The sequence below is a fragment of the Adiantum capillus-veneris genome, chromosome 10, assembly GCF_014529385.1.
Source record: "Adiantum capillus-veneris isolate H3 chromosome 10, ASM1452938v2, whole genome shotgun sequence".
NCBI classification, from domain to species: domain Eukaryota; kingdom Viridiplantae; phylum Streptophyta; class Polypodiopsida; order Polypodiales; family Pteridaceae; genus Adiantum; species Adiantum capillus-veneris.
In genome coordinates, this window is record NC_140940.1 from 65,471,647 (window position 1) to 65,543,735 (window position 72,089).

The window sequence follows — 72,089 nt, forward strand, 5'->3', positions numbered from 1 at the left end:
GTGGAAACGAACCCCTTAAGGGCATCCCATTCTGCCACGTCAGCATCCCATCAACCAAAAGCAGACCATCATCGGCCATCACTACAGCAACAAGCGCCAACCCGCCATCATCTCCTTCACCGAGAGCACCACCCCGATCCGCGCGAGCAATGCTCCATGGGAAACCGCCATAGCCACAGCCTTCAGCTCTTAAATGAGCTCTCTCCTCACTTGATGCACCTATTGGCATGCCTGCCTCAACTCTTATACCCTCTCAAACTGCTCCTCGCATTCACCTATCATGCGTGCATGCGTGCATGTGTGCGTGCATGCGTGCATGCGTGCGTGCGTGCGTGTGTGTGTGTGTGTGTGTGTGTGTGTGTGTGTGTGTGTGTGTGTGTGTGTGTGTGTGTGTGTGTGTGTGTGTGTGTTTGTGGGAAGTGTGGAAGTGTGAAGGACGGTGAGAGAAGACTAGGGTGACTTGTGAGAAAACGTGGGCAGAATGGGATCCACCAAAAAAATAATATCTCATCGGTGGTAGCTCCAAAAATTATCAAAAAAAAATGAGGTAATTATTCAACTTGTGGTCTACAATTTTTATTTTGACCACTTCTTCAAAACTGGAGTGGAAGTGGGCGCCAGAAATCCCACCAGTCTACAATTTTTATTTTGACCACTTCTTCAAAACTGGAGTGGAAGTGGGCGCCAGAAATCCCACCAGACTACCTGTTTTTCCTCACTGCAAAAGTCTTCTAGTGCCCCCCCTTTTGTTGAATTTGCATAAGACTTCAAGGGTGAGCCCCTCCTTTCATGAGAGCATGACCTAATAGATTCTTGAAGGTTTGAAAACATGCATGGATTAGGATTATTCACGAATATGATATATGGATATGATGGAAAGAAACATGTTACTGTATAAACAATTATGGAATCAAGAATAGTGTCACCTATATAAATATAAATATAAAATATATGAAAATATAGGGAATCAAATGAGGGGACCCTCATTTTTTTAATTGATGTAGGCCTATTTACACAGAAAATATGTATGTAGAAAATGGTGATTTAGTAAAAGGGAATAACGGGGTGAAAGATATTTTTACGATTTTACCTATAGTGGATTCACACCAAAATCTAGAGATGCTTGGATAAAATTATTTATTTATAGAATAAATGGAATGCACAATGGTAAGAAAATTATGGTAACGATGAGTCAATATACATAGCATACTTAGATAATTAACGTACACCTAGGTATAAATATTTAAATAAATATCGAAAAAATAATAATAAAAATACCTATATTTGGTCCTATATACAATGAAATATTTATACACAAATGGACAATAATATTTTAAATTTTTTTTGCTCAACTAGCTCAGTGACTGACTAGCTAAGGGTTTTTTTAGAAAACTATGGGAAAAGGCCCCTAACGCACACACATCTATGTACAATAAAAAGATGACGATAGCCATAGTGTTTAGTTGATTTTTTATTGGGTGAGGTAGCCTACTACAGCAATTATGGATAGCCAAAAAATGGTTATCATTTAGGGCTCCCCCATACATTCATGTACCATCAAAAGGCATCTTTTCTAATGAGAGTGGTTTCAAGTCCTCTAGGATATTTGGTATGTCGACTAGATTTTCATTGTGTAGCTCCTTGTCACTTTGGCTCGAGTTACACACATGCATCTTGTGGCAAAACTTACACGAGATAGTAGCTCTTTGACAATGCTTTGGTAGAAGGCAACTCAAATAGGGCTTTAGCCGATACCCATTTACCTTCTTGGAGTGCTCTTTACCATTCAAGTCCATAAGCTGGTAGTAGCTTTAATTGAAAGTCTTTTTGACGATGTATGATCCTTGCCATGTAGTTTCAAACCTGGCATCAAACCAATTATCAAGTCAATTAACATACCTTAGCACAAGATCTCCCTCCTTGATTCCTTTGTACTTTAGTTTTTTGTCAATCTTCTCTTTCGCTTGTATAGCTTTCCTCTTGTAGCACTCATAATCCGCTTCTCTCTTCCACTCAAGCTCCACTAATATAAGACGGCAATCTACCCACGTATCTTGATCTCCCCCCTTTCCTTTTTCGTAGAGACACATTGTTGGGATGTTGAGCTCGATAGGCTGCAAAACCTCTTGACCATAGACCCCACGTGAAATGGAATGAACTTTGTCGCCTCCTTGTATGCAATTTGATATGCCCAAATTGCCCAAGGCTTTGGCATTGGCATTTTCTTCTTCAGGTAGACCATCGAACCACCATTTTGCATTTCCACAAACCAACAATAGAAAAATTTGTACCGTGCCTTCTTCTCTTGTTTGCCTGCTCTACAACACGAACATACCATAATCTTGAAGCCAAATTTTTGCATCTTTGATCCCAATGAAAATGGGAAAACCAAACCACATCTTTTATAGTAGAACTTGCTCTTCAAATCTCATACTTCTGGCATTGTCAAATCCACCGTGTCATAAAATATAAAATATAACTTTACCAAATGATTTTCTCATATTAAACTGATCATTTAATATGCGAAGATAAAAGGGGAACAAGAGTTATTATATAGATATGTGCCTCTAGACCTATCTCAATAGGGACCAAAAGGAGAAATGGTTGCATCTCAATAGGGGTCCAAAAGGAGACAGTCTACCAAAGAGCAATGTGCAATAAGTGCTTCTAGATTTACCTCAGCAAGGGACCAAGAGGAGAGATGGTTACATCTCAATAGGGGTCCAAAAGGAGGTAGCCTATCAAAGAGAAATGTGCATCTAATGGAGCTTAAAAGACCTTAGGGTAAGCTTCATTAAAGACCTCCAAAAGTTAGTGTTAAAAAGTACTTTGACCTTACGCAAGCTACAGCTAACCTCGAGGTGGGAATCCTACCCAAGCATGAGGTGCTAAGATGCTTAAAGTGGTTGTGGAAACCTTGCCCAAATCTTGAGGTGATTTTTACGCTTAAATGACTAAAATTTTTGAAATGTTAAATTCAAAGATAAATTCTCAAGAGACATGGACTTTTCCATGCTTGATTGACGAAGGCTTGAAGTATTCAATTCAAAAAAAAATGAATTAAGAAGCATAAAAGACACATGCTTGCTTGATTGACTAAGTCCTTGAAGTATTCAATTCAACCAAATGACTTAATAATCATAAAAGACACATGTTCAAATGATCCTCCACATGTGGCCCTCATGATGTGCTTGAATGCTATTGGATAGGTTTTAAAGGGGTCCAATGAGAATTTAGATACATAAAAATAAATAATTCAGTTCTTTCTCTCGAAGAGGAAAAAGAGGACACATGTCCAAATGAAATAATAAAATAATACGAGAGAGAGAGAGAGAGAGAGAGAGAGGTGTGGACCAAGCATGAGAGGGCTCTCATTGTGTGGAGTGCAAAGTGCAAGAGCTCCATCTCGTTCTCCAGGTTTGTTGAGAAGTGGAGAGCCTACACCAACACTCTTGGCTAAGGAATGCAAATCCAAGCAAGAGCCATGCTTCAATGCTTAAGCTTGCCATCTTCTTCATCTTCATTACTATGCTATTATGCTATGCTAAGCAAGAAGAGTGATGATAAGTAAGGAACTATTTCTTTCTCCTATTATTGATTCTTTTTCCTCTTTCCTACCCTCATTCCCCGCTAGCTCTCTCCACCTTCGAATGTGTTTGAGGCCTTGCGACTGAGGCTTGGGATAGTTAATGTTTTTTGCAAAGTTTATGTTATTCTCGTGATACATGAAACTTTCCATCTTCATAGCATCACCAAGGTCACAGGGCAAAGATTTTATTGTAACAAGTCTCTCTGATGGGAGAATCTATAATGTAAACGCCTTTTGGAGGGAGGACCGGCTCCAAGTAAATCCGGTCCTCAACTATTGTCATGTTCTCTAATACTCTCTCTCTCTCTCTCTCTTGAAAAAGTATTGTTCATGCCAAGTTAATTGAGTACTATGTTCATGTTGCTACCATCAATTAAGTTCACCCTCTATGTTCTCAAAGTGATCTCATAAAAATGCTCACTTTAATTCTCTTAATTCCGCTGTTCTCAAAGTTCATAGGCCATTTCTAGTACATTGGTATCAGAGCATTTGGTTTCCCTTTTCTTGCTTAAGAAGAGAGGTCCTCAAGTAGCCTATTAATGGTTGATTTTGTTAATTATATTAGGGTAAGTGGGATTGGGATCTATTATCGGTTTTGTTGAGCTTGGGGAAAAGTAAGGGAGCATGATGTCTTCATCTTGTTTGACCTTGGCTCTACTCACAACTTCATATCAACGGAGTTGGCCACCAAGTTGGACATTCAAGCTTTTGAGATGGGAGATACTGTAACTGATAACACAGCTTTCAAGGGATAGCAAGCCTCCGTTACTCCCTTGATTGAAAAGTTGAGGCTTCATGTCCAAAGCTACTTCGACAAAGAAGACTTTTTTTTTTATCTCTTTTCTCCAACATGAGGATGTTATCCTAGGGGCACCATGGTTCAACCGATGGATGCCAACATGAAGTTCCTTGAAAGGAGAATCTATTTCACCTACAAGGAAAAGAGCATGTACATAGATGCTAATGATTTGGGAAACACCATATCCCTGGTAAATACGCTTGCTTTTGATAAGTCGATGAAAAGCTCTATTTTTGCGTATATGACTTTTGTTAGAGAATCTGTAAATGATTCTAATGTTTTCACAAGTAGCAATAAGGGAATCAAGAGGAATTAGAGTTGTCTAATTTCCTAAATGGATTCCAAGATGTTTTCATTGATAACATCCCTAGTGAGCTACCTCCAAAATGAGGGGATGATGACCATGCAATAGAGCTTCTACTAAGAAGCTCACCGTCTAATAAACCTCCTTATTGAGTTTCACAAGCTCAACAAGAGGAGATCATGAGGCAAGTGCCTGAATTGGTGGAAAAAGGGATGGTGAGGCCTAGCTCCTCTCCATTCTGTTCACCAATATTTTTAGTGCAAAAGAAAGACAGCACATATCCATGTGTGTCGACTATAGAGCACTACATCGGATCACTATTAAAAAAAAAAAATCCCGTGCCGCAACTAGAAGATCTATTTGATAAGTTACAAGTTTTGGCCTGACAAATGCTCCAGCCGCATTCAAACTCACAATGGATAAAAATCTTCAGGCCACTCAAATTCTCTTGAGGAGTACAAGTGACACCTTCAGGTAATCTTTCAAGTTCTGAGAGAGAATAAGCTTTTCATTAATCAAAAGAAAAGTGATTTTTTTTTTCTACAAGATATTCAATATTCAGGTCACATTATCTCTCAAGATGGTATCCGTATGGATCCATCAAAGTTGGAGGTAATAAAAGCATGGCCTAATCCAAGGAATCTACATGAACTAAGAAGCTTTATTGGTATGTGTGCATACTATAGATGCTTCATAGCAAAATTCTCTCAAATAGCAGGACCATTGCATTACTTAACAAGGAAGAATGTTAAATACTCATGGAGTGCTAAAGAACAAAATGCTTTTGACAAGCTCAAAGAGAAGCTTATCTCTCAACCAATCCTCATGCTTCCGTATCTCTCAAAGCCATTTGAGGTCCAATGTGATGCTTGTGGTGATTGCCTTGGAGCAGTCTTGCTTCAAGAAGGGCATGCCATAGCATATGAGAGTCAAAGGCTCAATGCCGATGAGCGGGTCTTGGGCATATACGAAAAAGAGATTTGAGATGTTCTACATGCCCTAGACACATGGAAGCACTATCTCTTGGGGGCTCCATTCATCCTACGAATGGGTCACAAAACCTCATGAAATCCATGACGCAAACCAAGCTCTCCGACAAAGAAATGAGGTGGGCAAATTTTCTTTTGCAATTTAAATTTCATATTGCTCACATAGCTGGCAAGCACAATCAAGTGGTTGATGCACTTTCACAACGGCCAAGAGTAAATGTGGTGTCTATAACAACTCACAATGATCTATCTTTTATGATAGATGAGTATGCTATTGACCATTACTTTAAGTACGTAATTACATACAGCCTTTCCATTAGGGAAGAAAAAATAACCATTCACCTTAAAGGATGGTTATCTTCCAAACGGCAATAGGCTATGTGTTACTAACCCACACAATAAGAAAGTCATGTATGAATCCCATGCTTCTCATTACACGGGGCAAAGAAGGATTCCATAATCTACTCTTCCAGGAGTAGAAATGCATTTCTGTTGGTCTACCATGAAAAGTAAACATACAAGAGTATGTTTCAAAATGCGTGGTGTACTAAAAATTGAAATTTGATCGAGGGAAGCAACTTGGATTGTTTCAGTCGACAGGCTTAGCAAGAAAACACACTCTATGTCTGTCAAAAAGACTATTAAGGCACATCAAACGACAACCCTCTTTAGATCTCAAATTTTCAAGTATCATGGCTTGCCAACATCCATAGTGTTGGACAAAGATCCTAGAATGACCAGTAATTTCTAGAAGGGTCTCTTTGAGAATCTAGGAAGTAGATTAAATTTCTCTTTTGGCCTATCATCCACAAATGGATGACCAAAGTGAAATAACTAATCTAATGATTCTTGAATCTACTAAGAACCTATGTCATGGAAGTAGATCAACGTTCTCAATGAGAGAAGTACCTACCTCTTATAGAGTATGCGTACAATGACATTGTATATACTTCTATGGGGAAAGCACCTTTCGAGGTTAAAGAGGGAAGATCAAAAAGTCCCTTACTACTTAAAGTACATGGGAAGATCTTCTCTACTGATGAATATAGCCGACTCACAAGAATCTTTTCCAAAGATTAAAAAGGTTATATCCATCTCACAGCAAAGGCAAAAAGGGCTACTGCTAATAAGCACAAAAGAGCCTTAGCCTTTAAGAAAAATGATTGGGTCTTTCTAAAGTTTCTCAAGGCTCATCTAAGGCATACTACGGGTAAGAATCCTACGGGCCACCAAGAGTATTATGCTAAACTAGCAAAAAGATACTATGGTCCTTTCTTTTTAAATTCTTAAGCCAATTAATGAGATGGCTTATTAGTTAAAGTTGACCAACCATTCGCTCATTCACAATGCTAACCATGTGAGCCTACTCAAGCCTTACAAAGGAGAGCCACAAAAAGAACTAATAATGGAGGACCCGCCAGAGATCGAAGATCAAGAAGAGGTGTTGCCGCCCGAATCGATTCTTTGACACGAAGACAAGGTACTAAGAAACGGTAAGATTATCCAACGATATCTTATTAAGTTTAAGGATTATCCTTTTAAAGATGTTAGAGGGATGCAAGTAACCTAGCTTAAGGATAATATGAACCTTGTCAATGCTTACAATGCCTGTACATAGCGAATGCCTGATTCAAGGAAACTAATGAACAATGTTTTTATCTTATAAGACTCATTCTCTTTCTTTTATTGTGCACAAAATTTAAGAAGTATGCATGCTTAAGATCATGTTTGTGGTGACGACGTCTCCCGAACACCAAGTAGAACTTGCCACTCTACTTTGGAAGTATGATATGGACTAAAGAGCAGCCATGCTTGCGGCAGCTAAGTCTCCCAAGCACCAAATGGATTAGTCATCCATTCTGGAATGATGTCGTAGGGTAAAAAGGGATCCTCTACCCCCTAAGAAACATGGACTAATGACTAAACTTTATCTTCTCTACCTCATAGTCGAGGACGACTATGATTTCAAGAGAGAGATAATGTCATAAAATATAATATATAACTTTACCAAATGATTTTCTCATATTAAACCGATCATTTAATATGGGAAGATAAAAGGGGAACAAGAGTTATTATATAAATACGTGCTTCTAGATCTATCTCAACCAGGACCAAAAGAAGAAATGGTTGCATCTCAATGGGTTTCCAAAAGGAGACGGTCTACCAAAGAGCAATGTGCAATAAGTGACCTCAGCAAGGGACCAAGAGGAGAGATGGTTACATCTCAATAGGGGTCCAAAAGGGGGTAGTCTATCAAAGAGCAACGTGCATCTAATGGAGCTTAAAAGACCTTAGGGTTAGCTTCATTAAAGACCTCCAAAAGTTAGTGTTAAAAAGTACTTTGACATTATGCAAGCTAGAGCTAACCTTGAGGTGGGAATCCTACCCAAGCATGAGGTGCTAAGATGCTTAAAGTGGTTGTGGGAACCTTGCCCAAAGCTTGAGGTGATATTTATGCTTAAATGACTAAGATTTTTGAAATGTTAAATTCAAAGATAAATTCTCAAGAAGCATGAACGTTTTTATGCTTGATTGACTAAGGCTTGAAGTATTCAGTTCAAAACAAATGACTTAAGAAGCATAAAAGACACATGCTTGCTCGATCGACTAAGTCTTGAAGTATTCAATTCAACCAAATGACTTAATAAGCATAAAAGACACATGTTCAAATGATCCTCCACATGTGGCCCTCATGATGTGATTGAATGCTATTGGATTGGTTTTAAAGGGGTCCAATGAGAATTTAAATACATAAAAATAAATAATTCAGTTCTTTCAATTTCTTGGTATGCGCATCAAGAGAGACATGCAACATGGAATTCTTGAATCATTAAAAAAAAGCAAAGTCTTATAACGTTTTAGTATGCAGGGGGGGAAGTCACTGAGTACCCCAATGCAAGCATACTCCAAACTTAGCAAGGAAGATTCTCCCAAGACAGTTACAGAGAAATAATAAATGGCGAAAGTGCTATATTCTTCAACAGTTGGCAGTTTGATGTACGCTATGGTAGCCACAAGACCAGACATTGCACCTGCAGTGGGAGTGTTTAGTAGGTACATGACAAACCCTGCCAAGAAGCATTGGGAAGTAGTGAAGAAGATACTTGAAGGGTACAACTAGCAAGTGTTTACACTTCGGAAACAACCATGCATCTATTGCAGGTTACACGGATGCGGATTATGCGGGTTGTGTGGATCGTAGAAGATCCACATTTGGCTATGTGTTCATGTTTGTTGTAGCAGCTATCTCTTGGAGATCGTGTCTCCAATATTGCACGTCTTCATCTACCACTGAGGCAGAATATGTTGTTGTGTCTAACGCAAGCAAGAAAGCCATATGGTTAGCTCGTTTAGTGGGAGATTTGGGCATTCACAAGGTTCCAGTACTGCATCGTGATAGCCAAAGTGCATTGCTTTGGCAAAGAATCCGGTGTTTCACTCAAAGTCAAAACACATAGAGGTCAGATACCATGTCATACAAGATGCATTGGCTGGCAAGCGCATCAAGCTTGTCAAGGTTCACACTGACGACAACCCCGACATGAGATAACATGTCTTTCACATGAGATTTCTCTCTTGTATCTTTATGCTTGTGCTTTCCCTTCACCTCATGTTTAGGGCTTCTTCCTCGTCTTGTAGCAAATGAGTGCTTCTTTGACTCGATATAATTTCCTCTCTTTGAAGTTTCTTAACGAGACTTCATGGGAGAATCCTCTTTGGGATCATGGACAATGAGATTCCTTGTTTGCAGCTGTATTTGGACCACAACATGCAAAGTAGTATTTTCCATAGCTTCTTGTAACCTACAGGCAAGAAATTCAGTTGTCAAATTCCTTCAGCAGTGGTAGTACATTAGGAGAAATATGGACCTTGCATGGGCCTTGTAAGGAATCCTAATTTTTAGGGATTAATGCTAATGTTGTGTAGGGTTAAGGGGACAAGGGCATTCAAGAAGCTAGTTTTGAGTAGGCTTTTCTAGCCTTTTTTTTAGACACATGTAGGATGTGGACCTAAGAGGTCACCTTCTCTCTCTAGCTTTTTGAAAGTGAAGGGAGTAAAGAGGTGTGGCCACATCAGCAAAAACGTGGGTCACTAAGAGCCAAAATTTGACTTTTTTTCAAAAAAAATATTTTTACTTCTTTTTAACTTAAAACTTCCCCCCAACATATATGCATATCAAAAAATCATTTTTTGACATTTTTTAAGACCTACAAGCACTAAAAGTCCAAATTTTAAAAAAAAAACCAAAAAAAAAAACCTTTGTTCTCTCTTCCTCCTCCCTCCTTTCTCCCTCTCCTCTCCCTCCCTGCTCCCTTCTCTCCTCCTCTTTCCCTCTCTCTCCCCCTCTCCCCCACTGCCCCCTTCTCTCCTCCCATGTTCCTCCCTCTCCCTCCCTGTCCCCTTCTCTCCTTCTCCTCCCCTCTCTCTCCCTCTCCCCCACTGCCCCCTTCTCTCCTCCCATGTTCCTTCCTCTCCCTCCCCCCTCTCTCTTTTCATCTTTTGCTTCCTCACGCAACAGCTGCCATGGTGCTCACGGACATTAGAAATCGTATGCATACATGTTTTCTTGTCCGTGGCGTTTGCACCGAAGGCCACACTTAAGGGTGAGCAGAGGTCATCCCAAGAACGTCGTACCGTCGGTGAGATGAATGTTGATGGTTCTTCAATACCATCACATATTTGAATAAAACACCCCTTTGTGCAAGGTAACAATATACTTCTTTCTTTTGGTTGCGTTCTTCTTATCATAAACTTTGAAGTATAATGTGTTGCCTCTACTTGTTTTGTAGTGCTTGGCACAAAGGTTGCTTTTGTTCACAAATAGTGAAAAGCTGCAGGTTAGAGAGGCCAAGTGTCACCACTTTTCCTCTAAAACAGTCTTCTTTAGTACATCTTGCAGGTAGGTGCTTCAAATCCATGATTATTAGAGGTGGGTAATCTCATCATAATGTATATTTTAGGATTGTTTATTCCCAATTGGATGAAAATACTTGCACATTTGTACAACTTATACTTAACAAGTGTCTTTATTATACAGCTTGCAAATGTTGAATTCATACATGTTTTTGTTACAAGGTGACCTCTTAATATGCTAGTTGAGTGGTGTTGCTTGCAAGAATGGCTCAAGGAACTGGCATAATATGAAGCTTTTACGGTGGCACAAAGCTCTCCTCAACGGCAATGTGGCTCCCACTACACCAAAAATCATTATGCTAACATGGAGAGATCCCTAGTAGGACAATGCAACATCTTTTCATCAGCAGCAACACACCCTTTTCTAACATGAGGGCACTCCTACCAAAGATATTTTTATGTGATAGGTCACCCCATACCATGCCATATCATGGAATGGATGTAAGAACTATGACCGCACTACTCCTTGGAAGTTGTTCACAAATGTATGTTTATCAAAGTTAATGAGAAGAAATTTGGACTTTTTTGTTTGTTAATGTGGAAGAGCACTCTAGATCTACAATATTTTAAATTGTTTGATAAGTTAAATAAGATTTGTAGTCATTTAAAGTGTAAATTTGTTTTTGTTTGGTAAGATTGTACATGAGAAGATATGATAAAGTAGAAGAGATCTTGATGGAATAAACCTCGATACTACATCTCTCCTTAAACCCTTTGATTTCTATCGTTGTGGGAAGTTCAAGGGAAGTCTATTTTCAAATTTTTAGTAATAACTTTTTTTGAATGAAATTTTGGTTATTTTAAAGTTTGTACAGAGTTTAGGAGTTCATTCTGATTATTTTCCTTCAGTTTCAAATTTTGACCGAGGGCACTCCTTAGAAGCCACTTTTGAAGGTGTTAGGGTGGGATTTTGGGAAAGTTTTGTATGTAGGAAATACAGTCCTTAACACAATAAAAAACATTGGTTCTTTGAGTATTTTCAGATTCCATGGTTTTAATGCTCGTTAGAGCCCGCAGATTAAGGAAAAAGTAAGAAATGTCTGTTTTATATTAGTTTTTAAGAGATTGCCAATTTGCACGTTGTTTTTTAGAGAATCCGAGCAAGGTATGTTTTTTTTTGCATCAAAGTCTACAAGTTCAACACTATATATATAAAAAAAAAAGTGACCACAAGGACTTTTGGATGGCCATTTTGCGCGCCCTTGTGGCCACTATTGTTGAGGGCCCTGAAAGCTTTTACATGGCAAAAATTTACAAAATTATTGTGTATAAGTATGAGATAAGGCTGTAAATTAGATGTACAGAGAGCAAGAGCTCATCCCTTGGGGTCTTTGAAGGTGTTAGAGCAAGATTTTGAGAAAGTATTGTATGTAGGAAATACAGTCCTTAACACAATAAAAAACATTAGTTTTTTGAGTATTTTCAGATTCCATGGTTTTAATGTTCGTTGGAGCCCGCAGATTAAGGAAAAAGTAATGCTTTACATTATTTTTAAGAGATTGTCAACTTGCACATTGTTTTTTAGAGAATCCAAACAAGGTATGTTTTTTTTTGCATCAAAATCTACAAGTTCAACACTATCTATATATATATATATATATATATATATATATATATATATATATATATATATATATATATAAAAGTGGCCACAAGGGCGCGCGAAATGGCCATCCGGGACTTTTGGATGGCCATTTTGCGCGCCCTTGTGGCCACTCTTGTTGAGAGCCCTGGGAGTCTTTACATGAGATAATTTTGTAACACTATTGTTATAAGTATGAGAAAAGGATGTAAGATAGATGTACAGAGAGCAAGAGCTCCCCCCTTGGGGTCTTATACTGACAAATATGAACTTTTTTAATGCATGGCCATGAGATAGAGGTGTAGCGTTTGATGTAATCAGAGCACCCCCCCCCCCCCCCGGTCCCTTTTTCTATGTGTTCAAAGGTCTGGAACATTCACTATGTAAAATTTTCCTATATCATGTGCGTTCACCAGAATGGATTAAAAGTACCCCTTATAGACCTTATCTACACATGTTTCTGTAACTTTACAAGAATACAAAATCCCTTATGTTGAACACGTGTGCTATGTTACATATACTTTAGTGAACTCCCCAGGTCAAAGGCCTCACAAATCCTGTGCACTAAACATTCACACTAGAAATTGACCAAACAAGGAGCCAATTTTTACTTCCTTGTGTCCATCTCGTGTTCTTGGGAATGTTTTGGTTAAGCCATTTCTTTGGTATTTGAAACCACATGTGACCCCTATTGTTATAGTATCCAACCAAAGGTTTCTTGATTAGCAGTTTACATAGGCTCGATTGGTACATATCTTCTATGTTAATAATGCATGTATCTATAATTGATGTTACACTTTCTCTATCCAAATGAGCTACATAGTAAAAATCAAATCCACAATTTAACAATTAAGTTCACAAGGTAATAGCTATTGGTATCATCTTTAGCAATACCAAAGAAATAGCTACCAGTAGCTCATGAATAGGGATATTTAAGAAGATTTGATACCAAAAACTTGTCACCACTACTCAAAAAGGTGGAAACTCAAAGGCTTTACAATATATGTATGATGAAACATGAGTCAATAATAAGTCACCCTTATACATCGACACCTTCATCTCAAGTTGTCATTTCTCTAAGTCAAGCTTGGCATAGGCATAGTATGGAAACAATAACATGTTGGAAAGCAAGAATTTAGCTTTCTCAACTTGTGAAACATTGTTAATGATATATATTCAACATCCCCAAATGAGGACATCTTGACAAAGGTTATGATCCACTTTAATAAGAATAACCATTAATGATTAAACTGAAATCAAATAATTGCTTGAATTTTTTATTAAGACTTGAGACTTGAAACATCTTACAAGCAAATTAAAATATCCATAAAGTTCAACAATAATTCTCAAATCTGTATGAAACTCCAGTAATCTAAATTAAATACACTCAATGCGACGCCATTTAACAAAAAAACACATTTATATTGCATTTATAGAAAAATCCAGCCTCATGAAAATAATTACAAACGGAAACAATGTTGTTGTTATTAGGCTTCTCTTACAAGTATTTGTCTTCCTCATCTAGAGATTCATATACACTTGAGTATTTGTGTGTCTATGACACTAGGGAAGATAGTAGTACTATATGGATGGCTTTTCTAAGAGCTCCTAGAGAGTACCTATTGGTTCAAGATTCTACTATTCTTATCAAAATCCTTTAACATTGTAGTGAAAGGTTCCTCATGGAACAAAAATAGAGTGATTTCCATCTCTGCACATGTTTGCTTGCTCATGTCCTCTGAAAAGAAGTTGACTCTGTAAGTAAACAACAGATTATGTGAGCACAAAGTTATAAAGTAGAAATTGATAATCTAATGACAACTATACAAATAATAAATTCTTTGATGACTCTCTATAGATAACACAACTTACTTGCATTGTGAGACTCAATCACATGCTACACAACTATAGATGGCGCGCCAAAGCCATCAACAAAATAGCACCACCCAGTGTTATGAGGTATGAAGCCTAAACATTGAAAGTCATAAAGAGGTTTATTCTCTCCAGCATGATAAACTTAAAGATGGAGATGATGTTAAGCTCTGAATGTAAGCTACAAGGGTAGTTTTCTTACCATTTTATCTTTATGTTGGAGATCAACCCTTGCAAAGCCCACACACTATTCACACCTCCTATTGTTGTGGTATTCAAGTCATGTGAGCTCATATTTTTTCCATCTTCGGGAGTAGAGGTTTCCATGTAGTGTGAGTGAATAGAATTAGAAGGAGTAGAATCTTGTTTCATGGTGTAATGGAGGTGAGAGAAGGAAGAGGAGCTAGCTTGGTGTGAAACTATGTGGTAGCCAAGGGGAAGAGATGGGGGAGGAGCTTGCATGGTGCTACAATGGAGGTGGGAGAAAGCTAGTAGAGAGATAGTGTTATACTATAGGGGGTGCATGTGGTTGTTGCAGCAATGGAGAGCTTAGAAAAGAGTTTGTAGAGAGAGAAAATCACTTTTTAGCTATAGAATAGGTTTGGAAAGACTTTGGAGGGTGGAAAATGATGTTTTGAACTTTTTTGAAAAAATTCAAATTTTTGTATTTTTTAGTGCACGTTTTTGACTTTTGGAGGTCAAAAATACTTTTTTGACCATGAAATAAGTTTGGGGACCTTTTAAAGAGGGACAATTTAAAATTTGAATTTTTTTGAAAATTTGAATTTTTTAGTGTATTTTTAAATCCGGACCAAAAGTGAGGGAAAAAAGGTCAAAGTGGTCCCCCCCCCCCCCCCTTTCCCCCCCTTTCCCCTAGCCACCTCCCTTACCTTTTCACTAGGTAAGAGGCCATAAAGAGGTGTAAGGCTACCTTGTCCCCTTACTTTTTTGAGGGTATAGAGTGTGTCCACCACCCTCTTCCTATTGGCTCGCCTCTAATTAACCTTAATCCCAAAGGGCCCCTAAAGGGTTCATATTTTTCCTAATTATCATTGTGCAAATCCAAACTAGTGAAGTCGATCACCCTCTAGTCTTCTTGATTGTGTTTAGAATAGTGATGGTGCTTTGTGAATCAGAGGTTCCTTGTGAGAGATAACTATTTTGTGTGAACAATCACAACTATTCCCATTTGTGAATCAAGAGAAATCTCTTTGGATCTTACACACCCTTGGTTTAAACTATTTAACTAATCAAGGTAGACAGTGGGGTCATAACATTGCCCATTGTCTTGAAGCTAACAAAATCCTTCTGAGCTTTCTGTACGCTCAATAGTGGTAAAATCAAAGCTAACCTCCATAAGGGTCTACTATTAATACGATAGCTCCCAGGGTGTTTAGGTTGCACAATACATGGGTTAATAGATCGCAATACTCACTTACAATGGTTAATTAAAAAGTTCAACCCTTCATGCTCAATCCTAGAACCGCTCTTTCTTTAAAAAGAAAGAGATAACCTAGATATGCTCTAATACCAACGTCAGAGAATTGGAACTAAAGTGTAGCAAAAATCATGGATTAACTAGAATAATCAATCAATTGTGTAACAATGAGCATATTCGATCATGATAATTACAAATCAAGCATTAACTTAGATTCAAATCATCACATACAATTGAAATTTTGTGTGTGTGTGTGTGTGTGTGTGTGTGTGTGTGTGTGTGTGTGTGTGTGTGTGAGAGAGAGAGAGAGAGAGAGAGAGAGAGAGAGAGACCAACTGAGGCCGAACTTTTTCGAACCAATCCCCCCTCCAAAAGGACTTTGTATTAATATAATTCTTCTTCTTCAAAAGAGTTGTTGAGCAAAACAACTAGCTAATCACACTTCTGACTGCACAAATTGAAGAGATGAAAGGTTTAAAATTTAGCAAAGATTGAGATTAGGATTTTCACTTAAAACACTTCGTTGAACTCAATCCCAAGGCCCTAAACACCTAGCAAGTGATAGGATCTATGAAGATTAAGCAAGAATCAGGTTGGAAAGAAGATATGTAAGCAGTAAGAAGTAGTAACCTGTATCATGCATAAGCTTGAGCAACCAGAGCTATGGAGACTTGTGTGGGGGAGACAGAGAAGATGATGTGCCTTGAGAGGAGCATCGAGACCTTCCTTTTGATTGAGGATTTCATGGAGCTTCAAGAGCCAGGAAGACAGAAGTATCCTTGCTCTCTTTAGTGCAATCCCGCAAAAAAAAAAAAAAGTCTTGCGATCCTCAAAGCAAAAAACTCTAAGCATGAAAGTTGTTCACCTTGCCGTTTTCAATAAGATATGTGGCCCATTTTTTAAAAACGCCTTCTTTTTTTAATTATTCAAAAAATACTCACACCAAGTCCTTTAGAGACAATTCTCTATTTTTAGAACTACTCCTTTTCCCTTCTCTCTTGCATGGGAGGTTCGTGGACAACATCCCTTATCTCCACATAGCTTTAGGTTGGCATGTGTGGATACTAACATCCAATTCCAACTTTTGGTTAACCATATTGCCCACTTTTGGAGGCTTTTGGGATCCATTTTGGACTGGCAAATATCCCATGTTTGTCCCATGAAATCCTGGTTGAATCCTTATCGATTATGTTAGCACTTTTGAACATTCTTATTCTAGAACTCTCTATTTTACAAACACATTTCTTTGTCCATTGTACATATCTGGCCCTTCTACTATTTTCATTTTCTCTCACTAGAATGGCCAAAATCTAGAGAGAGAAAATTCATTTAAGTACCCCAAAAATGAAATTTGGTGACACACTACCAACGCCTCCCGAGTGCCCCATGTCCCCCCATTCAGTGGCATTGTAGGTTGCGCGAGTCACATGCAAAGGCGCTGTGAAACATTTGTCAACAATCCTATATCATATGAGCTTCATTTTGGTGATTTCATATATATGCCAATGCCACAAACTCTAATTGCATACAACTATTAACATTTCCCTCTTTGTACATTTTACAACAACATATATTTCAAAAAACCACACTTCACGAATCACAACTACTACACATAGCCTTCCATCAATTAGCAATGGAATAATCAAAGCCTACCCTCGATTAGCAATGGAATAATGGCACCTTTTGGTCAAAACATTATACCCCCTCTATCATAACTTACTCTCTCTAGCTCTTTTAGGACATACTTACCACCAGGCCTTAAATTTGGAGGCCATTTTGGGAGTCATTGGCATTTTGGGCATCAAATGAAGGTTAGAATGGTCCACAAAGGCTTCACCGTGAAACTTTCTTGCTAGGAGCAAGGTGTCATTAGACTCCCAAGTATAAGGAGTAGGGTGTCATATATATATATATATATATATATATATATATATATATATATAAAATGTGTTGTAACTTGTGTATTCTTATTATCTCAAGGTTAGATACTTCAAAATACTATGCAATTTTGAATATGAGCTCTCTCATGTTTCAAATGTTTATTATGAATGCATGCATCTGTAGAGGTGTCACTTGTTATATTGTAGTGACATAGTATCATACAATGTTAAGCGTCATTTGAACTGCACAACACAAAAATCGATTGACGCCCAACTTTTATAGGCTGAGTGTAATTTGAAGCTCGATAAATGTAGACTAGGAGTCGTATATATTTAACCAAAATCTAAGGGAGGGAGTCAACTTTAGGGCCTGCTTACCACATTCAACACTCATCTACCTCTTGAGCTCCACACCCTCTTTAAAAATTGACATTCTTAGCAGGCCTTCGTCATTACTAGCAGCTTTGCTAGTAATCAATGCTTTGGAGGTGAAAAGAAATTATCATGCCTCATTACTAGTGATTTTGCTAGTAATCATTGCTTTGGAGGTGAAAAGTGATTATCATGCTTGAAAAGGTGTGCACATGAAAAAGCGCAAAGTCAATTTTTTGAGCACCCTTCAAATTTGAACCTAAGCCCTGTCGCCACTTTTCTTGCATGCACATGGTACTCCCAAACGGAAGCTCATGAATGAGTGAGATGGTCGCAAGAATGCTACTCAAAGTGAAAATTTTGTGGACACAGTGGGAAACTTGTACTGAGCCCTACTATTATACAATAGCTGTGGCGGGCAAGAATCTTGGAGCCACAACATCATTTTTTAACATTGAAGTTCATTTTATAATACATGTGCGAACCTTTTGAAAGGGTTCGCACATGCACGTAAAAGTGAGCTGCAACATCCACTAAGGCTGACGTGGCTCCAAGATTCTAATAGCTACATCTTTTGCGTGAGAGTAGGACTCGAGACACAATTCACTGCTGTGGCCTCTGAATTTTTGCTACAGATAGAATTCTTAGGATCATTATGTGAGTTTCGTTTGAGAATGATGGTTGCATGTGCGTACAAATCTTGGGACAACCAAGGTTTGAAGCTGAAGGGCTGGAGGCCGCTGAATCGAGGGTTGCATCATGTGCTTACTCACTGAAAGGGTTCACACATGAAAGTGCAAAGTGCTGCTGCGTTTGGAATCTGCTAAGCTGGCAGCTAATTTCTTATCGCATCGTAAAAGCCATAAAAGTAGGGTTGAGTACATAATTCACTACGGCGCCGATTTTCCCTACAAACTCTAGCCAGATGTGAGCAGAATTTTTTTGTTTGCAAGGGGTATGTGTGCAATGGGAGCGTAGGGCATCCATCTATGAAATCGGAGCAAGCTTCTCAACTATCAATTTCTTTGCATGTGGGAAGCCTTTGAGGGGGAGATCGAAATTTAGGGTGCGTTCAAACCGTCGCCATGCGCACACACGCTCACAGCACAATGCGATTCACACTGGACAACCCGTCTACAAAATCAAAATCTGCAGCTGAAAAGACAACGAGGCGCTGAAGCCTGCATGGTTATCGCCATTGGTTGCTCAACTGTGGGGACATAGGTTCGAAGCCTCTCCGCAATCTTTGCTGAAAAGTGCATGGACCTTCATCTCATCTGAGGGGGGATGGCCGCCCGTAGGTCCGGACACTGGAACAATTTTTTTCAACCAATTAACTTGTGCCAACGCATGGACGCTATGCGAGTTCCGAGCAGTCTGAACCGCTCCTTAGATGAGCATGAACCTTAGGGCCTCCATCGTACATCATGGACCTTCACAAAAGTGGGAGGAGGCCACTCGTTGCTATGGCTGCCCATGAGCCTCAGGACTATATGACACGTGCATGGGGGCATGGGATCTACGGTGAGAGCATCGAGCACCGTAGATCTTGTCAACACCGCAAAAAGTAATCTAGGGTATAAAAAGTAATCTCGGGTACCCGAGATTACTTTTTGCGGTGTCGACTCACATTTGGTATAAGAGTAATCTCAGTCCCATACCATCAACAAAAACACGCGGGTGCTCGTGGATATGGCTTGGGAGTCTCAAAGGTGAGGTCAAGGGTTTGAGGCATGGGTGCGAAGTAATCTCGGGTACCCAAGACTACTTTCTGCAATCTTGGGTACCCAAGATCTTTGCCACGATCTACGACTCTCCTTCATCCCACCCCCTCAATGCGCGTGTCACTTAGTCCCGTGGGGCCACGAGCCTAAAAAGTGCAAAGGCTCGATACACGCTGGACGATATCTTTTCCACGTCCGCCATTTCAGGACACGCAGAACTTTGAACTGGCGAAGCTTCCGAATCCGCAGCGAAAGAGACCATTACCTACCTTCACACGCACAGCACATTCTAAGCGTTCGCGAATTGCCTCTCTCTCTCTCTCTCTCACACACACACACACACACACACACACACACACACACACACACACGCACAGCCTTTCTGCAGAAACCAACGCATTATCAGGTGATTTCTGAACGTTCTTCTTTTCCAGAGACAGCTGCGTTTTCTGTGCTCCTTTTATTGCTGATTAGGGTATTTTTCTGTCAATTGGATGTAGCAAGCGCTTTCTTTTCGACCATCAATAAGGGCGGAAAACTCTCTGAATTTAAGAAATTGCTACTTGCTGTTTTTGTGCGTGCACGCGCGCGCACACACACACAGAGAGAGAGAGAGAGAGAGAGAGAGAGAGAGAGAGAGAGAGAGAGAGAGAGAGAGAGAGAGAGATTGAGAGATTTTTGGACTCTAACCCGCTTATATCTGCAGCAGAAGAGCAGCCAGCATGAGTTCCACAGATAAGGTAATTTTGGTCACTGGTGGTGCTGGCTACATCGGTAGTCATACTGCGTTACTACTTCTTGAGGCTGGCTACAAGGTTTATATTATTGATAACCTTGACAATTCTGTCGAAGAAGCGATTGAGAGAGTTGCCAAACTTGCTGGAAAGTACAGAAAAAATTTGTTCTTTTACAAGGTATGACGATGGATTCGCATTTTGAATTTCACTCATCACATGGCTGGTATGATGTGTCAAGCGTTTAGTCATACAGGTGTTAATTTTTGGGGAATTTTTTTCACGGACTTCATGAGGTGCCAATCTGCGGCTGCAGTAGCAGCAAATTGTCATTTATTCATGTTTGTGATGCATGCTGCCCTACATCAAATGTGTTATGTGATATGTGCGTGCATGTAAACGGTGTATGACTCCTTTGTCGTTTTTTCTTTTCCCTAATCCGGGCAATAATGTGAAGGCTTCCAATTCTTTGTCTCTTTCTGTTGCTCTATAATGCTTTATGTTGGGGTTTCTCAGGTTGATCTTCGGAACAAAGACCAGTTGGAGAAGATATTTTCAATGGTCAGGTAAGAAAATTATTCATGTGGTTTTGATTTCTATCTGCAAGAAAGTTTGAGCCGACTTTTTTTTTTACAAAGCAAGCAAGTGGCGATTATAATAACATGATTGTGACTACTCAAACAATCAACGGCTTCTTTAATGTTTCCTTGCAGGTTCGATGCTGTTGTTCATTTTGCAGGTTTGAAAGCAGTGGGTGAAAGTGTTGCCAAACCGCTCTTGTATCACGAGAACAATCTTATTGGCACACTTAACTTGCTGGATCTTATGAATGAGCATGGCTGCACGAAGGTGAGGAGATATGAAGCTACCTAATTTTTTTATATGTGGTTGATGTTAAATAGCTATGGTTGATTTCATGAGACCCTCTTTTTATTGTAGCTTGTATTTTCTTCCTCTGCAACAGTCTATGGACAACCAAAATCTGTACCCTGCACTGAAGACTTCCCCTTATCGGCAACAAATCCTTATGGGCGTACCAAGGTTGTTTCTTGTTTGCTCTATAGGATAACATCTGCATCAAGTGCATGCCCTGGTGGCTCAAATAGGTTTGTCTCCATTAGTGAATCTTTAAAGGACTCCATAGCATGATTTACGAGCGCTTTAACTTGACCCCTTGGAGTATAAACTACTGTTGTGTCTTAATGCGCTAGATTTATTTACTGAGGTAGGTAGTCGAATTGTTTGACAGTCAAACATTTCAACCACCTTTTCCATTTTTGGTAATGGTAATGAAAAAGGTAGTTGAAATGTTTGACACTCTTGAAGAGCAGATATGACATGTGTTGTGTGTGTAAAAGTCTATGGGATGGAGGAGAAGTCTGAGCTAGGCTAGGAATTGTGAAATGTGCTTGCCCTTTGGTATTGTTTTTCTTCTCTAATGGCACTTCTGAAATTCTACTTCATGGGAAGAGGACCAGGCTGACTTTTGGTCCTTAGAGTGTCATTTTCATTTTATCAGTTTTTTTTTCCAAAGATATCAGAATTTAATTTACAGAATATTTATTGCAGCTTTCATCATATGGCAATGGAAAAATGTCCTGTATGTCTAGCTTATATGCACACATTTTGGTTGACAGTTATTTATTGAAGAGATAATACGGGATGTACAAAAAGCTGATCCTGAGTGGAGTGTGATTCTTCTGCGATACTTTAATCCGGTTGGAGCACACCAAAGTGGGCTCATTGGTGAGGATCCAAGGGGGATTCCCAATAATCTTATGCCTTTTGTACAACAAGTGGCTGTTGGAAGGCTTGCCGAGCTGTCAGTGTTTGGAACTGACTATCCCACAAGAGATGGAACAGGAGTGAGATTCCTAATTGGCTTTCTTTCAAGCTTGCACTTTTAAGTTTGTAGCTCGAGTACATAATCATTTTCTTGTGCAGGTACGTGACTACATTCATGTCATGGACTTAGCCGATGGCCATATTGCAGCTCTTCGAAAACTTTTTACAGGTGCCAAAGGTATGATCTCTCTCTCTCTCTCTCTCTCTCTCTCTCTCTCTCTCTCTCTCTCTCTCCCCCTCAAGGTTGAAAGGTGAATGCAAGATTCCATGGCTGTGCTAAATGGCCTTACTGCGATGGGATAGTACACTGCAAATGACTAAAATGCCTAAAATGCAAAAAGTGATGTGCTGTCAAGGTGGCTGATAAGGAGAGTGCAATGTCAACCTCAGGTGGAAATTAAAATCATTTGAGTTTCCGTAGAAATGGTCTTGAAGAAAATGGAATTCTATCCCCGAATCTGAAAAGTTGCTGGGTAATTTGTGTAATTGGGCTTGGTTTGATGAACCAATAGGCCCCTTCCCAAGAGTCCAAAGAGAATGGGTGAGCTGTAATCATATTGTTGCGAATGTATCTGCAGCAATGGAGGAAGACTTACCCAGTGTTACTGGGAACACCGGGGGGGTGGGGATGCCGGAACGGCGTTCCGGGCATGTGGCAATCTCTTGAATGTCTTGGAACGGCCAACCGTTCCGGACAAGCAGGTGAATACCGGAATGGCAGGTCTGGAATGGCCAGATTTTCAGATTTTAGTTTTTCTATCCTGTTATCTTCACAATGCACTCAAGCTTTCAAGGGCCAAGGCTCAAGCTCTACCCTCTTGAGTCTCGACTCTCAAGCTCTAGGCTCTCAAGTCTACAAGGCTACATAGTACAAGCTCTCTCTCTCTCTCTCTCTCTCTCTCTCTCTCTCTCTCTCAAGCTCGCAAGTCTACATGACACGTTTGCCATATTAAGGTTGAATGGTCTTCAAATTGAGTTTTTTGTGAGTATTAGAGTCCTGAGTCAAAGGAGTCTAATACTAGTATTCAACCACACTGAGCTAAAATTTGCGTTGTTTGGATGTTTTTAATGCCTCTCGTTCCACGCCATTTCCGTTCTAGACCCTTGTGCCGTTCCCCTGTTCGGCTGCAAGGTTGCATCCGTATGTCGGTATGGATCCTATCCGTATAGTATGGTCGTACCATACGGATTCGTACGTACGGATACGATCCATACGGATGCTTAAAAAAAAAGAAATCCCCTGCCCTATTCTAGCCAATTTGGCCTCTTTTCAGAAATCGCCTTGCAGCGTCTACTTGGGGCTGGTTTTCGCGCTTTTCATCCTTTAGGTACTCCTGCACGTACTGTGCGCTCATCTACTACAGCTAAAATGCCTTGCAAACCCGACCCAGCTTGGGACACGCACACCCATGTGATGAGATTAATGACGTACTCTCAGTTTTAGGCTTTGTGAAGACGTGCATAAGTAAACATATGAAGTACTCTCAGTTGTAGGCTTTGTGAAAAAAAGTACGAATTTTTACGTACCTAAAAACTCAATCCATCGTGTACTATGCACCTTATGCACTGAATTTGTACTGAGCACTACATACCTAACCACCTTGTTCAGCAGGGAGCCCGTCGCCGTTCCTGTTCCGCGTTTTGGGTAACTTTGGGTCACTTACCACCTCGAACATTCAAGAAATGAGCCTTCTGCGTATGGCACATAGCAAGTGTAGCCATCATGAAGAACCTTTGCTTTGAAGATTGAGTTTTAGAGCCAAGTGTAGCAGTCTTCCTAGACCTTAAGAGAATGGACAAATGGTGCCAAGTCATGTTTTGATTGGGTTTAGATTTGACATTGAAGTTACTATCATCATTGCATGAGAGAACGTGTACTTTGAAACAGGCTGCCTCGAGGTCAGGAGATGGGTCACCGAGGAATCGGGTAAAGCCATAGTCGAAGGAGTCCCACAGTCAATGAATGTCAAAACTAGTAAGCGCGCAAGGAACCGACGCAAAAGGAGAGGTCTGCACGAGCATTGGTGTCCTCAGGTAGGGCTATCCCTTCGGAGCCGAGCGTCTAGTAGCGAAAGTACTGCCAAGAGACCGACCGCCTAGCTGTGGTTGAGGGTGTTCAGTCCCCTGTACCTAAGGGGCAATGCAAGAAGGGTCGAGAGAAGAAGCTGAGGCCTCCACGGGGGGAATGGGGGGGGACGGGAAGGGGGGCGATGGAGGGGGAGAGGGAGTTGGGGGCGGAGCAGAAGAGTTGGTGGGCGGAGGAGGTGGAGGTGGAGGCTGAGGTAGACTAAGGCATCTCAGGGGTATCCTGCTGTAATTGGTCAAAGCCATTCTCTGTAGGTACCCATTGTTGTTGGACTACCGTAGGTCGGCCACCAAGGGGGGGCAGTGTGGCGAGCCCGTCCCTGTTGGCGGTGGCCGTAAACTTGCCGCCAACGATCAGCTGTATGGTGGTCGGATTTGAAGAGGCACCAACTTGTGTGCCCTGGGTACCTATCTGATGTGACTAATCAACCTTGGGAGGCTGAGCGTGTGGCACGGGTCAAGATCTTTTGCATGGAGAGGCCTTCACTAGATGGCCGATCTGTCTACAAATGAAGCACTGGTTTGGGAGTCCGGAATACTTCACATTTTGGCGGAGTCAACCTCCACTCACCGTAGGTAGGACTATCTTTGGGAGAGTGGGTGTCTCGAACCAGAACGCGTACTGTAGGTATACCTGCTGCCTAGGCAGCGACTGACGCTGCCGTGCGTGGAGTCTTCAAGACTGTCCCAATCTCGGAACCAATCCTGGAAAGAAGCGGGAGGTACTCCCTCCTTATAGGCCAGGGAAGCACACCAAGATAGGGCGGTCTGCTTCCTTAGCAAGAACATCTAAAGCTAGGTCGAACCCATGGCGCCACTGTCGAAAGTGATCCCTGACTGCTTGAATGGCTAGCGGGCTCATTGCGATGACCTTGGCAGCCATCTCGGGAGACTGAAACTCTATCTGGTAGTATCCTCGCCCAAGAAGCTGTATGTCGATGATCTTTCTCACCTTTGCTAGGAGATGGGCCTGAAGGAGGTCACGCACCTCGCCTCTGCTTGGACAATTGCCGAAAATCTTGCAAAAGATAGAGGTGGCGTGAAGGCGCTCCACCTTTGCTACAAGGCTCGCTTGCTCTGATGGTGACAAAGCAAGTCGGATGGAGGGCTCGGCGGGGTCGGGCGAAGGAACTTCATCTGAGTCTTTGTGGCAAAGCACAAGTCTCCATCTGTGTGTGCTACTGGGAAAAGGTGAAAGGGGGCGAACTCTTGCTGAAGCGTTGGACGAGAAATAGTCCTGAGCCTGGTCCAACTAGGAGAGGGGAAGCGAATTCAAGCGAGGGGTGCGAGTGAGAATGCGGGGAGGGTAGGCTAGGTGAGGAGGGGTAGGCTAGGCAAGGAGGGGGGGGCAGGACGGTGATGGCGAGGAAGGTTGCAGTAGCAAGGAGTGATTGCGCTCTTAAGTCACCCATAGTTCATATTTAAAGGCCCTTGGCCTACCAAAAGCAGTTTACATGAAAAGCATCAAGTCCCAAAAGCATCTGGTCCAAAAGCTAGCGCTACCTAGTGCAAATTACGAAAATCCGTACAATTGTCACGCCAACAACCAACACAAAATCCGGGCATCCGTACACTGTTATGTCAGCATTATCAACGTGATTTGCGGAGGGTCCGTATTGCAACCACGTCATCAACAACTAATACAAATTCTTGGGTGTGGGCGTGACTTCTTTATTTTTAGGTCTCATCGGACGGGGCTTTATAAGTTGGTTGGGGGTTAGAATTTTAATCCTAGCCCTTCTTTAATAATTGGGCCACCTAGAGAGGATCTGTAAGTTGGTAAGAACTTCGTCTTCTTCTATTTTGCTAGGGTTTAGGCCCCTCGGCCGGGATCTGTAAGTTGGCTAGGGTTAGGGCTAGGGTGCCCAACCCAATCAATCTTTAGCGACTTGACACATTAGCGGTTTGTGATAGAACCATATAACTGGCCAGCACACAGTAGAGGGCAAAAGTGCCTGTTTGGTATTTATTTGTTCAATTGAAAACATACGACTTGAACACATAGACCAAACTCTCACCAAACCTATCAACTGTCAAGGCGACCCTATTTCGGCAACAGAACGGCGCCAAAATCTCTGTAGGTCAAAAGTACAAGTCTCGGACGCATTCCCTTGCATTTTAGAAGCTTCTTGGTGAGCTGTAAGTAAATTTCAGCATGTTGTAATTTTCTATTTTGGTCACTAAAACACGTCTATGAGTGTTTCAAGAGCTCCCGCGCAATGGGACACTTCCCCTTTGGTTTGGATGAGTTTTCACACGAGAAAATGTAACAGGCTTGGACACCCCAAGCGAGAAATCAATAGCAACACACGAACAAAAACTTCAAACTCATTGAATGTTAATAGAGAGAGAGGGAGAGAGTAGACACGGACTGACGTAGTTCCGTGCACAGAGGTATTGGCCCCAAAATCTGGCGCCCCTTTCGGTATTTCTTTTCATATTAATGCTTGAGCAAAGTACAACTCCCCGGGGACCTCTCCTCTCAAACTCTATGTCCAGATTTTCTACAGTGTGAGGCCCCAAGGGTCTATTTATTCTTACAAGGGATGCCCCAAAAGCAGAGCCCCAAAAGCAGTCAAACCCCAAAAGCATCTGGTCCAAAAACTGAGCCAGCACAATTGGCGGGTGTAACAAACTTGGACACCCCAAGTCTAGATTCTACCACGACACAACAAAGATTCACTTCAAAACAGTTTACAAAAGACGACATGGCCTTGCGTAGTTCCGTGCCAAAAGGATTGGCCCAAAGACTGGCGCCCCTTTCGGTATTTCTTTTTATATTAATCTGTGTGCAAAGTACAAGAGCCTGCGGGTGCTCACTTTCAGTCTTTGCATCTAGATGCTCTGAGAAGTGAGACTTGGAGGCTTTTTTATTCTTAAAGGGATGCCCAAAAGCAGAGCCCCAAAATCATTTTAAACTCAAAAGCTTCTCAAACTCAAAAGAAACTGTAACCAAAAACTGCGAGCCTTAATTGCGGATATCTGTACGTACTGCCACGTCAACAGACCAGCGCGTTTTGCGGAAAATCTGCCACGTCAGTAGTCAGCGCAATTTGCAGGGGTCCGTACAGTTTGCCACGTCAGCTTGTCGGCGCATTTCACGGGAAGTCATGTGTGTGTGTCTGTGGGCCTGCCACGTCACTAGTTTGTGACATACCCCCCTCTTGAAAGAATTGTAATCGCCCTCGATTACGCCTGCAAAATAGACAGAGGCCATAAACTGTCTTAGTAGACACTGACTGTGTAAGGTGCAGCGGATGTGAATGTTGAAGTTTGCTCAAGATGAGTGCTCCAAACTGTGCTCAAGGGTTCCTTTTACTTATGGAAGGGAGAGCCTTCCGTTCCTTTAGTAAGAGAGTGCAAATGATCACAAACAAAGTGGTAAACACTGTGAATGAAGGTGCTGAGACTGAGAGATAGAGAGAGAAGAATACGACACTAGAATGTTGTCAAACCCTCCTCCGAAGACCCCACTCTCTATGGCGAGAGTGCTCTACTATTGATTGCACAAATCTCTACAATGCTTTGGACTTGTCGACGATGTCGACGACGAGACGGGCTGAAATCTGAAAACGCTAATGGCTGAAATCTGCAAATCTTTAACTGCTGAATTTTGACTCTATGTCGGTGACGACGGCGATGACGACGATGCAACGACGACGCGCTGAAAACTGAAAACACTGGTGCTATTGTTGATTCTGTCGCGATGAAACTACAAAACACTGGGCTGCTATGCTGCTCCAAAAACGCTAGGGGCTGATCTAGTACTTGATGCAAAAACGCTAGTGATCTTGATGTCCTGCTGTCTCCAGAGTGGCCTGCAAATGCAAAGCGCTAGGCTACTTGCTGGAACCTGCGACGGCTGGGTTGATCTGCAATGCAAAAACGCCAGGGCTTTGTTGTTGATGAAAACGTTGGCTGATCTTGGCAAAAATGCTAGGCTGGTCTTTGGGGGGGGGGGATCTTGCTGAGAAGGTGCCCGTTGAACAAAGTTTTCCTACTGCCTCTTCTGCCAGAAAGTGCTAGCGCTAGGTTTTCTTATACACTTGCTGAGTCAAATTGTCCTACCCAGTTCTCAACAAAAGTCACTTAATAATAATAAGTGAAAAATGGCTAAAATAGTTTTGATGGAAATCTGATGATGATGCTATGTGCAACCAGAGGATATGCTTCTACTCTAGTGTCTGGACGTGCACGGTCTGCGAACAGACTCACAAAAGTGCCATATCTTTTCTTAATCTAAGTGAACTGAACCCATGTCATGAAGTAGCTTGTCCACGTACACATAGGGTTAGATATGCACGTGACAGACTGTTAGTGCCGATGCACTTGACACGACACATCTAACACTTGTACAAAACGACAGTCACATCACAAGACATCACTTGACATTACAGGACATCACATTACAAATCACAGACAAATTTATTCCAAATCTCAGACCATGACCAATTGGCAACGTATTTAGTAATCGCATCTAGATCCATTTGGGACATCTTGCTCTGTATGAGTCTTTAGGAGTTCAAGGTGTTTTTACCAATTGAAAGTTTGTAGTCCTCAAGAAAGCTTCTTTGAAATTAGCATCTTGCTCTAGGAACGTTTCTTCAGAAAGGAATAGCTTATCTTCTTCTGATCGTGATGCTTTTAGGAAATTTCATCGTGATTTTGTAATCTCTTACGTAGATAAGTGCTCTAATAACTTTGTTGTTACGTGCAAAAAGTTCTATTTAGAACGCTTGTTAGGTGAAGTAAACTCTCAGACTTACAATGATTGTGATCTAGAGGTTATCTTGAAACATCAAGACTTTTGTAAGTCTTTTGGTTTCAATTGCCAGCTTAAATTACCTTTTTTATATACCGTTTGGAAGTTCCACAAGAACCCTATAAAGCCTAGATTTATAGCTGCTTCTTGTAACACCTCTTTGACCGAGGTTTCCAAATGGCTTAGTTATTGTTTGAAAGCCATTTTACCTAGCGTAAATGAATTGTGGAAAAATATGCTAAAGGAAGCAGACGTACCTACTGATTGAAGTTGGATTTTAAATGATTCAGTAGGTGTGATTCCTGTTATAAAGTTTTTAAACTCTTCAAGAAGCCTTAAGGAGAAATCTTCTCCTTTATGTCTCCAAACTTTTGACTTTACAACGCTATACATGAAGCTAAATTTGGAGGACCTTAAATTTAGAGTCAAGTCTCTTATTTCAAAAGTTTCTGCGTAGAAGCTTGAGAAGGATAGTTACAAGGCATTGCTAGTAGAAAAGTCAGCCTTAAACTTTGACTTCTTATGGCTGAAAAGTAAGAATGTAGATGTAGACAAAGGAAGAAAGAGATTCACCAGGATTGTAGATGATATTGACATCATATCTTGGTTAGATTTTCTTTTGGACAATTTATATATAACCATCGGCGACTCTCTTTTCAAGCAAACAATTGGTATCCCTATGGACATCAATTGTGCTGTTTTTCTTGCTAATTTCTATCTTTTTACTTATGAGTTTGATTTTATGGAGCGTCTTGTTCTTGCTAACACTTGCCCAATATTTTTGCACAAGTTATGCAATGTAAGACGCTTTGTAGATGATCTTTTTGTTCCCGACGTTCCTTCTTTTCAAGATTTTATGTACTTGAATTCGAGTTCTGTAGGCGGAGGAATTTATCCTAAGGAGTTTTGTAAACTAAACTGTACCACAAATAGTGATTGTTGTGCCTTTTTAGACCTTAAGATTTTTTAGACTCCCTTGGGATTAGAAGTAGATATCTATGATAAGCGCCTTGAACCAGAATATGCCAATCTAAATCTCATCCGTATGCCTCACATTTCTTGGAACAGCAGAATACTACTCAGCTCTTTAGTATCCCTGAAACCTAAAGAGAACATCAGTGACTCTATTCAAAATCGGGGTAATCCATTGACAAAGGAGTAGAGTGACTCCCCTCTTGCGCAAATCCGCTGCACTAGTTTCACCGTCGCTGAAGTCGGGGTTCTATCGGAGTAGACTATGCTAAACTGAATGCTTCAAGGTAAAGTTCCAAAATCTGAGCAGTATCTGCTAGGTCCCGAGTCCTCCTCCTCCATCCACTTCGCATCCAATGCAGGATAGTTCTTGAACCTAACCAAGAATCGCCTAATCACTTTACCTTTTATCTTTCTGTCCTCGTGGGCCAAAATCTGTTCTGGAATGAGGTTCTCCTCGCTTTCCTCCACTTAAGGTTGCTCATCAGGCTCCCCATCATCGGGCATATCGCCTTTAAAAGGCTTCAATAGACTCACATGAAATGCATCGTGAATCTTCCAAGTATCGGGCAGCTTCAGTCCAAAGAGACATTATTTATCTTTTCTCTCATCTGGAAAGGGCCATAATACCTCATGCTAAGCTTTGGAAAAAGCCGCTCCTTTCCCTTTTTCTTTCTTAGGCGTGTCTTCTCAAAACGCAAGAGCACCCAATTGTCTTCCTTTATTTTCAAATCTCGTCGATGTCGATCTGCTGCCTTTTTGTGTCGTTCCTGAGATTTCGCTAAAGCCTCCCGGACCTTGGCAAATGCAGTGTCAAGTCTCTCGTATACTCGTCGGCTTCAAAAATCTTATCTTTAGTGCTTAGGAAGGGTGGAACCTTCGGAGCACCTTCAATGATCTCAAATGGCGTCTTCCCCGTCGAAGAGTGAACCGTGTTGTTGTTGGCAAATTCCACCAAAGGCAAATATTTCTCCCATTGAGTCTTCTGATCAGAAATGTAAGACTTCAATAAATCCAGAACAATTGAATTTGCAATCTCAGATTGCCCTGTCTGCGGTTGGAATGATGACGAGAACTGCAACTGTGTGCCAATGTTCTCCCAAATAGCCTTCCAAAACAAACTCTTGAATCGGGGATCTTTGCCGGAGACTATTGTCTTAGGCATGCCATGTAGTTTGAAAATCTGTGCAATGAACAATCTCTCTAAATGATCCGGCTTGACTGTTTTCTTCACTGGAATTAAGTGAGCTTGCTTGCTAAATTTGTTGATGGCAGTCCAAATGCCATCATGCCCACTCTGTGTCTTTGGGAGATCAAAAATGAAATCCATTGCAATACTTTCCTAGGGGCGGTTGGGAATGGGTAAAGGTTGCAACAATCCTTGTGCCTTATGCCTGTTAAACTTGACCTTGTGGCATACTAAATAACTGCGAACAAAGTCGTCCACATCCTTCTTGACTCTCGGCCAAAAGAAGTAACGCTCCACACCTTTCAAGGTGGTGTCAATACCGCAGTGACCCGTAAAAGGTGGACAATGGCACTCAGTTAGAACCTTTTCCCTCAACGGCTGTGTGGTGCACATCGTTTTCTTCATCAAGTAGCCATCCCGTATGGAATACCCCGCTACTACCTCCCCATTCTGCATTCGAGTGAATACATCGGAAAAATCCGGATTTGTGGCATACTGATCAACCATGTCCTCCAAGCTTCTATAATGAATCACGGAAATAGCCAAGACTAGTGGCTTTCGAGACAAAGCATCTGCCACCAAGTTCTTCTGTCCCTGAACATGGACAATCTGGAAGTGAAACTGTGAGAAGGTGTTAGCCCACCGCGTCTGCTTTTCCGAAAGCTGCTTCTGTGACAAGAAGTAGCGTAAACTCTGATGATCAGTGGAAGACCGTGAAATCGGCTCCAAGTAGGTAATGTCGCCACTGAGTAAGAGCATGGATCACTGCCAGAAGCTCTTTCTCATAGACCTGTGCTGTCAATTCTGGCCTTGAAAACAATTGGCTTTCATAGGCAATCACATGGCCTTCTTGCATTAAGACTACGACCACAAGCATCACAATATACTTCAAAAGACTTTTGCAAATCTGGCAAAGTCAATACTGGTCCAGTAGTCAATTTCTCTTTCAGTGTCTGAAAGGCAGTCACCTTTGTGGGTCCCCACGAGAAAGGGACTCCTTTCTATGTCAGAATGTGCAAAGGAGAAGCTACCTCTGCAAACTTTCGAATGAACCGCCGGTAGTGAGAACACAAGCCCAAGAAGCTTCTAACTTAATGGACATTCTTCAAATCGGGCCAATCACGTATAGTCTCAATCTTGGCCGGGTCCATCTTTACTCCTGCTGCTGAGACGATTTGTCTCAAAAAGTGTATCTCAGGCAAGAAAAATTCACTCTTTTTGGCATTGATAACTAACTTTTTGGCATTGACCATGACGTTGTTCTTATGGTACCAATGGACTCCTAGGAGGATGCCACAACCTTGCAAGGCATTATGTAGAAGTCCTCGTGCTATAAATACCCCTGACAATGCAACCGAAGTTTGCCAATGACAGGTGTAATGGCTATGTCCTGTCCGGGTGCCGCTAGAACTGCCTCTGCTGGTGGTCCCCAAGGTTGTAAGGTACGTAGTATTCGGTACGTGTTCGATACGTACTGTATGTTGTACCGTATGGATTGGGCCATAAGGTACGTAAAATTCGTAGTATATTTTTTAAAAGCTAAAAATACAAAGAATTTCAAATTTATATATAATCTATCTAGTTTAAAAACATTGCACAATACTTAAACATAGCCACAACTTTCAAAAAACACTTAAAATCACCCCACAAGTTAAGTAACCGCGCTAGAATCGAGTCCAGACCACATGGCATAGTGTAGGTCAAAAGTACATAACTGAATGCTGAATCCTGATACAAAAATAACATAGTCACTCAATAAAGAGTCTGGGTGGCTCAAGCAACAAAATAAAAAGCATAAATGAGTCATGACAAATGTCCAAGTCCCAAGACCCAAAGCACTGGGCAATCACTAGTAAGTACTACTCAAAAGCATCATCAGAGGCTGATGAAGACTCAGAGAGCATGTCTCCATCTGTCAAGACGTTGCCCTCATCATCATAATCGGGCTCTCTCTCCTTTGGCACAGATGCTAGGGGTGCATCACCCTCATCTGGATCATTAGGCTCTGAACTCTGGGTGTGGATGAGTCGAACAGCCTCATTGGCTCGTCTACGAGCAGGCCGAACGGGTAACTTTCCTCTGCGAATGCTCTCTCTGTGTGCAACCTCTGTATCTGCAGCAGCAATGCGAAGAGGAATACTGTAAGCTCGAGAGCGAGATCTAGTGACCCGGCGATCCACGCTCTCTAGCTCCCTGTGCAACTCTCGAAGGATCTCCTCTTGCTCATCTCTAATCCGTGCATCGACCTCCTCCACAGTAGGATCTGCCACCATCTTCAACTCTGTGGGATCCACCTACAATGACAAGACAAAACATAGTCCATGATTCAACAGTCTTTTGATCATTGACTTGTTTTCATAAATGTGCATGTAAATCTCACCTGCTTGGGTGTCCCCAAGGCATGAAAGCTGCGCACAAACCGCATGTTAGCACGGCAATAAACCAGTCTCTCTAACTGCTTGGTGCTAAGACGATTGCGGATCTTCGTGTGAATAAGAGAGTATGCACTCCAGTTGCGCTCGCATGCCTCAGCTGAGCAATCCTACAACAATTCAAATAGCGAACACTCATGGGTCACAAGTGTCACGTGTGACAATATAGATTCATCATTCAATAATTATAAATTATAATTCAGACTTCAGTATTCACCTGAGAAAGGATGCGCAATGCAAGGTGGCACAACTTGGGAAGGCCCTGGCATCCATAGTTGTGCCACCATGTTAAAGGAAGCTTGGTAGCTTCCTTTCTCAATGCTACGGACCGCACAAAGGTGGGTCCTAAACTGTTCATGTAGCTACTCATCTCTGAATCCAGAATCAATTGCTCATCCTCATCATATATAATGTTCAGATATTCAGAGCGTAGTGTGAGCAATGAAGCCTCCTCAAACAATTCTTGGCTCTTGTAGAGAGGATGGAGAATGCAGCCATCCCATGGATGGGACAACACATGAACTGCCATTGAGTCTCTACAATAAAATATCATCACGACTGCAAACAAAATAGTCACAGTAAGTATGTGTTTGAAAAATTATAAATAGACATGTCACATGAGGACATTAGAGCACTTTGTAGTTTGTACTTACCGATCCTGTGTCAATGAGGTACATCCAGAAATGTGTGTCTTCATTTGCATAAACAGATGATACACCAACCCAAGTGTAGAGTCCTCCATGTCTGTGACCCGTAGTAGTACATACAATGGCTGTAGAGCCACTGCCAAGGACTGCACCTGTGTCCAGAAGGTCTCATCAAGAACCTTTCTTTGAATGTACTTGGTCGCCTCTGACTGAGCGTGGTACATCGATCTCCACTTTGGATCCACAATTGTCTGCAACAGTGGATCTCTCAATCTGAACAGCCTCTGAAGCACCAGATACATGTATGCAAATCTGGTCTTCAAGGGACGCACTATGTCTACTATGCTGTGGCTCCTGAAGATTGCCAAGGCCTTGTGTTTTTTGCGGAAAAAAGTGGTAAGCTTGGACGCATCAGACACTGTGGGCTGCACCCAGGGAAGTTTGCCTATGTCCTCCATGAGAAGGTCTAGGCAATGTGCAGCGCATGGTGTCCACACAATGGTGCTTGAACTCAGCCTCCACCATATCCCCCATGGCCTTGCAATTGGAGGCATTATCAGTGACCACCTACAATGACAAGATATTAAATGAAGTGTGGACATTATTACGTTGGACAATGTATGCAAAATTCAAATGTGCATGCCACATGGTCAGGAATCAGAATCTATCTGCACGACGTTCTTCTCCCCAACCTCCTTGATGGCCAGGCGAATATGTTTGAAGATGAACTCCGCAGAAATGCGTTCTCCATCTTTCCCTGCATCCACGGCTCGTAAGAAGTATGTGCCCAAGCAAGAGGAAACAAGGATATTGATAATGTGGCGCCTCCGCGTGTCAGTCCACCCATGAGAAAGAATAGTGCATCCAAATTGTTGCCACCCAACCTTCACTGGAGTCAATGCTCGGTCTGTGATCTCTTTTTGGTCGTCAAGCATGGTAGTGCGCATCTTTTGGTAGTCAAGACCATTCCAGGAATTTGTAGCACCAACCTGTGAAATAGCTCTCACCATCCTCTTCCATTGATCAGTCTTCAACACATTGAATGCAATGTTGCACTCTATGAGAGTCCGCGCAATCTCCATCTCTACAACTTTCTGTCGCTCTTTTACCCATGAATCACTGTGTACACGTGATGGCAATGTGGTTTGCCTTGGGCCACGTACACCCTCAACCCCACCTGCACTTGCTGCTGAAGCACTAGCACCCTCATCCTCAGCCTGTGAAACACGAGCTCTCTTTCTACTAGTGCCTGCAAATGATGGCGCTGCAGACGCAGAGCCGCCAATATCTCCAAGTAATGCATCGTGCAAGGCATCCTCTGCTGCTGCTGCTGCTGCTGCACGTGCTCCCCTTGACTGTGACGATGCAGTAGATCCTGGAGGAAAATGCTCCAAAATCAAGGCATCCCTCAATGCTGGCGGGATAGCCTCGCAACCCCCACAATGTCCAGTGGTGCCAATACCAGTGAGGTGCTTCGAAACCATGGTAATTGTACTTGTCATCTGCTCCCCGCAGTACTTGCACACCCAAGTGCGAGTCCCTGAACCTGCTTGGCCTCTTGTGTTGACAACTCTCAGGACATTGGTGTGCTCGGCCCAAAGAGGATTAGGTCGACGAGGCATGATAACTCTGCAACACAATTAACGCACACTTCAAAGTTGAATACAAAACTTACAATCTTTCACGAGGTCAGGACTCTAGAGTGCCTCCTTGAGGCTTGCAGACTCCAAACACAAAGGCAGGGAGGGATTGAGGGAGGGAGGGAGGGAGAAAGAACCTTATCGGTGGCGGCAAATCCTTCCTTGGTCTCTGTGCAGACATTGTGCAGAGACTGTGTTCTGGTTCTCTGTTGTGATAATAAGAGGTATAGGATAGGTGGACTTATTAAAAGCCTCGCCCAACCAGAGAAAGAACCTTATCGGTGGCGGCAAATCCTTCCTTGGTCTCTGTGCATACATTGTGCAGAGACTGTGTTCTGGTTCTCTGTTGTGATAATAAGAGGTATAGGATAGGTGGACTTATTAAAAGCCTCGCCCAACCAGTCCGACCAAGGCGTATAAGGCACCGTCGGCCAATTTTTTTTAATAAAGCTGGGCATGTACGGAGTCGTACAGTACGTACGGATACCGTACGGACGTATCGTACGGTACGGAATCATATCGTACGTACGTACGGAAACAACCTTGGTGGTCCCATCATGTCGGGTGTAATCTTGAGCCGCGCCGCCAATTCAGGTGAAACGATGTTGGCCTTGGCTCCTCGATCGAAGAAAATGAGGGCTTCTTGATCTTTCACTTTGCCCCAAGCTCGACAAAGTTCTGTACTTTCATCAATCAGTCTTGGGTCAGTACCCATGCAATTTGGTACCAGTCTTGATTTCATCTTGCCTTTTTTGCCACGTTCCTCTGCTGCTCTCGAACTCTATGGCCTGTCTTCAGTCTATTCTTGCTGTGCCTTTTTGGGACACTTTGCGGAGATGTGCCCATGTTCCCCGCAACCAAAACAATTCCCCTCTTTGATATAATTGGCCCCTATCGAAGAGTGAGCCGGGGTCGTGTATCCTTATCTTTCTTTTCTTGGGAACTCTTTTTCTTTCTACTTTCATCATTGGAGGTTTGTCGAGTTCTCTGAGCCAAGATCTCATCAGTGGGGTAAGTCAACTTTTCCGAATGTATGGAGTAACCCTGTTTCAAATGACCCATTAATTCTTGAATAGAATTTGACTTTTGTTCAAGGCAGTAGTATCGGATCTTTGTAGGGAGTTCGCAACAAAACTGCTTAATCTGTTCTTGAAAAGAGACCTTCTTAAATGAAGAGGTTGGTAGAAAAGAGCCCCAAAATCTCTTGCAATAAGCGTCCAAAGAATCTCCCTTGGTCATCTGAAGATGGTTCCACGCAGTTCGTACATCTTGTTCGTGCTCCCGAGTCAGCCAAGAAAAATAAAGAGCCTTTTGAATTTCAACCACTTGAATGGAGCTTCCTTAGAAGAAGAGTGGACCACCATGTTCGAGCATTGCCTTTAAGAAAAGATGCAGCCCTCCTGATCTTGGAGTGCTCGGAGTAATACCCTCCAGAGAAGGCTATGTCAAACTGCTGGATGAAGGCCAAAGCCCTTGGAGCATCTCGGAACCCAGAATAGGATTTAAATTTAATCGACTGTCCACCTTTGAATTCTTTTGCTTTCTTGCTTTTGTCTTCGAGGAAGTCATATTGGTTGGCTCTGTAAAAGTGCTTCTTCTTTGCATAAGACATAAGGTTATCTGAGTCCGAACTGACAGAGGATGACTCCTCTGTAGAGCTATCTGAAATTGGGCGGAATCTGGGTTTCTTTGCCTTTTTCTTGCCCTTTCCGAAGCTTTTCTTTTTGCCTTTTCTGTCCTCCTCGCTCGAGTCAGAAGAGCTAGAAGCACCGTCAAAAGAAGCGGAAGAAGAAGAATTGGGTAGTCCTTCAAATCGTACACGCTTCTTCTGCTTTCTTGCAGATGCAAAAGAAGATTGATGGCCCAAATAACCAGGGTAGTCAATCCCCTTCTTACGCTTTTTCACTTGCAAACTGAGGATCCTTCGCAAATTTAATCATCTGCTTCGTGCACTCGTCAACATGTTGTCGATGTTCCATCTCTTGAAGTTGGTACTGAGTAGGCCGAGGTGGCCCGTACTCTTCCTTCATTAATTCGGTTGAATCTTCTTCGTGATTTCCTCCTTCATCAGCAGATGCAGAAGAAGTCGATTGATTCTTGTTGGAATCCATATGTGTCGCGAGAAAAGGATCGGATTTCCCGGTAGAAGAGAAATCCGCCGCGCTTTGATACCACTGTAACAAACTTGGACACCCCAAGTCTAGATTCTACCGCAACACAACAGAGATTCAATTCAAAACAGTTCACAAAAGACGACACGGCCCGGCGTAGTTTTGTGCCAAGAGGTATTGGCCCCAAAGACTGGCGCCTCTTTTGATATTTCTTTTTATATTTATCTGTGTGCAAAGTACAAGAGCCCGCGGGTGCTCACTCTCAGTCTCTGCGTCCAGATGCTCTGAGAAGTGAGCCCCTGAGGCTTATTTATTCTTACAAGGGATGCCCAAAAGCAGAGTCCCAAAAGCAGAGCCCCAAAATTAGTTTAAACTCAAAAGCTTCTCAAACTCAAAAGCAACTGTAACCAAAAGCTGCGAGCGTTATTTGCGGAGATGTGTACGTACTGCTACGTCAGCAGACGAGTGCGTTTTGCGGAAAATCTGCCACGTCAGCAGTCAACGCAATTTGCAAGGGTCCGTACAGTTTGCCACGTCAGCTTGTCGGCACATTTCATGGGCAGCCAGGTGTGTGTGTGTCCGAGGGACTTGCCACATCACCAGTTTGTGACAGTGAGGATCAGTACAGCCTGCCACGTCAGCATGTCAGTGCTTTTTGCAAAAAAGCTGTACGATAGCCACGTCAGCATGTCAGTGCAGATCGCGGGAATCCTTACTGTCTGTCCACGTTAGCATTCGGGCAGTATTGCCACGCCATCATTTTGTGACATACCCCCCTCTCGAAAGAATTGTAATCGCCCTCGATTACACCTGCAAAATGAGACATAAGCCATAAACCAGTTTAGTAGACACTGACTCTTAGTACAAACACACTAGACAACACAAATCCAGCACTTGCACAAAGACAACAATTACTAAACATCCAAGTCATATCACATAGAATAGCTATCACGACCAGAGATGTCTTGGATTGTATCTACTTGAGTTACACAGACACATAGATAGTTTACTGAGGAGATTTGGAGAGAGACAATCCCAGAGACAGATTACTGATTTCGGACCCTTCTCCAGAGTCATGAGCTATCACGACCAAAGATGTCTTGGACTGTATCTACTTGAGTTACATAGACACAGAGATAGTTTATTGAGGAGATTTGGAGAGAGACAATCCTAGAGACAGATTACTGATTTCTTCCCACCAGACACTGGACAGATAGAGCAGCAGCCAGTCACCAGGAGGTGTATTTTTCCTGTTGCCTTCCGTAAATAAGTACTATATATTTTTATTTATTTTATTTTTACTTGTTTTCTCCGGAACCCTTGAAAAGGTGCAAGTGGACATTGCATGGCCAGTGTGAAACGGCTGCGGCCGAATAGGTTTCTCACAGCGGGAGTCTGGGTCGGTCAGTCTGGGACTGGTCGGGCCAGTTAGCACTGAATTCTGATGAGTATGGAAGCCTGTGTGCGCCAAATGAAACCTGGGCCACTTGGAAAGTCACTTACAACTTTATAAGTCAGTGGGAACTAGAGAATTAATTCAAAAGGGGCAAACTGGACACATGGCGGCTTCTGGGGAGTTTGCTACTTCCAGTTGAAGAGGGGGCGCCCAATTTGAGAGAGGAGGCTGATTTTTGATCAGAAGTGACCTACAGTGTGTGTGTGAGTAGTGGGTGCAGGTCTACAGCTTTAATGGAAAACTTGCCTTCTCCTCTGTCTCATGTAGCGCGATGACTTGCTCTCGTGCATCTCTCTCTCCCCTTTGGCACATATGGTAGTGCCCCACTAGTTGGGCTACTCAGATGAACATGTACAATTCTGGGGGTTTATGCGCGTTTGCCAAGGCAAGAGCCTTCTGAACAGGAACCGGATTAGCTAATTGCAAATCCCCCACAGGTATGCACAGTTCCATCGCGAAAGATTGCGAGGTTGGAGAGTTTTCTCGCGTGAAAACTCGTCCAATTCATAGGGGAACTGTCCCATTGCGTGCGGGAGCCCTTGGGACACGCGTAGGCGTGTTCGCTCCGCTAAAAACGATCCGAAACAGCGAATTACAGCCTGCTGTGTTTTTCTGCAGGTTTAGGGTTTCGCACCTAAACTGCAAGGGAACACCGGGGGAGCCTCGTGTGAGCCTAGGGATGCGTGTACAGGCTTTTGGGCACCCGGCAGTGAAAAACAGGGAATTATTGCCCGCTGAATTTCTGTGACAGCTCACCAGAAAGCTTCCAGATAGTGAGGGAATCCGTCCTAGACAGGTGCTTTTGACCTACAGGGGTTTTTGCGTCGTTATGTTGCCAAAACCAGGTCGAAAACCTACGTTTTCAGCCCTCGTCAGGTTTGGACAGCTTTGTGAAAGCTTGTGCTAAGTGGTCGGGTCGTCTACCTTAATTTGAATAAAGAAATACCGAAAGGGGCGCCAGTCTTTGGGGCCTACAAGGTGTCGGTCTTGTGTGCGCAGTGACATTCTAGTCGTTGGACGCAACTGTGTTGTCTCCCCTTCTCAGTGCTCTGTGTAAAGTTAACAGGTAATTGAAATAGTACTGCCCTCTACGTTGTACAGGCCGGTTATATGGTTCCATCGAGGGGATAGTCACTTTTTCTTCAAAAAGTGCAGCGTGGATTGTTGTGGGTGAAAGCAACACAGAGCTCGTCGTTATGGCAGAGAAGAGAGACCAAGTACCTGAAGAGGGATCTTCCTCACATGGCACGGAGAAAGTTCCTTCAACTCTTCAAGAAGAGGACAGGTTGTTTAGAACTCAACTGCGTTGCTGCATGGACATGTTTCAGCAGTTGGCTAACAACCCACGGATGCAGGAGATCTTACAGGCTCCGACACAAGGTTTTCAGCTACCTATACAGGGCATGACTGAGCCGTTGCAAGAAAGGAGATTTCCAATGCGCAGAGGACTCATGATGCTCGAGGGAAAGCCCATGTGGTTGAGCAACTAGCGGTGTCCAATGATCCAAAGCAGCTTGCTTTAGCTGGACAGGAACCGTTTGTGAATGGTCAAGGGAGTAATGAACACGCTATGCGTCAGACCCTTCCATTATCTAATACTTATCTTGGTTATTTTGGAGGTGGTTCAGTGTTTCAAGCTATGGCTGGACCTTCCACATGTTATATGCCAGGGAATGTGTTTGGGACAATGCAAATAGGCATGGGTAACCCTATGTACGCGAACATGGGTGTCCAACCAGGTTTTCAGGGTGCCTACGGCCAGTTTCGAGTGCATGGAACACAATTTGGTATGGCTGGTCTTTCGTAGCCATACGTACAAAATGTAGATATGACAGTACAAAATGTAGATATGACAGGTAAAACAGTTGATGCGAGTGCTGGAATGAACAATCATGGAGCACCACTGTTTCAGGCACCTGTTTATGATAATGTGGCTCCTTTGAGTCAGCTGAAGGATTACAAGGAAGGTGGGCAGGGAGTGAAGTTTGAAACTTTCAGAGGAACTGAGGATCAATTGAAGGCTTTGACCTTCATACAACAGTTCGACGTAGCTTATGCTGAAGGAAACTTCACAGAATCTTCAAAGATACGCAAGGCTGCCACTTTCTTGAAAGGGAATGCTCTTCAATGGTGGACCGCATTGTTGAACCAGGGTCAAGCCCCAACAACGTGGGTCCAATTCCAACAGCTTTTTGCGCCTGCATGGTTGACAAACACTTTTGAAGTGGATGTGATGACAGAATGGCACGAGTTGAATGCTAAACAGTGTGCGAACTTGGAAGTGTACAATAAACAATTTTGGGCTGCACTGTTGCGAGTCACCTCTTACAGGTTTGTGCCATTGTCAGAACAGATTGAGAAGTACTGTTGTGGATTGCCCAAGAAAATCAGGGACTACTGCACAAAGACTACTGTCATGAATATGTTTCAATTGATAGAGAATGCAAGAGTGGCCAGCAATCTGTCGAAGGGAGATTCCGATGGATTTAATAGCCACAAGAAAGGGTCCCAGGGAAAACAGTTTTCAGCCAAGGGCAATGTTGCAGCGAAGCCTTCTGAGCCTCCCACAAAGAAGCCCTCCACTGAAGAAGGTGATACGTCCAAGAAGCAGTCTAAGTCTTCTTCGGGACGAGGACAAGGACAAAAGAGGCATTTTTTTGGTAAAACTTTTGAAGAACGGAAAGCTCTTAGGGAGGCCAAGAAATGCTACATTTGTGAACAAGAAGGACATTTTGCAAATGAATGCCCACAGAAGAAGTCACAGGATAAGGATGACAAGTCAGACCATAAAGGGAAGAAGCCAAAGCCAAGTGCAGGACTTGTTCCAGATTTGGTTGGAGACCAGCCAAACACAGATGCCACGGAGCTGTGCAGAGCTTGGGGCAACGTTAGAGACCAGACAATGCTGGTTTTCTTTGATCCAGGAGCTCGTGCAAATTTCATATCACCAGAATTGGCATCAAAGTTGGGCATTCGTGCAGAGGAGATGGGTATGACAGGGGAAGCAGGTTTGGCATGCCCAGGTCATTCAGAGCTTGTTACTCCCATTTTGGGAAAGCTTCGTCTGCACATTCAGAGCTATGTGGATGCGGAAGAATTTCATATTATGCCACTTGAGGGCTGTGATGTGTTACTGGGTATCCCATGGTGTTACAGGTTGCATGCTACGGTGGATACTTACAACAAAAAGATTACCCTTGTACATAGAGGAAAGACTCATGTCCTTGATGTAAAGCTTAAAGGCGAGTAGGTTCCAGTTGTTTCTGCTTCTGCTATTTCATCTGTAATAAAGAATCATCTTTCTGCGTACTTGATCTTTGCAAAAGAAGTACCTCAAGTTGTATCTAATTTGTCTACCTTAGATAAAGACAGGTCAACTTTTTTGAGTGGTTTCAGTGATTGTTTTTCGGACTCTTTGCCAGGGGAGTTACCTCCTGAGAGACCTGAGGATCATACTATAGATCTTGTGCCAGGTTCTAGTCCACCGAATAGACCACCGTACAGGGTTAGTGCAGCCCAGCAGAAAGAGATTATGAGTCAGGTCAACGAGCTTTTAGAGAAGGGGCTGATTCAGCCCAGTTCATCCCCTTTTTGTTCGCCTGTACTCTTAGTGCAGAAGAAGGATGGTTCATGGCGTATGTGCATTGACTATCGCGCCTTGAATAAGAATACCACCGAGGATAGATGACATTCTTGATCGGCTTGAGGGAGCGTCATTGTTTACAAGAATAGACCTAAAGAGTGGGTATCATCAGATACGCATTAGGCCAGAAGATGTTCATAAGACTGCGTTCAGGACAACATTTGGTCTCTATGAGTTTCTTGTCATGCCATTTGGTCTCACAAATGCTCCTGCCACGTTTAATAGAATGATGGACAAAATTTTTAGACCACATAGAAACTTTGTGGGTACCTTCTTTGATGACATGATTGTCTATTCAAAGTCTGAAGAGGAGCATAGGAATCACTTGAATGCAGTTTTTAATGAGTTACGTAAGAACAGGCTACTCATTAATGAAAAGAAGAGTGAATTCTTTTTGCAAGAGATTCACTTCCTTGGGCACATTGTTTCAAAGGATGGGGTACGCATGGATCCTGCTAAAGTGGAAGCAATTAGGTCATGGCCAGACTTGAAGTCCGTACATGACATTCGAAGCTTTCTAGGCTTATGTTCCTAGTACAGGAAGTTCATCCGAAATTTTGCTGAGATTGCTTCTCCACTCCATGCACTACAAGGAAAAGGAGTTACTTTCAAGTGGACAGCCAAGGAAATTTTAGCGTTCAAACACTTGAAAGAGAAGTTGACTTCAGATCCGGTAATCATTTTGCCAGATCTTTCGAAACCTTTTGTGGTTCAGTGTGATGCGTGTGGCCATAGTCTTGGTGCAGTTCTAATGCAGAATGGCCGAGTAGTCGCATATGAGAGCAGAATTCTTTTGAAGACTGAAAGAAACTTGCAAGTCTATGAGAAAGAATCGCTGGCAGTAAGTCATGCTCTCACTAGTTGGAAACACTATCTGCTAGGGGCTGATTTTGTTGTCCAAACAGATCATCAAACCTTGCGATATTTTCTCACACAGACGAAGTTGTCTGAGAAGCACATGCGATGGGCAAACATCTTGTCAATGTTCCATTTTCAGATTGTGCATGTGCAAGGGAAAAAGAACGTGGTGGCTGATGCCTTGTCACGAAAGCCCCAAATTTGAGCAGTGTCAATTCCGTACCATTGTGAACTACACGAAATGAAGACACAATATGCTGAAGATTCAGATTTTGCAAGGATCTATGACCAGCTTGTTGATGGGTAACATCATGAGCACTATATGCTTAAGAATGACTTTCTCATGATGCATGGAAAGTTATGCGTTACTAAACAGTTACGGCCAAAGATTTTGATGGAAAGTCATGCTCCACCTTATGCTGGGCATCGTGGAATTGATGGGACAGTGAAAGGGGTTGAGGCATTCTTCTATTGGCCAACTTTACGTCAAGATGTTGACACATTTGTAAGATCATGCTTAGTATGCCAAAAAGTCAAATTTGACAGACAAAAGCAACCGGGATTGTTGCAGCCATTGCCGATCCCTGATAGGCCATGGGAAAGCATAGCAATGGACTTTATCTTTGATCTTCCAAGGTCGCAAACAGGCAATGATGGGATTTGGACTATCATTTGTAGGTTCAGTAAGCAGGCCCATTTCATTCCTGTGAGGAAGAAGATAAAGCCAGAACAGATGGTCAAGATATTTATGAGCAATATCTTTAAATATCACGTGATGCCTTAGTCAATTGTTAGTGACAGGGATCCACGTATGACGAGTCTTTTCTGGAAGGCATTGTTTGAGAACATGGGCACTACGTAAAGTTCTCTTCTTCGTTTCATCCGCAAACTGATGGACAGTCAGAAGAGGCGAATTCTACTGTTCTGGACCTGCTCAAATGTTATGTGTCAGAGCACAAGGCAACTTGGGAACACCATCTTCCATTGGTTGAATATGCTTACAATAACACTGTGCATACGTCAACAGGTAAGGCACCATTTGAGATAGTGGAAGGAGGGAAGAAAGTCCCGCCCATTTTGCAGACTAAGGACAAGATTTTTGAGGCAGACAAGTATGTGCAAGATATGGATGAAACATACAGGAAGATAAAGATTGCTCTTGAGAAGACTTAGGCTAAGCAAAAGAAAGCTGCTGCTTGTCACCGTCCTGAACTTGTATTTTCACTTGGTGATTGGGTGCTTTTGCGCTTTGACAAGGCAAGGTTAAGGAAAAGGAAAGTTAAGGAACGCTTGTTTCCTAAGCTCAGTATGCAATATTATGGTCCTTTTCAGATTTCAGAAAAGATCAGCGATGTAGCTTACAGATTAAAGCTACCTGAAGGCTGGAAAATACATAATGCTTTTCATGTCAGCCTTCTAAGACCCTTTGTTGGTGATGTGCCAGAGAATATGCTTGATGAGGAACAACCCGAAGTGGAAGAATTGGATGAAACCTTGTTCCTGAACAGATATTGGCACATAAAGAAAGAAAGGTTAGAGGAAAGGTGGCAAGGCGCTATTTGGTGAAGTTCAAGAACTATCCATCGTTGGATGCCAAATGGATGGAAGAGTCTGAATTGGTTGATTCACCTCAGCTATTGCAATTGTATCTTGAAGCCTTTCAAATGGAACCCACAGTGGCTTGATGTAGCCTTTTCTGGAGCAAGGCAAGAGCATGGTTCATGATGCTCAAGAGAGTAGTTAAGCAATTGTATCTACTCTTTCCATACAGAATTTAGCTAGAGAAGTTTGTGCTTGAGAGTACACTAGAAGACTTCTATGCTTGATATATGTGTCGTAGCCAGGTTGGTGGGATTGTTTAATCGTCCAACGCTACATTTCCGGAAGCATGTATATCTTGGATTCCCATCATAGAATATATGTGATATCAGGAGATACCGCATGTATTATTGGCATGCAAGCGAGGTCGCTTGTAGTATTTCAAGGGTGGGGTGTGTCACCAGGAGGTGTATTTTTCTTGTTGCCTTCCGTAAACAAGTACTATATATTTTTATTTATTTTATTTTTACTTGTTTTCTCCGGAACCCTTGAAAAGGTGCAAGTGGACATTGCATGGCCAGTGTGAAACGGCTGCGGCCGAATAGGTTTCTCACAGCGGGAGTCTGGGTCGGTCAGTCTGGGACTGGTCGGGCCAGTTAGCACTGAATTCTGATGAGTATGGAAGCCTGTGTGCGCCAAATGAAACCTGGGCCACTTGGAAAGTCACTTACAACTTTATAAGTCAGTGGGAACTAGAGAATTAACTCAAAAGGGGTAAACTGGACACATGGCGGCTTCTGGGGAGGTTGCTACTTCCAGTTGAAGAGGGGGGCGCCCAATTTGAGAGAGGAGGCTGATTTTTGATCAGAAGTGACCTACAGTGTGTGTGTGAGTAGTGGGTGCAGGTCTACAGCTTTAATGGAAAGCTTGCCTTCTCCTCTGTCTCATGTAGCACGATGACTTGCTCTCGTGCATCTCTCTCTCCCCTTTGGCACATATGGTAATGCCCCACTAGTTGGGCTACTCAGATGAACATGCACAATTCTGGGGGTTTATGCGCGTTTGCCAAGGCAAGAGCCTTCTGAACAGGAACCGGATTAGCTAATTGCAAATCCCCCACAGGTATGCACAGTTCCATCGCGAAAGATTGCGAGGTTGGAGAGTTTTCTCGCGTGAAAACTCGTCCAATTCATAGGGGAACTGTCCCATTGCGTGCGGGAGCCCTTGGGACACGCGCAGGCGTGTTGGCTCCGCTAAAAACGATCCGAAACAGCGAATTACAGCCTGCTGTGTTTTTCTGCAGGTTTAGGGTTTTGCACCTAAACTGCAAGGGAACACCGGGGGAGCCTGGTGTGAGCCTAGGGATGCGTGTACAGGCTTTTGGGCACCCGGCAGTGAAAAACAAGGAATTATTGCCCGCTGAATTTCTGTGACAGCTCACCAGAAAGCTTCCAGATAGTGAGGGAATCCGTCCTAAACAGGTGCTTTTGACCTACAGGGGTTTTTGCGTCGTTATGTTGCCAAAATCAGGTCGAAAACCTGCGTTTTCAGCCCTCGCCAGGTTTGGACAGCTTTGTGAAAGCTTGTGCTAAGTGGTCGGATCGTCTACCTTAATTTGAATAAAGAAATACCGAAAGGGGCGCCAGTCTTTGGGGCCTACAAGGTGTCGGTCTCGTGTGCGCAGTGACATTCTAGTTGTTGGACGCAACTGTGTTGTCTTCCCTTCTCAGTGCTCTGTGTAAAGTTAACAGGTAATTGAAATAGTACCGCCCTCTACGTTGTACAGGCCGGTTATAGCCACCACTGCAAAGCTCAGCCCATACTCACACCCGTGGTACTCTCATTGACCAAGCATTGGAGCTAGGGAGATCGAGACGCCCACGACTGAGGAGAGGAGCTTCACAACATCGACGGTGACTACAACATAGGATTCGAGCCATACTATCTCGACATTTAGAGTACAGATGAGGACGTATTCATCATTTATTATATCACCCTCTTGTATTGGGCACCCATTGTATCAGTGGTCACACGTACCCCATAGATTTCCAACTCATAGCATTTCTAGATTCATTTTTGTATCTCTTTTTTGTACCTAGACATGGTATCAGGTTCACCAGTTTGTGTCACAAACTGCTAACATGGCATAACCAATTGATAATAAGTTGTTCCCAACTTATGGGCAATTGCTGAGGGGACAAAGGGACACAAAGGAAATTAAAATTCCGTAAGTGCTACTAATGTGGCTGGCTGTACCGATGCCGCAAATTGCGTTGACAGTGTTGAGGTGGCACATCTGTACGGATTTCCGAGAAAAGCGCTTGCAGCTTTTGGGCTTCTTGCTTTTGAGTTATTGCTTTTTGGCTCTGAAGGAACCCAAAGGCCTCACTCTCCAGAGCATCTGGACGCAAAGTCTGAGAGCAAAGGACCCTCGAGAGTTGTACTTTGCTCAAAGATTAATACAAAAAGAAATACCGAAAGGGGCGCTAGTTTTGTTACCATATACATGTGGTAGTGATGTGTGTGAACGTTGTGAGCGGGATGAAAACACACACAGCGCCTCTATAATGACCCGACACACACTCTTGGAAAGATACACACACACACTATGGGGCACCACTCGGCTTAGACAACACACCTGGCCGAGACAGGGAACACACCTCTGGAGTGAGAGGAGAGAAACTATCCACTTGTCCACTTCACACAGACACACACACCCAAAAAACTCAGCTCAAAAGAGGAGAATTTATGATGTTTAGATACAATTGAGCTTGGGCCAACACCAATGGGGCAAATAGCTCACACAATATGGGTAAAAGAAGCCAGATACAATCACAAATTGGAGAAGAAACTTCGCTCATAGGAGAAACTTACACAGAAAAACAGCAGGAAAAGAGTGAGGAATTTGGCAAAATGGACAGCGCCATCGCGTCCGGAACGGCCCAAAACCCCAGTTTACAATGTCAAAGTGCTCAAATCCGACCTCGGATGAGCAGTTTACGGCCAAAACAGGCTCCAAAATGAGCAAAAACACAGCTGCGGCTGTTTCTCCTCTCTTCTCCACGTTTTTTTTGGTCTTCTCTCTGTTTTTTCAGTTCCCACACTTAGCTTTATTAGTTGGGCACCCTTGGCCTTTTCGATGACCTCAAACGGACCCCGAACAGGCCAAAAATTGACCTCGCAGTGCATAGTTGTCACCTTTTTGCATCATTCGCACACCTGGCACTCAGCTTTTTTCCACTAATGCATCTCGCCACCACGTGAAGTGGCCCCAAAAAGTGGTCCTAATGATGACCTTTCTGCATAACTCTCACCAGAAAACACCCACGTTGTGTCCGTCCTTATCTGCGTGCAAATATTGACTTCGTTCGCCCTCCTGACGCCACTAGATGCCATCTGACGCACCTGCTGACCTCACGTCGTCGGCCCGCGGATAGCTTCCTCGAGAAGTTTTACGCGCTACCAAATCCTCCTTATTGTAGAAAAAACACACTAGTATTGATAATAGTGAAAATCGCTGCACTATGTACATGCTCTCCTACCTGTACACATGTGGGTCCCACGTAACCACCTGGCTCTGGAAAATGTGCAAACCTTTATTTCATGCACCATGCATGGATATGTACATATGTGCAATTCCTTGCTCCAAAAAACTCCTGACAACGTGTACACTAGGACCGCCGGGGCATTTTTTCCCTCTTAGGAGGTTTTTTCCCCGTGCATTGTATATACGCCCATCACTCTAGGGCTATCTATCTTTCCATTGCACACTAAGAAATACACTCTCTATTGTGTGCTTGAGCTTCCTTAGTCTTCTCCAAGCTGTGTGCATTTCCTTGCAACCCTAATTCCAACAATTGGTATCAGAGCAGGTTGCGTCCTCCCGGGCTGAGTCGCCAGTTGCTCCAGCACATGCCTGCTCACTCTCTCTGATTTCAGTGAGGTTTGGCTAGTGTTCGCAGTTCAACAAAAATTTCGGGTAAGCTCGTAGAGCTTAATCTGCTCAGATATCTGATTCGGGCTCATTTTGGCCTCCATTTCCATTACAGGCAGGTCTGCAAAGGCAATTTCGTCATTTTATGCAGAATTTTTGTCAGTGCCCTTTTCTGCATAACAGGTGCCTTACAGTCTTCTACGGTTTATGCTACATAGCACGTGTTCATTTCTCCTCTTTTCAAGCAGTTTTCACATTAGGTGCAACATTTACCATGGCTAACAACAACACAGATGTGTTCAAGATGTTTGCTGCTAAGGACAGGTTGGATGGGGACAATTACCCTATGTGGGCTTATATGATGCAACATGTTCTTGTGTCAAAGGGCGTTTGGAACATTTTGCAGGGCATTGATGTACGTCCTAGTTGTGAGGATGTAGGCGATGTTGAGGATGTTGTAGGTCTTGTTGCAAGGATTGCTGCTATTAGAGTTGTTTTGCCTACGTCAGAACAAGCTCGTTGGGATGTAAAGGATACGCAGGCTTATGCATTGATTGCGTTGTCTGTGAAGCGTACCATTGTTCCTCACATTCGCTCAACAAAATCTGCAAAACAGACTTGGGATATTCTAGCAAGTCTTATGTAAGCCGCAATGAGGCTAAAATTCCTTTGCTGCGTAAAGAGCTGGAATCGAAGATTATGCATGAGGAAGATGATATGGACACTTTCCTTGCTGGTGTCAAGGATATCAATGAGCAACTTATTTCTGCAGGTGAAGTCATTTCAGACAGTTCCCTTGTGCAGATTGTTCTTGATGCATTACCAGATTCCTACCAGACTTTTGCTAGTACTTGGAGACTTATGACCCAAGGAAATCCTGAAGTTGTCAAGTTTGATGCATTATGCACATTGCTGTTGCAAGAGTCACTTTCCAGAAAAAACAGGACTAGGCAGCGTGCAGTTGAACAGGCTTTTATTGCTTCTCAAAGAAAGGGTGGTAACAGTAATGCAGCCACTTCTTATGGTTCTGCTGCGAGTGGCAAAAATTATGTTCCTAATGTTTCTGTTGGCAGCACTTCGTCTGGCAATTCTGGTGATAAGGGCAAAAAGAAGATGCGTTGCCATTATTGTAAAGCTAACGATCACTTGATCAAACAGTGTCCTAAGTTGAAGGCCAAAGAGGCTAAGAAGAAAGAGGGTGGTTCCACTGCAAATGCTGGTTCCACTACCAATGCAGCCATTGTTGAGTCTTCTGTGAAAGGAGACTGTGATGCTGATGTTGATGCAAAATGGGCTTTTAGTGCAGAGTGCACTTACAATCCCGTTGTCCATGATGCATGCATGTCAGTTGCTGCAGATTCACATGTGTGGTATTTTGACAGTGGTGCTACAAAGCACATTATCTCACATTGTAAATTGTTCACCTCTCTCGAGTCTGTCCCTCATGGAAATTTAGTCACTTATGCCAACAATGCCTCTTATCCGGTTCAGGGAGTTGAAAAGATTGTGCTTACTGCTGCAAATGGCGGTTCCTTCACACTTGTTGATGCACTATATGTACCTGTTATTAAGAAGAATCTTTTGTCTGTATCTGCACTTGCTAGACTTGGACTTGTAGTCAAATTTGTGGATGACAGATGTACAGTTCATGATCTCAGTTTGGTGATGAAATTGTTGCATCTGGCCTTTTGTGCCGTGGGCTGTATAAGCTCACTTTGTATGACAAGTGTGGACAAAATTTTGTAGATGCAGTTGTAGATTCAAGGGCTATTTCAGATGCAAAACTTTGGCATGTACGTTTTGGTCATCTGAATTTTGCCACTTTGCTGCGTTTGTAGAAATCTGATATGGTTGCTTCTTTGCCGCCTCTTGAAGCACCTGCCAAGCATGTTTGTGAAGGCTGTATTTTGGGTAAGATGCAGCGTTCGAAGTTTCCAAAGGATGGTTCAATTAGGGCCACATGCAGGTTGCAGCTTGTGCATAGTGATGTTTGTGGGCCCATGCAAACTCCGTCCTTGGGGCAATTACCTTTACTTCGTGACTTTCATTGATGATTACTCCAGGCATGCATGGGTATTTCCGTTTAAAGCGAAGTCCAAAGTTTTTATGTGCTTCAAACAATTTCTGGCTATGGCTGAAAATGTCTCGAAATGTACTATGGACACCCCGTTCCGATCGAGGGGGGGAGTATATGTCTCATGAATTTAATGCATTTTTGGATAGTCATGGGATAAAACACCAATGTACAGTGCCTTATATGCCTCAGCAAAATGGTGTTGCTGAGAGGAAAAACAGGTCACTTACGGAAATGGCACGATGTATGGTCAAAAGTCAAGCTTTGCCGCATTCTTTTTGGCTTGAGGCCATCATGCGTGCCACTTACGTACTTAACAGGTATCCTACGAAAGCTTTGCAGTCTATTACTCCATATGAAGCATGGCATGATAGAAAGCCTTCTATTGAGCACATGCGTGTTTTTGGCTGCTTGGCATATGCTTTGGTGCCACAAACACAGCGTAGAAAATTGGATGATAAGGCTGTCAAATGTATTTTTGTTGGTTATAGTGCTGAAAGCAAAGGTTATAGGTTGTATCATCCGCAAACAAAGCGTATTCTGGTTTCACGGGATGTAGTGTTTGTGGAAGATTCTGTTCAACACATTGTATGTAAAGCGTGAGGTTGATGTACTTTTCATTGTGGTTCTTTATGCTGATGGATTGCTGATCACTGGACCAAATGAGAGACATATTGCTGAATTTAAGGCTGATTTGAATGCTACTTTCAAGATGAAAGATTTGGGGCTGTTGCATCATTACTTGGGTATACAGTTTAAGCAGTGTGATGGTGGTATTTCCTTGTGTCATAAAAGTTACATAGAGACATTGCTATGTAAGTTTGGACTTGAGGATTGCAAACCTATTGCCACTCCCATGGAAACAGGTTTGAAATTGAGTCTTCATGATGCTGGTGATCCTGTAGATGTCACTCTTTACCAAACTGCTATTGGATGTCTCGTTTACGGATATTCAATTTGCAGTCTCATAGGTCAACAGATTTATGCATAGCCGAGGGTCTAAGCATTGACAGGTTGTCAAGAGGATTTTTGGCTACCTTAGTGGCACTTTACATCTTGGCTTGTTTTATCCCAAGGGGGGATCATTGCCGCCAGACTTACATGCTTTTTCAGACTCAGATTGGGCTGGTTGTTTTGACATGCGAGTGTTCACAAGTGGTTTTTGTTTCATGCTTGGCAGTTCATGTATATCATGGTTGAGCAAGAAGCAGCCTACTGTGGCCACTTCGAGTTGTGAGCCTGAGTACAGGGCAGTCTTCACAGCTACGGTTGAGTGTGTATGGCTCAGACGCCTTATGGCTGATTTGGGTGTTGGACAGGACACTGCCAACACTATCTACACTGATAGTCAGAGAGCATTGGCAGTTGCGAGGAACCCAGTTTTTCATGCTCGCACAAAGCACATTGAGGTGCATTACCACTATGTCAGGGAGAGGCTCTCAGTAGGAGAGATCAACTTGGCTTATGTGCAAACACAGGACAACCTTGCAGATCTTTTCACAAAGGCATTGTCTCGTAAGAAGCTTGAAGCTTTCCACAAAGCTTTGGGCTTACTCCCCTTTGTGGACTAATCATGTCTTCAGAGCATGGCACTTCCCTTTACTCATGTGCGAGCTCTCGTTCACCGCATCACTCTAGGGGGGATTTGTTACCATATACATGTGGTAGTGATGTGTGTGAACACGCTAGGACCGCTCGGGCATTTTTTCCCTCTTGAGGAGGTTTTTCCCCCCGTGCATTATATATACGCCCATCACTCTAGGGCTATCTATCTTTCCATTGCACACTAAGAAACACACTCTCTATTGTGTGCCTTGAGCTTCCTTAGTCTTCTCCAAGCTGTGTGTGTTGCCTTGCAACCCTAATTTCAACAAGTTTTTGGGGCCAATCTCTCTTGGCACGGAACTACGCCGGGCCGTGTCGACTCAACTGTGATTTGATTTTGTGAAGTGTTCTAAGTAAATCTCTCTCATGTCGCGACAGATCCTAGACTTGGAGTGTCCAAGTTTGTTACAGTGATATTAGAGCTCAATCGATTTCTCTTCTAACGGGAAAACCGATTCCTTTTCTCGTGACACACGTGGATTTAGGCAAGAATCAAATGACTCCTCTTGCTACCTTGGAAATGGGAGGCGGTATGGAAAATTCAAGTGGATTAGCAGCGCACGAGTACGGGCCACCTCGGCCTACGGAGTATCAGCACAAGGAGATGCAACATGAGGAGCAGGAAAGAAAAGCTAAATATCAAGAATTGAACAAACCCTCAAAAGAGGTTTGGACCAGTGAGATAGAGTCAAAAAGTGACAAAGGTTGGTGAGTCTATGAGTGTCCCATCACATTATAAGAATTATCCCTTGCAGGAAATAAGAATCATCATGGAACAACCCATGAGATAGCCTGGACGATTATTCTCTTTCAAGAAGGGAAGATGTCACAAACTGCTGACGTGTCAAAGCCCTGAAGAATAAAGCCAACTTGCAGATGTCGGCCGAGGGGCCTAAACCCTAAGAAGAACAAGTAATAGAAGAAGTCCTACCAACTTAAAGTGACAAAGGATTCAAATAAAGCTGGACTCTCACACACACACACACACAAAAGACTTGTGCAAACTAACGACGTGGCAGATTTTCGAAAATTGCACTGACAAGATGACGTGGCAAGTTCAACAGATTTTTGCGTTTTGTGTTGACTACTGTACGGATTTCCATGATTTACGCTGACAGCTTTTTGGCATTGCTTTTGGACCAGAAGCTTTTGAGTTTTGAAGGCTTTTCATGTAAATTGCTTTTGGGGCCTAGGGCCTTTAAATATGTGCTAAGGGCTCATTCTCTGGCATGCTTCCCGGAGAAGGTGCAGAGTCTCGAGTACCGGCTTGTACTGTGTTGATGCAATATAAAGAAATACCGAAAGGGGCGCCAAGGTTTGGGGCCAATACTCTCTGGGGTGGAATTCTGCCACTCCATGTCGCGTCGTCTCTCTCTCTCTCTCAATTCAGTTGTTATTGAAGTGCTAAAAGTCTGTTCAGTCTGTTCTTTTCTATTGGCACGTGGTGCCCGTCTTGTGACACACAAACTGATGACATGGCTGCCCAGTTGTGTGATGTGGTTGCCCAGTACACACACACACACACACTTCCCCTTGGCAATGGACTCTCGGAAAGGCTGGCATACCCGCGGATGTTGAATGTTGACGTGGTAGGCACTGTACGGACAGGCCGGAAAACACAGACAGGCCGACACGTGGCATCCCATAAATCGCGGCGCTTTTTGCAGCAGTCCTGGCGCAGCTTTTGACCTTGCTTTTGTTTACGCAATTGCTTGAGAGAGAGAGAGAGAGAGAGAGAGAGAGAGAGAGAGAGAGAGAGAGAGAGAGAGAGAGAGAGAGAGAGAGAGATTTACTTAAAAAAAAAAAGGACTCCGCTTCACTCTCTCAAGAGAGATTTAGTGAGAGGGACAGCTTTTGATTTTGAAGCTTTTGGGCTTTGCTTTTGGCATCCCTTGTAAAACCTTTATAAGAGTCTTTGGGCTCTCACTTCTCAGAGCATCTGGACGCAGAGTCTGAGAGTGAGTCCGGACTACTCGCTTGTACTTTGAGTTGCAGATTAATATAAAAAGAAATACCGAAAGGGGCGCCAGTCTTTGGGGCCAATATTTCTAGGCACGGAACTCCACCGGGCCAGTGTCGAATCAATTGTGAACTGTGAAGTGTTTTGAAGTATATTCTTGTGGTGTCGCAGTAGAATCTCGACTTGGAGTGTCCAAGTCTGTTACATACTGCTTTTGAGTTAGAAGCTTTTGAGTTACTGCTTTTGGGGCTCTGCTTTTGGGGCTCTGCTTTTGGCATTCCTTTGTAAGAATAAAAGGAACCCAATGGCCTCACTTTGCGGAGCATGTGGACGTAGAGTTTGAGAGCAAAGGACCCTCGGGAGTTGTACTTTGCTCAAAGATTAATACAAAACGAAATACCGAAAGGGGCACCAGTTTTTGGGGCCAATCTCTCTTGGCACGGAACTACGCCAGGCCGTGTCGACTCAACTTAACTGTGATTTGATTCTGTGAAGTGTTCTAAGTGAATCTCTCTCGTGTCGCGACATATCCTAGACTTGGGGTGTCCAAGTTTGTTACAGTTTGTAACGGATTGGTCTCATAGGTCATTTTGGCCTTTTGAAGACGTTAATAGATCATTTCATTTCTTTTTTTCCTCTCTCTCTCTCTCTCTCTCTCTCTCTCTCTCTCTCTCTCTCTCTCAACCATGCACGCACACATGCGGTGCACATACATAGTCGCAAAAGCTATGTTTCAATTTGATTGATGACTTTAATGCTTTTCAGGCTGTTCAGTTTACAATCTAGGAACTGGTCGTGGTACATCTGTTTTGGAGATTGTTGCTGCTTTTGAGAGGGCATCAGGGAAGGTATAAAATGCTGATAGAATGTGTTAATGAGATTTTGATATGGTGATGTTGACCACTTTGGTCTAATGATGCTTCATGCTTAATGTACGCATTTGGCAGAAAATACCACTTAAATTTATTGGTCGTCGTGCTGGAGATAGCAGTGAAGTATATGCTTCTACAGAGAAGGTTGAAAGGGAGCTCCATTGGAGGTATGATCCTTAGTAATTAAAGATGATGTATGCTATGATACATTGCCTGAAGTGATATGCTTTGGTGTACATGAAGTTGGAATTGGTCAAGCTTGGTTATGTACCTTTGACATTGAAATCTTTTCGTTGCAGGGCTCGCTATGGCATAGATGAGATGTGTCGTGATCAGTGGAACTGGGCTAGGGAAAACCCATGGGGCTACAGAGCTCCAGATTCCATGCAGCAGTCGGTCGAAAGCAGTCGGTTCTAAATAGTTGTATAGACAACATCCAACAGTTACTGGAGCTCGATTTGATGGAGCTGCATATCTCCACTTTTAATCCAGCTTTAGTTTTGGACATCCCTAACATAGCATAAATTTAAACTGACATCCCCAGCAACTCCATCAAAGTAAAGCCAGCTCCCAATCTGTTGAAACATAGCATAGCAGGATTTTGTAGAATTACAGAATTAGTTGCAGGCATCAATGGAAAGAAAGGCGGTTTGAAGACATGGTTGTAAGGACACAAATTGGCACGACTTCACCCAAAGTGCTTTCGTGTCTTCAAACACTAAATATTTTTGACGAGGGAATATTGTATGATAGAAGGAAATCCCTGTAAATGGTGGCTTAAAGCTGAACTCTCTGGTTGAGCAGTTTAATCAATCGCCTTGGCAGGGAAGGGTGCATATGAGATTAACAAATTCAGATGTATTCAGGTTGAACACTGCAGGAACGAAAGAGAGCAAGGGTCCTTCATAAGCTTATTTGTATCTGTAGGACTGTATTGTTACTTGGTTGTTTGGGTTGGCTTTGCCAGGGCTGAAGCAGGTCAAGGAAAATCAACCGTCTTTTGACAAGGTATGGCCTATTCTCATCCCATAGCGTACAATTTGGTAAGACATGCCCTCAAGCAATTAGGAGAGCTGTTTGAAAGGCTATAGCATATTACCTTCAATGCTCACCCCACTGCTAATGTATGCTTAGCATTATCCATTTTTATGTTGAGAATGGCAAAGGCACTTGAGGCATTTGTCTAGCATATGCTGGGCCAAAGGGAAGAAAAATAGAAAATGACTTTTGTGAGCCTGATCCTTATTGTGTGTGCTAGTAGTACTGTAACTGTGCTCATCAATTTAACCAAACTATTAGTAAACAATGTTTCTGGTAAAAAAATTCCGCCTACTATACTCCTTGGAGTAGAATGTTGTTTTAAGCTTGTGCGGCCTGTTTGGATGCCGATGTGCCAAGCTTTATTCTCTTGAGCAACTTAGTTATTAAACCATACAATGGCTTGGCCACTGTTGCCCATACATAAATAAAGCATCGATAGTATCCACAATGGCCCATGAAAGCTTGCACTTCACGACTTGCAGTGCATCGTGCCAATTGAGCGATAGCTTTGATCTGTGATAATGGAACTCTCATAGCTTTGTTTGGACAATCTCTATGATTAAAGAGGTTAATGTCTGTACGTTGCAGTGGTCCAGGGCTGTGTTCTTTGTCTCAAATATCGTTGGCTTTGGAAGATTGGATACATTGGAATGTATGGTAAATGTTCCTTTCAAGTTTCACTTCATTTGTTCAGAAGGTAACTAACCATGTTTTCCAAGCTTGACATATTCCACAATATGCATTAGACTATGGCGACACTGTTTCTGGGCTTTTTGGGAATCCTCTGATTGGTTTATATAATCACTGATGTGATGCCAAGAACATTTCAACTTACAGTGAACTTCAAATCTGCCCTTGCTCTTCTATGTAGCTTCAATGCTGCCACAAGTTTTCATGGCTCCTTAGCCTGATCATGTTTGGACAATAAAGCACTTACCTTGCTTTTATTAAGTGCTTAAGAAAAAGGTGTGAGAGAAATGCGCCCCCCCCCCCCCGCCCCCCCCTTTCAAAAAAAGAAAGCCGCCCCCGCAAATGAGAAGCATTACCACACTAAATAGGAACCTAGAGCCCTTAACTGAAGTAGAACAGCCAATGATGATTATGCTAAAACTTCAAGAGCACACCTTTACGTTCAAAAATCTTAAAACACCCCTTCCCTTCCTCTGTCCCACTACTCGAAAAAATCCATTGTCTTGGCCATGTTTTTCAAGGGCAAACTAGTACGCTAGACAATAGGAATTTATTCCAAAATCTAAAATATTCACCGGAATTATTGTTGGGTTTTCAAGCCCTTTACCATAGAAAACACCCCCTATTATTCAATTGATAGGCACCACTCCTTTTGTGGAGTATGCATGGCAAGGCAACACACATATTTATGCTAAAAGCTTTTGAATTGAAAATATAGTGTCTTTCTTTGTTGTGTCGTAGCTTCTCTCTCTCTCTCTCTCTCTCTCTCTCTCTCTCTCTCTCTCTCTCTCTCGTCTTGTCACCTTCTTTGCACGCTCCAATAGCTTCCATGGTTGCTCGCTTCCATCCTCCCTAGGACGTCATATTGTTGTAGTGGGCAAGGCTTGATTACGAGCGACTACGAGCCATCATTGGGAAAATTTCGATAGCATATTAAAAGGAAGCTATAAAAAGCTTTTGTTTGCAACGATTAAAAAACCCCTCTTCAATCTACAAAGAATATCAAGCATGGCATAAAAGGTGGATAAATTCAATGGAATGGACTTTCATACTTGGCAAATTAAAGTGAAAGGCTATCTTATGCGGAAAATATTGTGGAGTGTCGTGAAGCCCCTATCAACTGACGAAGCAGGCACATTGGTTGCATGACGAGAGCGCTATCTGTCGAGCAACAACACAAGGACAAGCAAGCATTACATATTATTCAGATATCTCTCAAAGATATAGACTTTATTTCTAGTGTTGCTTGGATACAATTAGAGAAGGCTTTGGGTGCTAAAGCTAAGTATTCAATGATGAGCATAAAGATGGAGTTGTACTCTCTTGGTATGTGTGTCGATGAAAACATTACATCTTTAGCTAACAGATTGAAGAGTATTAAGACTCAACTTGTTTATGTCGAAGCCCAAGTGCTAGAAGAAGATCTCATGGCTGTTTTGTTAAAAAGTTTGCATGATGGATTCCATCAGATTGTCGTTGTTTTAAAAGAGAAATATCCGTTGGATGGTATCATCAATTCATTGCAAGAAGAATAAAAAAGGGTATCTCGTACCAACTCTCTCATTATTCCTAGTGCATATATAGTATTCCCTACAGTATTCCCCACCAGTTCTTATGATACTCCCAGTGCCTATGCAGTCACTAATTGTTCTTCTACTTACATTGCAATCTGATAGTTATTTGGCATTGGGTGCTATTTTTGGATGAAGTGCACCAACAATCACCTTGCCCAACTCTTATGTTGCAAGTATGATACCTTCAATGGGGCGAGTTGCACTTGGCATGTCCAAACACTTTGAAAAGAGTGTTCCTAACCCACCATGAAGTACAAAGGTTATCACACTGCTTGTGGTAGATTGATTCACCCTAAAGCCCCTCAGGATCTACATCTTGCCCAAAAATGTTTGATAGTTGCTCCATGAAAAATTGTGGGACTCCTCTTATAGGATGCGTTGAGCTTCAATCTTGCCACTTATATCCGGATTCTGCATTATGGGCATTTCTTGACAAAGAAAACCATACCAACCATATCAAACCATTTCCAAAGTTTAAAGACAAACAAAATATACACCATTAATTTGAAGTACAACATCCAACTGTACCAAAGAGGTAGTAGACAAGAAAACTTAATACTCTAACACAAACAAATCGAGTCATTTCAAGATGCACATAAAGATTTATGACAATCAAAAGATGCAGAATCATCCCAGTATTAATCATTAGTGCTTGAAGGTTACAAAAATGGGGTTACAAAACTTTGATGTCCTATGAAAGGTTGCCTCCGACACCCGAACTCCAATGCTCCGATCGAAAGGTTTTGTGGAAGTTGTTCCTGACATGCGTGATCCAAAAAAATTTATACCACACGTCATCACTTAAATTAAACAACTTGAAATGTACAATTACAAATAATTGATAAAATTAAACAACTTAATTGTACAATTGTGACAAACAAGAAAAGCCAAATCATTGATATTATATGAAATGATTACACATGTGGTAGTGACGTGCGTGAACACACTTAGGACCGCCAAAGCATTTTTTCCCTCACTAGGACTCGGTTTTCCCCCCTGTGCCTTGTATATACGCCCATCACTCTAGGGCTAACTTATCTTTCCACATCACACTAAGTAATACTACTCTTTGTTGTGTGCCTTGAGCTTCCTTTGTCTTCTCCAAACTATGTGTGTTTTTCTACAATCCTATTTTCAACAATTGGTATCAAAGCAGGTTGTGTCCTCCCGGGCTTAGTTACCAGCATTGTCAGCACAAGCTTGCTCACTTTCTCAGAATTTAGTGAGCTTTGGTGAGCATCAACAAGTCGACAAATACTTTGGGCAAGCTTGTTGAGCTTGGTTTGCTCATATTTTCCATTCGGGCTCATTTCGCCTTCGTTTCCACTACAGGAAGTACTGCACATGCAATTTCGTCCTTTTGTGCAAAATTTCTCTCAGTGCCATCTTTTGAATAATAGCTCCCTTATAGCTTGTTTGAGTTGTGCTATATAGCACGCTTTAGTCCCACTTCATTTCTCCTCTTTTCGAGTAGTTTTCACATCAGGTGCAAGCATTTTCCATGGTTGACAACAACACAGATGTGTTCAAGATGTTGCTGATGAGGATGAATTGGATGGGGACAATTACCCAATGCGGGCTTACATGATGCAACATGTTCTTGCGTCAAAGGGTGTGTGGAATATTGTGTAGGGCATTGATGTACATCTTGGTTCTGAGGATACAGAGATGTTTAGGATGTTGTAGGTTTTGATGGTAGGATTGTTGCTGCTAGAGCTGTTTTGCCTATGGTTGAGCATGCTTGTTGGGATGTAAAAGATGCACATGCTCATGCATTGATTGCATTATTTGTGAAGCACACTATTATTCCTCACATTCGTTCAACTAAAACTGCTTGGGATATTATGGATGGTCTTGATGTAAGTCGCAATGAGGCTAAAATTGCATTGCTATGTAAAGAGCCAAAATGAAAGATTATGCATGAGGAAGATGAAATGGACACTTTCCTTGCTGGTATCAAGGATATCAACGAGAAACTTATTTCTACAGGCAAAGTTATTTCTAACAGCTCGCTTGTGCACACTGTTCTTGATGCTTTGCCAGATTCTTACCAAACTTTTGCTAGTACTTGGAGACTTATGACCCAAGGAACTCCTAAAGTTGTCAAGCTTGATGCATTATGCACATTGCTGTTGCAAGAGTCACTTTCCAAAAAAAAAGGGTTAAATAGCATGCAGTTGAACAAGCCTTTATTGCTGCTCAAAGAAAAAGTGGTAACAACAATGCAACCACTTCTCATGGTTCTTCTGAAAGTGGAAAGGAATCTATTCCTAATAATTTTACTGGAAACACTTTGTCTGGAAATTCTAGTGAAAAGGGAAAAAGAAGATGCGTTGACATTATTGTAAAGCTAATGATCACTTGATCAAGAAGTGTCCGAAATTGAAGGCAAAAGAGACTAAAAAGAAAGAGACCGGTTCCACTACAAGTGCAACAATTTTTGAATCTTCTGTGAAAGGAGATTGTGATGCTGATATAGATACAAAGTGGGTTTTTAGTGTAGAGTGCACTTATGATCCTTCTGTCCATGATGCATGTATGTCAGTTGCTGCAGATGCTCATGTGGTATTTTGACAATGGTGCTACAAAGCACATTACCTCTCATCGTGACTTTTTACCTCTCTCGAGGATGTCCCTCATGGGAATCCAGTCACTTGTGCTAACAATGCCTCTTATCTAGTCAAGAGAGTTGGGAAGATTGTGCTAACTACTACGAATGACAGTTCTTTCACACTTGTTGATGCATTGTATGTACCTGGGATAAAAAAGAACGTTTTGTATGTATCTATACTTGCTAGACTTGGCCTTGTTGTCAAGTTTGTGGATGATAGATGTACAGTTCGTGATCTCAGTTTTGGTGATGAAATTGTCGCATTTGGCATTTTATGCCGTGGGCTATATACGCTCACTTTGTATAACAAGTGTGGGTCCATGCAAACTACGTCCTTGGGTAATTACCTTTACTTCGTGACTTTCATCGATGATTACTCTAGGCATGCATGGGTGTATTTGCTTAAAGTGAAGTCCTAAGTGTTTATGTGCTTCAAGCAATTTTTGGCTATGGCTGAAAATGTCTCTAAATAGTATACGTCTCATTAATTTAGTGCATTTTTGGTTAGTTGTGTGATAAAACACCAATGTACAGTGCTGTATACACCTCATCAAAAGTAAAGCTTTGCCACATTTGTTTTGGCTTGAGGCTATCATGTGTGCCATTTATGTACTTAACAATTGTCATATGAAAGCTTTGCAATCTATGACTCCATATGAAGCACGACATGATAGAAAGCCTTCTATTGATCACATGCACATTTTTGTTTGTTTGGATTATGCCTTGGTGCCATAAATGCAACACAAAAAATTGGACGATAAGGCTATCAAATGCATTTTTGTTGGTTATAGTGCTGGAAGCAAAGGTTATAGATTGTACCATCCACAAACAAAGTGTATCTTGGTTTCACGGGGTGTTGTGTTTTTGGAAGGTTATGTTTAGCCTTTGCTATCATGTACTAGAGACAATAATATAAGCTCATAGGACATTTATGACAGTTTGTTGCCTCTTTTTAGTGGTGGAAATTTGAATGTAAATTCAAATGAGGAAAATATTTAGCCGATGGGGGTTTCTGAAAATGTTACAAATCAACCAATTTTTGTTGCAGATGTACATGATGTACTTGATGAGGAAAGGATTGAGAATGACCAGGCTAGAGGTATGCCAAAATGGCTGGTGCATACTTTGTGTGACAGTAATTGGATGCATCTTTGTCTAGTCGTACTCGTTCAAGTTCTCACCATGCATCTTATGCATCAAATTGCTACGCTTTGGCTGTGTCTAGCTTATGTGATATTAAAGAACCTCAGTCTTTTAATGAAGCACAAAATTCAAAAAATTGGATGGCTGCCATGCAATCAAAATATGATGCACTTATAGAAAATGACACATAGAATTTATGTGATTTGCCTAGCAAAAAGGCCATTGGAACAAAGTGCGTTTAAAAGCTGAAACGCAAGCCGGATGGTGAGATTGGTCGCTTTATAAAGCTCAACTTGTTGCAAAGGGGTATGCACAACAAAAACACATAGATTATGAAGAGATGTTTACTCCCACTTTTTGTATGACTATTGTGCGTTTTTAATGTGCATTGGCAGGTCATTTTGGATGGGACGAACATCAATCAGATATTGTTACTACTTTCTTGAATGGTAACATATTTGAGGAAGTTTATGTGGTTTTGCCATTAAAGGGCAGGAAGATAAAGTGTTTCAAATGTAAGAAAGATTTGTATGGGTTGAAGAAATCTCCTCATGCTTGGTATGAGAAAGCTGACACTCATTTGGTTAAATGAAGCTTTCGTAACAGTCCAACAGAAAGCACATTGTATGTAAAGCGTGAGGGCAATGTACTTCTCATTATTGTTCTATATGTGGATGATTTGGTGATCACTGGTCCAAATAAGGCACATATTGCTGAATTTAAGGCTGATTTGTATGCTACTTGCATCATTATTTGGGCATACAATTTAAGCAGTGTGATGGTGGTACTGCCTTCTGTCAAACAAGTTACAAAGGGACATTTCTATGTAAGTTTGGACTTCAAGATTGCAAACCTATTGCCACCCCCATGGAAACAAGTTTGAAATTGAGTCTATATGATGCTGGTGATCCTGTCGATGTCACTCATTGCCAAACTGTTGTTGGATTCCTTATTTATGTATGTAACATGCAGCCATATATTTAGTTTGCAGTGTCATAGGTCAACAAATTTATGCATAATCCTAGGGTCTAAGCATTGATAGGTTATCAAGCCGATCTTTTGCTAATGGAGTGGCACTTTACATCTTGGGTTGTTTTGGCGGCAATGATCCCAAGGGGGGATCATTGCCGCCAAATTACATGCTTTTTTGTATTCAGATTGTGCTGGTTGTTATGACACGCGAGTGTCCACCAATGGTTTTTGTTTCATGCTCAACAGTTCATGCATATCATGGTTGAGCAAGAAGCAAACTATTGTGGCCACTTCCAATTGTGAGGCTGAGTACAAGGAAATCCTCACAGCTACGATTGAGTGTGTATGGCTTAGACTCCTTATGGTTGATTTGAGTGTTGGATAGGACATGGCCAACACCATCTACACTGATAGTCAGAGCGTGTTGGCATTTGCAAGGAACCCAATTTTTCATGCTCTCACAAAGCACATTGAGGTGCATTACCACTATGTTAGGGAGAGGCTCTCAGTCGGAGAGATCAACTTGGCTTATCTGCCAACACAGGACAACCTTGTAGATCTTCTCACAAACGCATCGTCTCGTGCGAAGTTTGAAGCTTTTCACAAAGCTTTGGGCTTACTCCCCTTTGTGGACGGATCATGTCCTCAGGGCATGGCACTTCCCTAAAGTCTATGTGCAAGCTCTCGTTCATTGCATCACTCCCAAGGGGAATTTGTCACCATATACATGTGGTATGATGTGTATGAACACAGTTAGGACCACTGGGGCATTTTTCCCCTCACTAGGAGGTTTTTTCCCCCGTGCGTTGTATATATGCCATCACTCTAGAGCTAACTTATCTTTCCACAACACACTAAGTAATACTACTCTTTGTTGTGTGCCTTGAGATTCCTTTGTCTTCTCCAAGCTGCATGCGTTTCCCTACAACCCTATTTGCAACAATTACAACTCTCAAAAGAGTGGTTGCATGAACGTATCCTTTCTATGGAGGCAATTTTTTTGCAAACTGAATGGCAAGGGCTAGGTGAGTTCTCTTTAAGGTATCTCTCTTGCATGCGCCATATAGGAGACACCGTGGTTGCTTCCATTGAGGAGGGCCATTATTATACTTGGTCCTCCTCTCCTCTTGTGCCCATTGCTCTTTAGGAGTTATCTTGTTTTTTTATTCTGTGCACCTTTTTTGTATTTTGTAGAAAATTGCTAGGCAGTTCATGCTCTGTCCTCATCAGGAACCTTTTCCTCTACCTCTACTCTTGCTTGTAAATTGGGAAAGTGGGATCTCTCTACCTCTACCCTTGCCCAGTCCTCCTGCTTCTTCCATCTTCTCTAGAGCTCACAAGTTTCAAAAATAGTGTGTGCTTGAAAAGAAAGATGTGCATAGATTTGTTTTTAATAGTGTTAAAACCAAAAATTAAACTAGCACAATTTAATCATACATTTAATCCAACATCATAGCTTCAAAAAGAAGAATGATCATTGCGTTGCTTCAAATATACTTCCAAGGGTGGAGTTTTTCAGTTTAATTAAACAATAACCACTCCCCAACCATCCTCTACTTACAAATATTAAAACTCCTATATCCACAAAATTTTTATCTAATATATGCAAGAAACTACTACCTAGTAGGAAGAAAAAATTTAGATGGTGTACCAAAACCCACCAAGTAATATCCTGGAAATGCTAGGATACTAAACACTATCTAGAAAATATCATGTATTAGCATGAAAGCTACCTAGATGTTGAGCTAGAAGCAACCTATGTATTATGTGGGGAGGTACTTAAGGGGAAGGTAGCTACCAAGTAATCTCTAGGAAGCTACCATCTAGCATGAAAGCTATACATATACTAGTCGGTGGGTATCTAGCAACCAATCACCTGTATACTTTATTCTATAGCTCTTATGTGTTGGAATTAGGGTTGCAGGAAAACACACACAGCTTGGAGAAGATGAAGGAAGCTCAAGGCACACAATAGAGAGTGTATTACTTAGTGTGCTATGGAAAGATAGATAGCCCTAGAGTGATGGGTGTATATACAATGCACGGGGGAAAAAACCTCCTAAAGAGGGAAAAAATGCCCTGGCGGTCCTAGTGTGTTCACACACATCACTACCAAATGTATATGGTAACAAAGCCCCCCCGGAGTGATGCGGTGAAAGAGAGCTGGCACACGAGTAAAGGGAAGTGCCATACCCTGAGGGCATGATCAGCCCACAAAGGGAAGTAAGCCCAATATTTGCGGAAAGCTTTGAGCTTCTCACGAGACAATGCCTTTGTGAAAAGATCTGCAAGGTTGTCCTGTGTTGGCACATAAGCCAAGCTGATCTCTCCTGCTGAAAGCCTCTCCCTGACAGAGTGGTAATGCACCTCAATGTGCTTTGTGCGAGCATGAAAAACTGGGTTCCTCACAATTGCCAATGCACTCTGACTGTCAGTGTAGATAGTGTTGACAGTGTCCTGTCAAACACCTAAATCAACCATAAGGCGTATGAGCCATACACACTCAACCGTAGCTGTGAAGACTGCACTGTACTCAGCCTCACAACTCAAAGTGGCCATAGTAGATTGCTTCTTGCTCAACGATGATATACATGAACTACCAAGCATGAAACAAAAACCACTTGTGGACACTCGCGTGTCAAAACAACCAGCCCAATCTGAGTCCGAAAAAGCATGTAAGTCTGGCGGCAATGATCCCCCCTTGGGATAAAACAAGCCAAGATGTAAAGTGACACTAAGGTAGCGAAAAATACTCTTGACAACCTGCCAATGCTTAAACCCTGGGCTATGCATAAATCTGTTGACTTGTGAGACTGCAAACTGAATATCCAGCCTCGTGTTGCATACATAAATGAGGCATCCAGCAACAGTTTGGTAAAGAGTGACATCTGGAGGATCACCAGCATCATGAAGACTCAATTTCAAACCTGTTTCCATGGGAGTGGCAATAGGTTTGCAACCCTTAAGTCCAAACTTACATAGCAATGTCACTATGTAACTTTTCTGACACAAGGCAATACCAATTGTTGGAATTAGGGTTGCAGGAAAACACACACAGCTTGGAGAAGATGAAGGAAGCTCAAGGCACACAATAGAGAATGCATTACTTAGTGTGATATGGAAAGATAGATAGCCCTAGAGTCATGGCCATATATACAATGCACGGGGGAAAAAACCTCCTAAAGAGGGAAAAAATGCCCCGGCGGTCCTAGTGTGTTCACACACATCAGTACCACATGTATATGGTAGCAAATCCCCCCTGGAGTGATGCGGTGAACGAGAGCTGGTACACGAGTAAAGGGAAGTGCCATGCCCTGAGGGCATGATCAGTCCACAAAGGGAAGTAAGCCCAAAGCTTTGCGGAAAGCTTCGAGCTTCTCACGAGACAATGCCTTTGTGAAAAGATCTGCAAGGTTGTCTTGTGTTGGCACATAAGCCAAGCTGATCTCTCCTACTGAGAGACTCTTTCTACCATAGTGGTAATGCACCTCAATGTTCCTTGAGCTTCCTTTGTCTTCTCCAAGCTGTGTGTGTTTTCCCACATTCAAATCAACCTTAAATTCAGCAATATGTCTCTCATTTGGTCCAGTGATTAACAAACCATCAACATAAAGAACCACGATGAGAAGTACATCACCCTCACGCTTTACATACAATGTGCTTTTTGTTGGATTGTTATGAAAGCCTCGTTTGACCAAATGAGTGTCGGCTTTCTCATACCAAGCACGAGGAGATTGCTTCAACCCACATAAAGCCTTCTTACATCTGCACACTTTGTCCTCTTGTCCTTTCTTGACAAAACCGCGAGGCTGCATTACATAAACTTCCTCAAATATGTCACCATTCAAGAAAGCAGTAACAATGTCTGATTGATGTACATTCCAGCCAAAATGAGCTGCTGATGCACATAGAAAACGCACAATAGTCATATGACAAGTGGGAGCAAAAGTCTCTTCATAATCTATGTCTTTTTGCTGTGCATAATCCTTTGCAACAAGTCGAGCCTTATGAAGATCGATCTCACCATCCGGCTTGCGTTTCAACTTGTAAGCCCACTTCGTACCAATGGCCTTTTTGCATGGAGGCAAATCACATAAAGTCCATGTGTCATTTTCTGTAAGTGCATCATATTCTGATTGCATGGCTGCCATCCCATTTTCTGAATTCTGTGCTTCATAAAAAAACAGAGGTTCCTCAACATCATGTAAGCTAGACACAGCCAAAGCATAAAATTCTGATGCATAAGATGCATGGCGAGAGCATGAATGAGTACGACTAGACAAACGTGCATCCAGTTTATTGTCCCACACAATGTATGCACCAACCATTTTGGCATACCTCTAGCCTGCTCATTTTCAGCCCTTTCCTCATCAAGTACATCATGTATATCTGCATCAGTAATAGGCTGACCTGTAACATTTTTGGAAACCCCCATAGGCTATACATTTGCCTCATTGGAATTTACATTCGAACTTCCACCACTGAAAAGAGGCAACAAAGTGTCATAAATGTCCTGTGAGCTTACATTACTGTCTCTGGTACATGACAACAAGGGCTGAACAGAGTCTTCCACAAACACTACATCCCGTGAAACCAAAATACGCTTTTTTTGCAGATGATACAACCTGTAACCTTTGCTTTCACCACTATAACCAACAAAAATACATTTGACAACCTAATCATCCAATTTTCTGTGCTGTGTTTGTGGCACTAAAGCATATGCCAAACAACCAAAAACACGCATGTGCTCAATAGAAGGCTTTCTATCATGGCATGATTTATATGGAGTAATGGACTGCAAAGATTTTGTAGGACACCTGTTAATTACATAAGTGGCACACATGATGGCCTCAAGCCAAAAAGAATGCGACAAAGCTTGACTTTTGACCATACATCCTGCCATTTCCGTAAGTGACCTATTTTTCCTCTCAGCAACACCATTTTGCTGAGGTGTATAAGGCACTGTACATTATTGTTTTATCCCACGACTAGCCAGAAATGCATTAAATTCATGAGACATATACTCCCCCCCTCAATCGAAACGGAGGGTGTCCATATTACATTTCGATACATTTCAGCCATAGCCAGAAATTATTTGAAGCACATAAAAACTTCGGCCTTTGCTTTAAGCGGAAATACCCATGCATGCCCGGAGTAATCATCAATGAAAGTCACGAAGTAAAGGTAATTGCCCAAGGACGGAGTTTGCATGGGCCCACAAACATCACCATGCATAAGATGCAACCTGCATGTGGCCCTAACTGAACCATCCTTTGGAAACTTTGAACACTGCATCTTACCCAAAATACAGCCTTCACAAACATGCTTGACAGGTGCTTCAAGAGGCGGCAAAGAAGCAACCATATCAGATTTCTTCAAACGCAGCAAACTGGCAAAATTCAGATGATCAAAACGTGCATGCCAAAGTTTTGCATTTGAAATAGCCCTTGAATCTGAAACTGCATTTGCAAAATTTTGTCCACACTTGTCATACAAAGTGAGCTTATACAGCCCACGGTACAAAAGCCCCGATGCAACAATTTCATCACCAAAACTGAGATCATGAACTGTATATCTGTCATCCACAAATTTGACTACAAGTTAGCAAGTGCAGATACAGACAAAAGATTCTTCTTGATCCCAGGTACATAAAGTGCATCAACAAGTGTGAAAGAACTGCCATTTGAGGCAGTAATCACAATCTTTCCAACTCCTTGAACAGGATAAGAGGCATTGTTGGCACAAATGACTGAATTCCCATGAGGGACAAACTGAGAGAGGTGAACAATTCACGATATGAGGTAATGTGCTTTGTAGCACCACCGTCGAAATACCACACATGTGAATCTGCAGCACAACTGACATGCATGCATCATGGAGAGCAGGATTGTAAGTGCACTCTGCACTAAAAGCCCATTCTGCATCAACATGAGCATCACAGTCTCCTTTGACAAAAGACTTATCAATGGTTGCATTTGTAGTGGAACCAACATTTGCAGTGGAACCACCCTCTTTCTTCTTAGCCTCTTTGGCCTTCAACTTAGGACACAGCTTGATCAAGTGATCATTAGATTTACAATCATGGCCACGCACATTCTTTTTGCCCTTATCACCAGATTTGCCAGACGAAGTGCTTCCAGCAGAAGCATTGGGAACATAAGTTTTGCCGCTCGCAGCAGAACCATAAGAAGTGGCTGCATTCCTGTTAGCACCCTTTCTTTGAGAGCAATAAAATCCTCTTTAACTGCATGTTGTCTAGTCCTTTTTTTTTCTGGAAAGCGACTCTTGCAACAGCAATGTGCGTACTGCATCAAACTTAACTTCAGGATTTCCTTGGATCATAAGTCTCCAAGTACTAGCAAAAGTCTGGTAAGAATCTGGTAAGGCATCAAGAACAGTCTGCACAAGGGAACTATCTGAAATGACTCCACCTGCAAAAATAAGTTTCTCATTGATATCCTTGACACCAGCAAGAAAAGTTTCCATATCATCCTCATGCATACTCTTCGACTCTAGCTCTTTACGCAGCAAAGCAGTTTTAGCCTCATTGCGACTTGCATAAACACCAACCAAAATATCCCAAGCCTGTTTTGTAGATTTTGCTGAACAAATGTGAGGAACGATGGTGCCCTTTAGAGACAACACAATCAATGCATGAGACTGTGCATCCTTTACATCCCAACGAGATTGTTCTGCCATAGGCAAAACAACTCAAATAGCTTGCATCAAGACCTGCAACATCCTCAACATCGCCTGCATCCTCAGACCCAAGACGCACATCAATGCCCTACACAATATTCTAGATGCTCTTTGACACAAGAACATGTTGGATCATGTAAGCCCAGATAGGGTAATTGTCCCCATCCAACTTGTCCTCAACATAAAACATCTTGAACACATCTATGTTGTTGTCAACCATGGTAAATGCTGCATATGATGTGAAAACTGCCTGAAAAGAGGAGAAATAAAGGGGAACAACACGTGTTATATAGCACAAACCATAGAAGACTGTAAGGTACCTGTTATGCACAAAATTGCACTGACATAAATTCTGCACAAAATGACAAAATTGCCTGTGCAGACCTGCCTGTAGTGGAAACGGAGGCCAAAACGCGAACGCTCACCAAACCTCATTGAAATCTAAGAAAGTGAGCAGGCGTGTGCTGGAGCAGCTGGTGAGTGAGCTCGGGAGGATGCAACCTGCTCTAATACCAATTGTTGGAATTAGGGTTGCAGGAAAACACTCACAGCTTGGAGAAGACGAAGGAAGCTCAAGGCACACAATAGAGAGTGTATTACTTAGTGCGCTATGGAAAGATAGATAGCCCTAGAGTGATGGGCGTATATACAATGCACGGGGGAAAAAACCTCCTAAAGAATGCCCTGGCGGTCCTAGTGTGTTCACACACATCACTACCACATGTATATGGTAACATTATGCATATATAATAGAAATGATTCAATCAACACCAAAAAAATATAAATCGGACAAAAGGATTACTACCCGCATAATTCATTTATATTCATCAAAATACATCATTTACACATCAAAATATATCACAACAAAACATGCTATAGGAGGAAAAGAATTTAGGGAAGAAGGTCCAGGTGTAGGGTCTATGATACACTTGAAATCAGGGCTTGGTGGTACAAAAAGGGGTGTCCTTGACACCACATTGAAATTGGGGATCTTTGCAAAAAATTGTACCTATTTTCAAGTGAGAATGTTAAGACCAAAGAGAAAGACTTGACTATTTTGAAATGATGGCCTGATTTTTATAAGTCTCCTTTCATAAAACGTTTCAAAAACTAAAACATGGGCCCTTCACGACATGGGGTAGACAAGGGAGTTAGTTGATCGATTGTGTGGTGGGGCTGCTGCAATGTTGCTACTACATTCTTTGCTAGAATCGATATCCTGCCTCCCTTAATCCCTCTCTCTCTCTCTCTCTCTCTCTCTCTCTCTCTCTATATATATATATATATATATATATATATATATATATATATATATATATATATATATATATATATATATATATATATATATATATATATATATATATATATATATATATATATATATATATATAGATACATATATATAAATATATCTCCATAAGTTGTGCGGTTGTTGTGCAATAACTTAGTGCCCTCCATAGCCAATGTTGTAAGGCTCACTTTATCAATGTGTGTGTGTGTGGAAAGACGTGCAAGCCCATCCTACCATGTTGACT

At 42.2% G+C, this 72,089-nt stretch overlaps 1 protein-coding gene across 4 annotated transcripts; it reads left to right on the plus strand.

Annotated features, from left to right (window-relative positions):
• The first annotated feature begins 19,693 nt into the window (after positions 1–19,693).
• Positions 19,694–56,730, plus strand: LOC147448972 (UDP-glucose 4-epimerase GEPI48-like). Of its 4 annotated transcripts, XM_086521363.1 has the most exons (11): positions 19,694–19,869; positions 19,964–20,037; positions 20,170–20,377; positions 20,714–20,763; positions 20,911–21,046; positions 21,137–21,238; positions 21,835–22,062; positions 22,142–22,220; positions 55,715–55,797; positions 55,897–55,988; positions 56,121–56,730. In XM_086521363.1, the coding sequence occupies exons 3-11, from the start codon at positions 20,186–20,188 to the stop codon at positions 56,236–56,238; spliced, it is 1,080 nt and encodes a 359-aa protein (XP_086377489.1). In that variant the 5' UTR covers positions 19,694–19,869; positions 19,964–20,037; positions 20,170–20,185; the 3' UTR covers positions 56,239–56,730. The 4 variants fall into 4 exon arrangements, with proteins under 4 accessions (XP_086377489.1, XP_086377486.1, XP_086377487.1 ...); XM_086521360.1 differs by lacking the exon at positions 19,964–20,037 and having other exon boundaries at positions 19,728–19,869; XM_086521361.1 differs by lacking the exon at positions 19,964–20,037 and having other exon boundaries at positions 19,728–19,869; positions 20,173–20,377.
• The last annotated feature ends 15,359 nt before the right edge of the window (positions 56,731–72,089 follow it).

Excerpts from the sequence above, each read along its gene's own strand:
- LOC147448972 (XM_086521363.1), top strand. The coding sequence starts at position 20,186 with ATGAGTTCCACAGATAAGGTAATTTTGGTCACTGGTGGTGCTGGCTAC. Across the intron at positions 20,378-20,713 it reads AAAATTTGTTCTTTTACAAG|GTTGATCTTCGGAACAAAGA; the intron begins GTATGACGATGG and ends GGGGTTTCTCAG. Across the intron at positions 21,239-21,834 it reads ATCCTTATGGGCGTACCAAG|TTATTTATTGAAGAGATAAT; the intron begins GTTGTTTCTTGT and ends TTTGGTTGACAG.